The 72,089-nt window shown below is 47.5% G+C and overlaps 1 protein-coding gene across 1 annotated transcript; it reads right to left on the bottom strand.

Annotated features, from left to right (window-relative positions):
* Positions 1-28,919: 28,919 nt before the first annotated feature.
* TNFSF15 (TNF superfamily member 15) lies at positions 28,920-57,022 on the bottom strand. The gene is made up of 4 exons (XM_040322753.1): positions 56,549-57,022; positions 37,030-37,054; positions 31,311-31,355; positions 28,920-29,455 (listed from the first exon to the last, which is right to left on the bottom strand). The coding sequence occupies exons 1-4, from the start codon at positions 56,747-56,749 to the stop codon at positions 29,055-29,057; spliced, it is 672 nt and encodes a 223-aa protein (XP_040178687.1). The 5' UTR covers positions 56,750-57,022; the 3' UTR covers positions 28,920-29,054.
* Positions 57,023-72,089: the final 15,067 nt, after the last annotated feature.

The following is a 72,089-nucleotide window of genomic DNA, read 5'->3' as shown; positions in this document are numbered from 1 at the left end:
AATAAAACCGTACAAAAAAATGGAGAAATAATAATAAAAAAAAAGCGGGCCAATAAAAATAATAAAACAATACAATAAAAAAATGGGGAAACAACTAAAAAAGGGGGCAAGAAAACAATACAAATAAAACAATACAAAATAAAATAGGAAAAATCATAAAAAAAATAAGACAAACTTGATAGAACACCTGGGCCTGGATTCACAAAGGACTTACGACGGCGTATCTCCACGTACGCCGTCGTAAGTCCGAATGTGCGCCGTCGTATCTTCGCGCCTGATTCATAGAATCAGATACGCCTCACGGTTGGCAAGATACGAGCGGCGTAAGTCTCCTACGCCGTCGTATCTTGGGGTGCATATTTACGCTGGCCGCGTCGAATATGCTGATGAGCTAGATACGCCGATTCACGAACGTACTTGCGCCCGGCGTATTAAAATACGCTGTTTACGTAAAGGCGTTTGACCGGCGTAACTTTACCCCTCATAAAGCAGGGGTAAGTCATGTTAGGTATGGACGTCGGAAACGTCGGAACAGGGTCGTATTTTACGTTGTTTGCGTAAGTCGTCCGTGAATGGGGATGGGCATAGGTTCCGTTCACGTCGACTAAACATTGAGCCGGCGTAAGTTAGGGAGAAAATTCTCTGTGATACTGAGCATGCGCACGCATGCGCCGTTCGTTAGGTGCGTCATTTACGTGGGGTCACGATTCATTACCATACAACACGCCCCCTACCAGCCTAGTTTGAATTAGGCGGGCTTACGCCGGCCCATTTACGCTACGCCGCCGTAACTTAGGGCGCAAGTTCTTTGTGAATACGGTACTCACCTCTCTAAGTTACGGCGGCGTAGCGTATCTAGGATACGCTACGCCCGCACAAAGATACACCCTCCTACGTGAATCTGGGCCCTGGTCTTTTTCTGCTGTCACTGTTCATTATTATGACCTGGTTAGTCTGAAACTCAAAAAAAAAAAAAAAAAATTACAGAATTAACACCAAAATGTATGTGATAATGATATATTGTAGCAAAATTCATATGGGCAAAATTTTGTGGTCACCTGACCTCGACACCTATATGAGCTCGTTGGACATCCCACTTCAAATCCATTACCATTGAATAGAAGGGTGATGGCAGAAAAATGCCACGGGGTCTATTCATAACAAATTTCCAGCGGTAATGTCTCAGACATTCGCTTAGCTGTCAAGAAAAATCCCGTATTTTGTCTAATATGTTTATTCCCTATAATAGTCAGCTCCGTCTAGTTGCCATAATGCAGCATTTTCCTTAAAGCGGAAGTAAACCCATCCATAAAACCGTTTAATTTCCGGGACGTGCCGGAAATGTAACACTCCCCATTGGTTGTGCTCTCAACCAAACTGTCAAACCATCCAATGGCTGGTGTCATAACTGATCACATGTGCAGCATCATGGCAGTTGTGGATTAAACAGAGGCAAAGATGGCCGCTTTCTTGGCTGAAAATGATGGGGGGGGGGGGGGGTTTACTTACACTTTAAATTCCTCAATCAAAAAAACAACTGCATTATGGCCACTAGATGGAGCTGAAGAAATCTATGTATTAAGCAACATTCCTAGGCAGTTTTTGGATCCAGTGGCCCGAATTCAGAAAGCAGTTACGACGGCATATCTCCAGATACGCCGTCGTAACTCTGAGTGCGTGCCGTCGCATCTCGGCGTCTGAATCAGATACGCCTCAATGTTGCCTAGATACGAGCGGCGTAAGTCTCCTACGCCGTCGTATCTTAGAGTGCAATATTTACGCTGACCGCTAGGGGCGCTTCCCTAGGCTTCCGCGTCGAATATGCAAATTAGGTAGATACGCCGATTCAGAAACGTACGTCCGCATTTTTTTTTACGTCGTTTGTGTAAGGCTTTTTCCGGCGTAAAGTTACCCCTCATAAAGCAGGGGTAAGTCATGTTAAGTAAGAACGTCGGAAACACACGAACAGCGTTGTATTTTACGTCGTTTGCGTAATTAATTTCGAGAATACGGCTGTACTTAAGTTACGTTCACGTCGAAAGCATTGACAGTTTGCGGCGTAATTTGGAGCATGCGCACTTGGAAACGTTCACGGACGGCGCATGCGCCGTTCGTAAAAAACGTCAAATGCGTGGGGTCACAATTAATTTTAATAAAACACGCCCACATCATCCACATTTGAATTAGGCGGGCTTACGCCGGACAACATACGCTACGCCGCCGTAACTTAGGGCGCAAGTTCTTTATGAATACGGAACTTGCGCCCTAAGTTACGGCGGCGTAACGTATCTGAGATACGTTACGCCCGCCGATAGATACACAATTGTATCTGAATCCGGGCCAGTGATGTGGATCTCTGTCCATTCATTTCTATGGGCAAAATTTTGAAGGTCACTTGTCCATGACACCTCGATGAGCTGGTTGGACATCCCATTCCAAAACCACGGCCACTGCATAGAAATATACAAGAGTGTGAAATCTTATTATGGAGGTTCTATTATATCATATGCAACCGTAACATCCTCCACTCATCCGGGAAGGGTTCAGGAGATAAGATTCAGAATGTGTGAGGTCAGGCCCCAGGTGTTGACGCGGCTCATGATCGAGATTCCCACTCTAATTTGTCATCTTGCTTAACACGCCATATCTCCACCACATATGACGTTCTCGCCCCGCGTTCCTAACCTCCTAACAACACGTTCTGAGAAATGAGAAACTGATGACGAGACAAATATTTAAGGTTAAACCCTTTTTTTTGCTTTTTGAGTTCAAATCTGCCGATTCAGATGTAAAAGGGAACTCTGTAGACTCAGATGTAAGCGGGGGATTCTTGAGTTTATGCCACATCAGTGGGGGGACAACCAGAGTTCCCCTTTACATCAGAGTCTGCAGCTTTCCCCTCACATCAAAGTTCCCTCTGTACGTCAGGGTTCTCAGTGTCCCCACTTAAATTAGAGTCCCCGGAGTTCTCCCCACTGTGCCCATCAAACGCAGCCACTGTGCCATGCCATCAATTGTCGTCACTGTGCCATGCCATCAATTGTCGCCACTGTGCCATCAATTGTCGCCACCGTGCCATCAATTGTCGCCACTGTTCATGCCATCAAATGCAGCCACTGTGCCATCATTAATCGCCACTGTGCCATCAATTGTCGCCACTGTGCCATCAATTGTCGCCACTGTTCATGCCATCAAACGCAGCCACTGTGCCATCATTAATCGCCACTGTGCCCATCAATTGTCACCACTGTGCCATGCCATCAAACGTAGCCACTGTGCCATCGATTGTCACCACTGTGCCCATTGTCACCACTGTGCCCATCAGTTGTCACCACTGTGTCCATTAATTGTCGCCACTGTGCCCATCAATAATCAATTGTAGCCACTGTGCCCATCAATTCTAGCCACTGTGCCCTGTAAAATGCCCCCCCCCCCCTCCCGACACTTACCTTTCTGGGGTCAGCCAGCCTGCTTCCACTGTCCCTCGATGTCTTCTACCGCCCTCGATGATGCTTCAGCCAATCAGGTTACTGGTAACCAGAACCCGTGAACGTGATTGGCTGAGACACATGTCAGTGTTATCCAGGGAACAGCCCCCCCCCCCCCCGTGCGTCCCCTGGATAACCGCCACTGGTAGGACCTCTGATGTGATGGTAGGACCTTTGATGTGATGGGAGGACCTCTGATGTGATAGGGGACCTCTAATGTGATGGTGGACCTCTGATGTGATGGGGGGACCTCTGATGTGATGGGAGGACCTCTGATGTGATGGGGGACCTCTGATGTGATGGGGGACCTCTTATGTGATGGGGGACCTTTGATGTGATGGAGGACCTCTGATGTGATGGGGGACCTCTTATGTGATGGGGGACCTTTGATGTGATGGAGGACCTCTGATGTGATGGGGGACTTCTGATGTGATGGGGGGACCTCTGATGTGATGTGGGACCTCTGATGTGATGTGGGACCCCTGATGTGATGGAGGACCTCTGATGTGATGGTAGGACCTCTGATGTGATGGTAGGACCTCTGATGTGATGGGAGGACCTCTGATGTGATGGAGGACCTCTGATGTGATGGGAGGACCTCTGATGTGATGGGGGGACCTCTGATGGGATGGTGGACCTCTGATGTGATGGGGGGCCTCTGATGTGATGGGGGACCTCTGATGTGATGGGAGGACCTCTGATGTGATGGGGGACCTCTGATGTGATGGGAGGACCTCTGATGTGATGGGGGGACCTCTGGTGTGATGGGGGACCTCTGATGTGATGGGGAATCTCTGATGTGATGGGGGACCTCTGATGTGATGGGGGACCTCTGATGTGATGGGGAATCTCTGATGTGATGGGGGGACCTCTGATGTGATGGGGAATCTCTGATGTGATGGGGGACCTCTGATGTGATGGGGGACCTCTGATGTGATGGGGAATCTCTGATGTGATGGGGGACCTCTGATGTGATGGGGAATCTCTGATGTGATGGGAGGACCTCTGATGTGACATTATCCTGCTGGAAGGAGCGATCAGAAGATGGGGACACTGGAGTCATAAAGGGATGGACATGGTCACCAACAATACTCAGGCAGGCCGTGGTGTATAAACGATGCTCAATTGGTACTAAGGGGCCCAAAGTGTGCCAAGAAAATCCCCCCCCCCCACTTTTACACCCCCACCACCAGCCTGACCCAGTGATACAAGGCAGGATGGATCCATCACCAAATTGTGACCCCACCATCTGAATGTCGCAGCTAAAATCCAGACTCATCAGACCCGGCAACGTATTTCCAATCTTCTATTGTCCAATTTTGGTGATCCTGTGCCAATTGTAGCCTCAGTTTCCTGTTCTTAGCTGACAGGAGTGGCACCCAGCGTGGTCTTCTGCTGCTGTAGCCCATCTGCTTCAAAGTTGGATGTGTTGTGCGTTCAGAGATGGTATTCTGCATATCTTGGGTGTAACGAGAGGTTATTTGAGTTACTGTTGCCTTTCTATCATCTGGAACCAGTCTGTCCATTCTCCTCTGACCTCAACAAGGCATTTTCTTCCACACAACTGCCGCTCACTGGATATTTTCTCTTTTTCACATCATTCTCTGTAAACCCGAGAGATGGTTGTGTGTGAAAATCCCAGTAGATCAGCAGTTTTGTGAATACTCAGACCAGCTGGCACCAACAACCATGCCACATTCAAAGTCACTTAAATGGCCACGAAGGAGATTAATCCACTTTGTGTCCTCCAAATGCCTTTGCAAGCCCGGACATGACCAACAGGGGTCACCATGCCCTGCCTTAACCCCAAATAGGGATGAGCTTGTGCTCCACTTGGGTGTGGTTCCAAACTCACCATTGGTCGAACTTGCAAGGGAGTTGTCAGTGCCAGGCCAATCACCAAGTACACAAATTCTTGGGGATGACATCATCGACCTAATAAGGCCCCATGGCCAATGAATGTCACGCACCTCAGGGTAAGGAATCCTCCCAAACAAAGCTGATTGGCCCGGCACTGCCCGGTTTAGACCCAACTCACGATCCTCCCTCATCCAAAAACTATCAAAACGGGTTTTGGCTTTGCATACATTCCAAAGTATATGAACGCCCAATCCCCACATTTATGGGGTTCTGAAGATACGCCTCACCCTTCTCCCACATCTGCGGTGATTCCTGGGTTCTACCGATCCTCCAGGGAACAGCCATTCCTCAGTCCCCCCCCCCACCCCACGTGACTAATGAACCCGGAAGTGACATCACTTCCGGGTTCATTGATGACATTCTCCGGCTACTGTAGCCAAGGATGTAGATTTTTGCATAGCATCACATGATCACCTGGCCCCAAATACCAGCATCCCCAATCTGCTGAGTGCCCAGAGCAGGCACATGATGTACGTGTACGTGATTGCGCCCGCACATTCACGCATGTTTCAGCACAGCATATATACTGTGCTGGGTCAGCAAGTGGTTATATTGGGCCAGATTCACGATCGAGTTACGCTGGCGTATCTATTGATACGCCGCGTAATTTAAAAGTTGCGCCGTCGTAATCTCTGCGCAGTATTCTGGGAACAAGATACGCCTGAAATATGGCTTCAGCCGACCGACGTAAGTTTAGTACGCTGTCGTATCTAGGGTGCGTCGAATATGTAAATGAGCTAGATACGCCGATTCACAAACGTACTTGCGCCCGCTACGCCGTTTACGTTAGGCTTACGTCCGGCGTAAAGTTACCCCTGCTATATGAGGCGCAGCCAATGCAAAGTGGACGTCCGCACTAGCGTATCTTCTTACGTCGTTTACGTAAGTTGTACGTGAGTGAGGCTGTGCGTAGGTTACGTTCACATCACAGGCATTGAGCCGGCGTAACTTTGGGAACAAAATTGACGCGATACTGAGCATGCGCGCGCATGCGCCGTTCTTTAAGCGCGTCATTTACGTGGGGTCACGATTGATTTACATACAACACGCCCACCTCTTCCACATTTGAATTACGCGGGCTTACGCCGGCCCATTTACGCTACTCTGCCGCAACTTACGGAGCGAGTGCTTTGTGAATACTGCACTTGCCCGTCCAAGTTGCGGAGGCGTCGCGTAAATAGGATACGCTACGCCCGCACAAAGTTACGCCCATATACGTGAATCTGGCCCATTGTGTTTGTTTGCACTAAAAGAAATTTTTGTATATTTAAAAAAATAAAAATAAAAAATGGCAAGTGCATCTTTTTATTATTCTCCGGGGTTTATGCATTTTATTTGTTTTTGGAGATTTAAAGTAATTTTCTAGCATAAATCTATTTACTTGACACAACATCATCTTTTATGTTTTCCCCAAAAATTGGGTATAATTTTATGTTTGCACAAAAATTTATTTTGTTACTTTTTTCAAGAAAAAACACGTGCGCAAATATTGTGTAACATAATAAAAAAGGCAACTGCATTATAAATGTACTATAATTATTTTGGAGGGTTAAAGTAATTTTCTAGCAAACATCTATTTGCTTGATGCAACATCATCTTTTATATGTTACCAAAAAAAATTAGTATAATATTGTGTTTGTTTGCATAAAAATGTATTTTTGTAAAAAAAAAATCAAGAAAATATGTGTGCAAATATTGTGCAACATCAAGAAAAAAAAAAATGGCCAACTGCCATTTTTTTTTAATTCTCCAGGGTCTTTGTATTGTAATTGTTTTGGAGGTTTTTTTAAGTCATTTTGTAGCTTAAAGTAATTTTCTAGCAAAAATCGATTTACTTGACACAACATCATCTTTTATATTTTTCCCAAAAAATTGGGTATAATATTATGTTTGTTTGCACAAAAACATAGGGCCAGATTCACATAGAATTGCGGCGGCGTAACGTATCGCATTTACGTTACACCAACCGCAAGTTTTATGTGCAAGTGCTTGATTCACAAAGCACTTGCCTGTAAACTTGCGGCGGCGTAGCGTAAATCCGTCCGGCGCAAGCCCGCCTAATTCAAATGGGGGGTGTGTCATTTAAATTAGGCACGTTCCCGTGCCGATTGTACTGCGCATGCTCCGATTTGAAATTTCCCGCCGTGCTTTTGCGCAAAATGACGTCACAGTGACGTAATTTTTTGAACGGCGACGTGCGTTATGTCCTTTCCTATTCCCGGACGACTTACACAAAAAAAAGAAAATTTAAATTCGACGTGGGAACGACGGCCATACTTTAACATGGCAAGTCTAAATTTAAGCCAAGAAATAGCAGCTGTAACTTTACGCCGGGAAAAGCCGACTAGCGTCGACGTAAGAGAATGCGACGGCCTCGCGTAACTTCGTGGATCGCCGTAAACAGCTAATTAGCATACCCGACGCGGAAAACGACACAAACCTCACCCAGCGGGCGCCAAAGTATTACACCTACGATCCGAAGCCGTACGCCTGTCGGATCGAAGCCAGAAGCCGTCGTATCTTGGTTTGAGGATTCAAACTAAAGATACGACGCGGGTAATTTGAAAGTACGCCGGAGCATCAGCAGATACGCCAGCGTACTTCTTCTGAGAATCTGGCCCATAATTTATTCTTTTTTTTTCAAGAAAATACATGCGCAAATATTGTGTAACATAAAAAAAAAATCGCAACTGCCATTTTTTATTATTCTCCAGGTTCTTTGTTTTGGAGGGTTCAAGTAATTTTCTAGCAAAAATCTAGTTGCTTGATGCAACATCATCTTTTATATGTTATTAAAAAAATGGGTATAATATTGTGTTTGTTTGCATAAAAATATATTTTTGTATATTTTTTTCAAGAAAATAGGTGTGAAAATATTGAGCAACATAAAAAAATGGCAACTGCCATTTATTTAAATTTAGCAGGGTCTTTGTATTATAATTGTTTGGGAGGGTTAAAGTCATTTTGTAGCTTAAGGAATTTTTCTAGCAAAAAACGATTGGGGTAGATTCAGATAGAATTTACGCCGGCGTATCCATTGATACGCCGCGTAAATTCAAATCTGCGCCGGCGTATCTTCTTTCTGTATTCAGAAAGCTTGATACGCCGACATTAGCCTAAGATCCGACTGGCATAAGTCTCTTACGCCGTCGTATCTTAGGGTGCATTCTCACGCTGGCCGCTAGGTGGCGCTCCCGTACTTTTCAGTGTAGAGTATGCAAATTACCTACTTACGCCGATTCACAAACGTACGTGCGCCCGGCGGTAGTTTTTTACGTCGTTTGCGTAAGTCGTTTTCGTCGTAACGTTGCTCCTGCTATTAGGAGGCGCATCCAATGTTAAGTATGGACGGCGTTCCCGCTTCGAAATTTGAAAATTTTACGTCGTTTGCGTAACTCGTCCGTGAATGGGGCTGGACGCCATTTACGTTCACGTCGAAACCAATGACGTCCTTGCGACGTCATTTAGCGCAATGCACGTCGGGAAATTTTAGGGACGGCGCATGCGCAGTACGTTTGGCGCGGGAACGCGCCTAATTTAAATGATTCACGCCCCCTACCCGGATCATTTGAATTAGGCGGGCTTGCGCCGGGGGATTTACGCTACGCCGCCGCAACTTTACAGGCAAGTGCTTTGTGAATCAAGCACTTGCCCGTAAAACTTGCGGCGGCGTAGCGTAAATGTCATACGTTACGCCGCCGCAGATTTGCCCGATTCTACGTGAATCTGGGCCAGTGAAAATATGTGCGAAAATATTGTGCAACATAAAAAAAATAGCAACTGCCATTTTTTTTATTATTATTCTCCAGGTTCTTTGTATTCTAATTGTTTTGGAGTGTTCAAGTAATTTTCTAGCAAAAATCTAGTTGCTTGATGCAACATCATCTTGTATATGTTACCAAAAAAAAAATGGTTATAATATTGCATTTGTTTGCATAAACATTTATTTTTGTATATTTTTTTCTAAAGAAAATATGTGTGAAAATTTTGTGCAACATAAAAAAAAAATTGCAATTGCCATTTTTATTAATTCTCCAGGTTCTTTGTATTATAATTGTTTTGGAGGGTTCAAATAATTTTCTAGCGAAAATCTATGGGCCAGATTCACGTAGAATTTCGGCGGCGTAACGTATCCCATTTACGTTACACCGCCGCAAGTTTTCAGCGCAAGTGCTTGATTCACAAAGCACTTGCCTGTAAACTTTCGGCGGCGTAACGTAAATCCGTCTGGCGCAAGCCAGCCTAATTCAAATGGGGCGTGTATCATTTAAATTAGGCTCGTTCCCGCGCCGAACGTCCTGCGCATGCTCCGTTTTCTAATTTCCCGCCGTGCTTTGCGCGAAATGACATCGCACCGACGTAATTTTTTGAACGGCGACGTGCGTTACGTCCTTTCCTATTCACGGACGACTTACGCAAAAAAAAAAAAATGAATTCAACGCGGGAACGACGGCCATACTTTAACATGGCAAGTCTAAATTTAAGCCAAGAAATAGCAGCTGTAACTTTACGCCGGGAAAAGCCGACTAGCAACGATGTAAGAGAATGCGACGGCCGCGCGTAACTTCGTGGATCGACGGAAAAAGCTAATTAGCATACCCGACGCGGAAAACGACGCAAACTCCACCCAGCGGGCGCCGAAGTATTGCACCTACGATCCGAAGGCGTACGAAGCCGTACGCCTGTCGGATCGAAGCCAGAAGCCGTCATATCTTTGTTTGAGGATTCAAACTAAAGATACGACGCGGCAAATTTGAAAGTACGCCGGAGTATCAGTAGATACTCCGGCGTACTTCTTCTGTGAATCTGGCCCTATGTGCGCAAATATTGCGCAACTGCCATTTTTATTGGTTCTCCAGGGTCTTTGTATTATAATTGTTTTGGAGGGTTCAAGTAATTTTCTAGAAAAAATCTATTTGCTTGATGCAACATCATCTTTTATATTTGACCAAAAAGTTGTGTATAATATTGTGTTTGTTTGCATTAAAATACATTTTTGTATATATTTTTTTTCAAGCAAGTATGTGTGAAAATATTGTGCAACATAAAAAAAAAATTAAAACTGCTATTTTTTTATTTTATTTCTCCAGGGTCCTCATATTATAATTATTTTGGAGGGTTAAAGTCATTTTCTATCTTAGTTTCATCTTTTATATTTTACCGAATAAATTGGTTGTTATTTTTGTGTTTTTCACTACAATTCATTTAAGTGTATTTTATTTCCTGAAAACAAGCATGCAAATATTGTGCAAGGTTTTATTATTCTTTATGTTTTTTGTGTTATAATTGCTTTGTTTATAGTCATTTTCTAGCAAAAAAAAAATACAGATTTTAACATGTGTGTGAAATTTTTAAAAAATAGTTCACTTTATCGAGGAGCCAATAAGGAATGCATGCTCTGCCAAAAGGATAATAGTTCACCACGGGAAAAAAGCCGACCACAGCAAAAATGCCAGATCCTTCACATGACTTGTCATTGGGCCAGTTAAGTGAAAGACGTCAGAGGGTGAGGATCAACGTAAAGAAACAATGTTTAACCTTGCTGATCTTCCCCTCGCAGGAGAAGGGACTTTTCTGGAACTCACATTCTTCAGAAGAAAATTTCCCCTTTTTTCAAAGCAACGTGTCGAACACAAGCTTGCTGTGCAGAAAAAGAGTCGCCCTTGGGACTTTAAATGAGGTGGTCACAGTTTGCCACTGAGTAACAAAAATAGTAACAGTATAGATTTTTTTATTAAAATAGATGTACATACATGAATAGTACAGCATGGTAGCTCAGCCAATGGATTTGCACATAATAAAAGGTAATTAAAATTGATACAAACGTTATACAATGCAGTATATACAAATGCACGCATCAGAGAACCCGACGCACGTTTCGCGAGATCATTGCTCGCTCATCAGGGGTGGATGCAGATGGAATGTATCAATGAACGAAGCCAGTGTCTCCATTGCTGAACCCCCAAATAGAGGTCCCATGCACATCACAGGGACCTCTACTGCTGCTCAGCGATTTTACACATTAAGGGATTGATTTCCCAGACACACTGCTCCAGGATTTACTTTTTTACCCATGGTCTCTATTAGGTAGATTCAGGTAGAATGCCGCAACTTTGCGGCGGCGTAGCTTAAGGGATTTAAGATGCGCCGCCGTAAGTTAGCTAGGCAAGTACATGATTCACAATGTACTTGCCTGCTAAGTTACGACGGCGTAGCCTAAATCGGCGGGCGTAAGGGCGCCTAATTCAAATTGGTTGGAGGGGGGCGTGTTTTATGTTAATGAGGCTTGACCTCACGTTTTTTACGTTTTTTCTTAACTGCGCATGCGCCGGGCGCCTACATTTCCCAGTGTGCATTTAGGCTAAGTACGCCGCACGGGCCTATTGATTTCGACGTGGACGTAAACGACGTAAATCCCGATTCGCGGACGACTTACGCAAACAACGTAAAAAATTTGAATCTCGCGGCGGGAATGGCGGCCATACTTAACATTACTATTCCACTAGGGCCTAGCTCTAATTTTACGTGGCCTATCTCTTACGTAAACGGCGTAAAAGTACTGCGTCGGCTGGGCATACGTTCGTGAATCGGCGTATCTCCTCATTTGCATAATCTACGCAGACCACAATGGAAGGCCACCTAGCAGCCATCCGAAATATTGCAATCTAAGATAGGACGGCGCAAGCCGTCGTATCTTAGATATGTTTAAGCATATCTGTGTTTGAGCATACACTTAAACATACGTCGGCGTAGATTCTGAGTTAGGTCGACTACTGATAAGCCGGCCTAACTCTCCCTGAATCTACCTATATGTCTGCTCCATTATTGGTGCCACACCTTGGCTGCTTCCGTCCATTTGAGGGTTCAGCAATGGAGACACTGGCTTCTTTCATTGATACATTCCATCTGCATCCACCCCTGATGAGCGAGCAATGATCTCCCGAAACGTGCGTCGGGTTCTCTGATGCGTGCATTTGTATATACTGCATTGTATAACGTTTGTATCAATTTTAATTACCTTTTATTATGTGCAAATCCATTGGCTGGGCTACCATGCTGTACTATTCATGTATGTACATCTATTTTAATAAAAAATCTATACTGTTACTATTTTTGTTACTCAGTGGCAAACTGTGACCACCTCATTTAAAGTCCCAAGGGCGACTCTTTTTCTGCATATGCATATGGGGATGGAGGTGTATCACCGGTGACTGCACACCTTTTGGGGCAGATCCACATAGATCTGCACCCGCGCAGCGTATCAGAGATACGCTACGCCGCCGTACCTTACCTGGCGTTCTTCCAAATCCTCAAAGATTTTGCGCTGTAAGTTAGGGCCGCGTAGTGTATTTCTGGCGGCGGAATTCAAATTGGCGATTAGGGGGCGTGTTTCATTTAAATGAAGCGCGTCCCCGCGCCGAATGAACTGCGCATGCTCCGTTTCGAAATTTCCCGCCATGCATTGCGCAAAATGACATCGCAAGGACGTAATTTTTTAAACTTAGACGTGACTTACGTCCATCCCGATTCACGGACGACTTACGCAAAAAAAAGGAAAAATTAAAATTTCGACGAGGGAACGACGGCCATACTTAACATGGCAAATCTAACTATACGCCGCAAAATAGCAGCTTTAACTATACACCGGAAAAAGCCGACTAGAGACGACGTAAGAGAATGCGACGGCCGCGCGTACGTTCGTGAATCGTCGGAAATAGCTAATTTGCATACCCGACGTGGAAAACGACGCAAACTCCACCCAGCGTACGCCAAAGTTTTGTATCTACGATCCGAAGGCGTACGCCTGTCGGATCAAACCCAGATGCCGTCGTATCTTGGTTTGAGGATTCAAACTAAAGATACGACGCGGGAAATTTGAAAGTATACGCCGGCGTACTCTCACTGTGGATCTGGCCCTTTATCTTTATTTCAACACAAGCTTGCTGAGCACATCTGAAAAATGACTGAAGTATTAAAAAATTCAATCCAACTGACCCGGGCAATTTCTAGGTGCTAAAAAAAAACATAATAATTATATATTATTTTATTTTAATATATCTAAAAAAATGTATATATATATATATATATTTGTACAAATAAAATAATTAATAGAATTAGGAAATATAAAACAATATATAAAAACTGTATCAAGTAAATCCTGGACTGATTACATGACCTATAGGGGAGTTTTATATTATATATATATATATATACACACATTTTTTGGTACATATAAAATAAATAATAGAATTAGAAAATTAAACAAAATATATACAAATTGTATCAAGTAAATCCTGGACTGACCACATGACCTATAGGTGAGTTTTGTATTTTATTTTTTATATATGTATATATATATATATATATATATATATATATATATATATATATATAAAAGGGGGCTGGAAAAAAAATATATATATCATTTTTTTTGTACAAATTAAATAATTAATAGAATTAGGAAATTAAAAAGAAAAATACAAATCGTATCAAGTTTTTTATTTTATTTTATTTTATATATATATATATATATATATATATATATATATATATATATATATATATATATGTATATACATAGGGCCAGATTCACAGAAAAAGTACACCGGAGTATCTACTGATACTCCGGCATACTTTCAAATTTGCCGCGTCGTATCTTTATTTGTAATTCACAAAAAAGATACGACGGCTTTTGGCTTTTGGCTTCGTACGCCTTCGGATCATAGGTGTAATTTTCCGGCGGCCGCTGGGTGGAGTTTGCGTCGTTTTCCAGCGTCGGGTATGCAAATTAGCTGTTAATAGCGATCCACGAAGGTACGCGAGTTCGTCGCCGCTAGTCGGTTTTTACCGTCGCAAACATAAGCCTGCTTTTTCATGGCTTACATTTAGAACAGCCATGTTAAAGTATGGCCGTCGTTCCGCGTCGAATTTAATTTTTTTTTTTTTTTTGCGTAAGACGTCCGGGAATACGAAACGACTTAATGCACGTCGCCGTTCAAAAAATACGTTGGGGCGCCGTAATTTCGCGCAAAGCACGGCGGGAAATTTTCACACGGAGCATGCGCTGAACGTTCGGCACGGGAGCACGCCTAATTTAAATGACACACGCCCCATTTGAATTAGGCGGGCTTGCGCCGGACGGCTTTACGTTACACCACCGTAAGTTTACACGCAAGTGCTTGGTGAATCAGGCACTTGCGCTGATCACTTGCGGCGGTGTAACGTAAAGACGATACGTTACGCCGCCGCAGATCTCTGTGAATCTGGCCCATAGTGCCTTGAAAAAGTACTCATATCCCTTGGAATTTTCCACACTTTGTCATGTTACAACTAAAAAAGGTAAATGTATTTTATCGGGATCTTATGTGATAGAACAACACAAAGTGGCACATAATTGCGAAGTGGAAGGAAAATGATAAATGGCTTTCCAAATATTTTACGAATAAATATGTGAAAAGTGTGTGGGGGAGGGGCATTTGTATTCAGCCCCCTTTACTCTGATAATTAAAATCTGGGGGAACCAACTGCCTTCAGAAGTCACCTAATTAGTAAATAGAGTCCACCTGTGTGTGATTTAAAGTGGACCTTCAGTAATTTTGTAATCTTTCCATCTATTACATCTTCTGCCCTTGTTGTTGTTTTAACTTTGGATAGTAAAATACTCTTTTGCTGCCAGTAAATATTTTATACAGCCCACTTCCTGTTTCTTGTCTCGTAAATAGCCTAGGCTTATGATATCATCCACTATCACACACTCTTGTGATAATTTGCCAGGACGGGGGGGGGGATGAGTCATAGGAGGGCCAATGAGAGCTTCAGAGCTGGAGGTGTGTATCTGTGTAAATCCAGGAAGTGAACAGGCAGCAGCTTCAGCTCCCTACAGTTAAAATTGATGCAGCCAGACTTAGTGGAGGGAGATTTCTGCAGCATATTTGGCAAGTAAAGAATCACAGTATATATATAAAATAATATGCAAAGTGGTTGGAGGGAAGCTTTAGGTTCAAATTTTTTTACGTCGTTTGCGCAAGTCGTCCGCGAATCGGGATTTATGTCGTTTACGTACGCGTCGAAATCAATAGGCCCGTACGGCCTACTTAGCCGCAATGCGCACTGGGAAATGTAGTCGCCCGGCGCATGCGCAGTGTAAAAAAACGTCAAAAAATGTGAGGTCAAGCCTCATTTCAATAATACACGCCCCCCCTCCCAGTCATTTGAATTAGGCGCGCTTACGCCCGCTCGTTTTAGGCTACGCCGCCGAAAACTTGAAGGTAAGTGGTTTGAGAATCACTTGTAACCTAAATAATTTTCGGCGGTGTAGCCTAAAAAAAGTAGGCTAGGCCGTCCTAATTTTAGGCCATTGTGTGTGAATCTACCCAAGTGTGTTGGTCTATCACATAAAATCCCAATAAAATAATTTTATGTTTTTGGTTGTAACGTGGCAAAATGTGGGAAATTTCAAGGGGTATGAATACTTTTTCAAGGCACTGTATATATATATATACATAGATAGCAAAACACATTTTCTCCTTCTTATAAAGATCTTTAGATCTGGACACCTTTCTGCACTTGGACAGACGTCAGAGAAGGTCGGCACACGTTGGTATCTCCGCACAGCCGCATGTTTACCCTTCCACACAATATAAGGCTTCCTCTATAGAACCTCGTGGGAGGGACATGTGTTGGTATCAGTGGGGCGTTTTCTGCCTTAAAACAGATGCGGGGGTCGGGTCGGGGCAAACCGCTGACGCAGCAGATTATAAGATGTTGGTTTTGTTTATCGCTTGTAACTGCAGAAAGAGGATTAGAGACGACGTCGTCAGTCATCCTGGAAACTCTTCTATTGTTGTGACATGATGGACTTCACATGTTTCCAATGAAGAGGATGGCGAACGCTATGAAGACATTTCTAGACAGTCGCTCGCTTCCGACTGCATGGGAACAGTTTGGGGAACATTTCCGTTTTTTTTTCCGGCATCGCTGGATTGGAATGCCAAATGAGAGCCAGACATTCCGATAGACGCGATAGGAAAGCATCCCGGAGGAAGGGAGGGAGGCCGAAAAAGAGGGCAGCTCCATATTGATGATAATGGTTTTGGATTGGGATGGCCAACAAGGTTCAAACAGGTGCCATGGGTGAGTGTCCAAAAACCTTTGGCCATATGGGGAATTGCCCTTTTTATTGGCCTCCCTCCCTTCCTCCGGGATGCTTTCCCAGCGCGTCTATCGGAATGTCTGGCTCTCATTTGGCATTCCAATCCAGTGATGCCGGAAAAAAAACGGAAATGTTCCCCAAACTGTTCCCATGCAGTCGGAAGCGAGCGACTGGAAATGTCTTCATAGCGTTCGCAATCCTCTTCATTGGAAACATGTGAAGTCCATCATGTCACACGTGGTCATGACACACATCACAGATATAAATCTTACAGTCCGGCTGCAGCGTCACTCCGTCTTTTTAGGATTTAATACGATTACCATTTACTCAACGCAATTCCATCCCGCCGTATCGCGTTTTTTGTTTGTTTGTTTTTTTAGGCTCACCAAACTACGATCGCGTTTCAAATAATTGGTTGTTTCCTGAAATAATAGAAGAGTTCCCGGGAAGACTGACGTCGTCTCTAATCCTCTTTCTGCAGTTACAAGCGATAAACAAAACCAACATCTTATAATCTGCTGCGTCAGCGGTATGCCCCGACCCGACCCCCGCATCTGTTTTAAGGCAGAAAAAAACTTTTTATGTCTTTCTTCTTGTCGCTCTTCCATAAAGGGCAGATTTGTGGAGAGACCACTAATAGTTGTCCAGTGGACAAATTCTCCCCCCTGAGCTGTGGATCTCTGCAGCTCCTCCAGAGTTACCATGGACCTCTTGACTGCTTCTCTAATGATTGCTCTCCTTGCCCAGCCCGGTCAGTTTAGGTGGACGGCCATGTCGATAGGGTAGGTTTGCAGTTGTGCCATACTCTTTCCATTTTTCGATGATGTATTGAACAGAGCTCTGTGAGGCCCCATACACACGACCGAGTTTCTCGGCAGAATTCAGCCAGAAACTCGGTCCGAGCCGTATTCTGCCGAGAAACTCGGTCGTGTGTACACTTTTCAGCGAGGAAGCCGACGAGGAACTCGTCGGGCCAAATAGAGAACATGTTCTCTATTTTCTCGTTAGTCAATGGGAAAAGTCGGCCCGCCGAGATCCTCGGCGGCTTCAACACTGAACTCGACGAGGAACTTGATGTGTTTGGCACGTCGAGTTCCTCGGTCGTGTGTACGGGGCCTCAGATGTTCAGAGCTTGGGAGATTATTTTCTTATTATATTTCATATTTTTATGTTTTTATGGTCCTCCTAAGGACCATAGGGATGAGCGGAGGCCATATCTCCTTTGCTCATCTCCGTTACCGCTGGATCGGTTCTCGGGGGCTACCATTCATACAGGTAAACCCCCCGGGAACCACTGGTAAGCGGCATGAGAGGGGTGACTGTCTGAGAAGGAGGTGTTCTCTTTTTCCAGTTAAGCGCTATTCGGCATTTAGCTGCTGTGAGGATATGCCGCGGTAGTTTCTTATTGGTCTTTAGGAGATTCTGAGAGAACAAACCTAACAAAGAACAGTTTATGAGTAAAATGAAATGTGGATAGGAAGGACAGACCTTTAGCTGCCAGAGGGATATATTTTAATTGGTTTGCATGTTAGAGCATTGTATTTGATTCACCAACCAGTGTGCAGCTGGGAAATCCAAGCATGGAGATTCGTTCCAAGGCCCTGTCCTACATAATTATGAAACCCTGCACTTAAATTGCAGGCCTTCCATGTAGGGACTTTTTTGAAGTTTCTCCTTGTGTGACCTCATTTTTATTGGATCTATGAAAGTAGTCCCATAATTAACATGAAAATTATGGGAAATTTCTCTTTTCTGTATTCCAATATCTCGCAACAAAGCTCTTTCGTGAAAACAAAGGCTATGCTTAGTTGGAAAGAGGACCATTGCATGCCTTCTCCAGATGGCCTAAGATTTATTTTTGTACAACACATCGGGAACCGGTTTAGAAATGTTTTTCTTATTCAGCATTACCCACGTAGGAGCCGCTGGTAGTTTGGTCTTATCTTATCGTATCTTTGGACCTTTACTCCACACACAGTCAGGCACAAAGCATTTTTGGCATTTTCCCTCTGGCTCAAAGACCAGTCTAGGAATTTCTTTCAATTGTTCTTATTTTTTTTTATTGGAACATGGATGCGAAGCATTGGATGCCCTGGAACTGTAGAACTGTACAACTCAGGCCCGGACTGGCCATAGGGCATACTGGGCACATGCCAGGTGGGCCGCGGCACCCCGTGGTGGCCCGCGGCGGGCCGCAGGTCACGTCTCTGTAAGAGGGGTCTGTATAGGCTGTATTGTAGAGTGGGTCTGTAATGTAGAGGGGGTCTGTAATGTAGAGGGGGGGTCTGTATTGTAGAGGGGGGTCTGTACTGTAGTGAGGGGGGTCTGCACTGTAGGGAGGGGGGTCTGCACTGTAGGGAGGTCTGTGTAACATTCAGGGGGTCCAGAACTGTTAGGGGGGTGTCTGTGTAACAAACTGTGGGGGGCTGTGTAATGTAAAGGGGTCCAGAGCTGTGGTGCTGTGTAATGTAAAGGGGTCCAGAGGTGCAGGGTGCTGTGTAATGTAAAGGGGTCCAGAGGTGCAGGGTGCTGTGTAATGTAAAGGGGTCCAGAGGTGCAGGGTGCTGTGTAATGTAAAGGGGTCCAGAGGTGCAGGGTGCTGTGTAATGTAAAGAGGTCCAGAGGTGCAAGGTGCTGGAGCCCCACATCCCATCATTAACCCTGCATTTATAGGTGGGCGTAGCGCATCTCATATACGCTACGCCGACGTCGCGCAGAGAGGCAAGCACCGAATTCATAAAGCACTTGCCTCCCAAACTGCGCTGGGTTCCCTCGGCGTAAGCCGTCGTAAGTGGAAGTGGGCGTGAGCCATGCTAATGAGGCGTGACCCAATGCAAATGATGAGCCGAGTGCCATACAAGTACTTAAAACGAACGGCGCATGTGCCGTCCCGTGGATGTATCCCAGTGCACATGCTCAGAATCACGTCGGAACTACTCCCTAAGATACGACGGATCACTGCCTACGACGTGAACATAACCTACGCCCAGCCCTATTCACGTACTACATAAACGTGTTCCCTGGTCCATACCTTTGCATGAGTTGCGCCTCGACTTACGCAAACCGCGTATATTATGCGCCGGGCGCAAGTACGTTTGTGAATCGGCGAATCTCCCTCATTTGCATATGTGCATAGAAAATCAATGGGAGCGCCACATACGTCCAGCGTAAATATGCACCCATGATACGCCAGCGTAGGCAAGTTACGTCGGTCGTAGGAAGCCTATTTCTAGGCGTATCTTAGTATGTGGGTCGGCGCATAGATACGACGACGCACATTTGTACTTACGTCGGCGTATCTTGAGATATGTCGGCGTAAGTGCTTTGTGAATCCGGGCCATTGTGTTTTTTTCAAAATTGTCGCTCCTTTTTGGTTTATAGCGCAAAAAAAAAAAAAAAACGCAGCGGTGATCAAATACCACCAAAATAAATCTCTATTTGTGGGAAAAAAAGGACATCAATTTTGTTCGGGTGCAACGTCGCACGACCGCGCAATTGTCAGTTAAAGCGACGCAGTGCCGAATCGCAAAAAGTGGCCTGGTCAGGAAGGGGAGTAAATTTTTCCGAGGCTGAAGTGGTTAAACTAGATGGATTTGTGTCCTTTTTTTTTTTTCAACCCGATGATGCAAGTAGGCAAAATTATAATTCCTGGATCCTCAACCCCTGTTCGTGAGAACCTGCAATGTTGAGTTCACGGTCTGTTTATGTATGGGGGGGGAATTAGCTTCCTGGTCTGTTCAATTAAATAAGCATATAAAAAAAATAATAAATAAAACATATTTAAATTTTGTAACCTTTATTGTAAAGCCAATGAAAGCAGGAATATAATATTATTTTAAAAAGAGAAATTCATAAAAGAAATAAACAAAAGAACGTTTTAATATAAAACTGTAAGCTGCTTCCAATATAAAACTTTAACATTCCCCGTCGCAAACTCTCCATAAACAAAACACACAATGATTGTCTTTATCATAAAAAGAAGAAGATCTTGATCCGTAACAAACTTTACAGTTTCTGAGTATATGTTTAAATAACTTTAATCAAATAACATATATATATATATATATTTTTTTTAATTATCAGTTTATTTATTTTTTATTTATAAAAAAAATATATATATATATAAAAAAAAAAAAATTAATTTCAAAGAATAACCAAGTCTTGAAAAATTGTTATATGTTCATTGAATCCCCATTCAGCCAACATCTGCTTTTTGTTTCCTGATACAGAACTGGCTGAAAATAAAATGATGTATCAAATGTACAAATACATTTCAATGACAACAGCTGGTTTACGTCATTTTTAAAACGCAACCAACAACTGTAACCGATTAAATTAGTTACAGTGGCAGACATACTTGTAGGCTATCCTGTCAATATATATATATATATATATATATATATATATATATATATATATATATATATATATACACTGTACATACAGGGCTCAAAATTTCAAGTCCTGAGCTACTAGCTAGGCCTCAAGGGTTACTCGCCACCAGTTGCCCCGCCCAACCCCTACCATGTCCTGCCCCTAATCCCGCCCCTATACACGCCCTCATAAATTATCTCATGAAATTACACTTACATTTCTTATCCATGCCCAAAAATGCAGCCTGCCCATGTCTACCAATGCAGCATGTGTCCCCAGTGCAGCCTCTGTCCCCAGTGCAGCCATGTGTCCCCAGGGCAGCCATGTGTCCCCAGTGCAGCCATGTGTCCCCATTGCAGCCATGTGTCCCCATTGCAGCCATGTGTCCCCAGTGCAGCCATGTGTCCCCAGTGCAGCCATGTGTCCCCATTGCAGCCATGTGTCCCCATTGCAGCCATGTGTCCCCAGTGCAGCCATGTGTCCCCAGTGCAGCCATGTATCCCCATTGCAGCCATGTGTCCCCATTGCAGCCATGTGTCCCCAGTGCAGCCTACCTGCGCTGGGTAAGAGAGAGGATAGCCGCCGACATCTGGTTGTTCAGAGCGCGGGGAACATAACAGCGTTCAATTCAATAGCTGCGTTTCCCGCCGCGAGCCGTCATATACAGCCCCTCCCCCTTGTCCAGGAAACTTTGATAGACAGATCACCCGTCCAATCCTGGGATGGGTGATCTGTCTATCAAAGTGGCCGGGCAATGGGGGAGGGGCTGTATATGACGGCGCATGGCGGGTAACACACAGCTAATGAATTGAAAGCCTTTATGTTCCCCGCGCTCTGAGCAACCAGGCGGTGGTGGCGGCGACTCTCCTCTCTCTTCCCCTAAGTTTACTCCCAATACTACCGGAGGTGCTTGCCCCCCCCCCCCCGCTCCCAGGCAGCCCACACTCGCCAGCCCTCAAAATCCACTCGCAAAATGCGAGCAGGCGAGTGGAATTTTTGAGGGCTGCTCTAGATTCTCTGCTAATATATATATACAGTACAGACCGAAAGTTTGGACACACCATCTCATTCAAAGAGTTTTCTTTATTTTCATGACTATGAAAATTGTAGATTCACACTGAAGGCATGAAAACTATGAAGTAACACATGTGGAATTATACAGAACAAAAAAGTGTGAAACAACTGAAAATAGATTTCATATTCTAGGTTCTTCCACCTTTTGCAGCAGACACATCTCTAGAACTGGTAAGAGGAGACTGTGTGAATCCGGCCTTCATGGTAGAATATCTGCTAGGAAACCACTGCTAAAGAAAGGCAACAAGCAGAAGAGACTTGTTTGGGATAAAGAACACAAGGGATGGACATTAGACCAGTGGAAATCTGTGCTTTGGTCTGATGAGTCCAAACTTGAGATCTTTGGTTCCAACCCCCGTGTCTTTGTGCGACGCAGAAAAGGTGAACGGATGGACTCTACATGCCTGGTTCCCACCGTGAAGCATGGAGGAGGAGGTGTGATGGTGTGGGGGCGCTTTGCTGGTGACACTGTTGGGGATTTAATCAAAATTGAAGGCATACTGAACCAGCATGGCTACCACAGCATCTTGCAGCGGCATGCTATTCCATCCGGTTTGCGTTTAGTGTTGGACCATCATTTATTTTTCAACAGGACAATGACCCCAAACACACCTCCAGGCGGGGGAAGGGCTATTTGACCAAGAAGGAGAGTGATGGGGTGCTGCGCCAGGTGACTACCTCTTGAAGCTCATCAAGAGAATGCCAAGAGTGTGCCAAGCAGTAATCAAAGCAAAAGGTGGCTACTTTGAAGAACCTAGAATATGAAATATATTTTCAGTTGTTTCACACTTTTTTGTTATGTATAATTCCACATGTGTTCATTCATAGTTTTCATGCCTTCAGTGTGAATCTACAATTTTCATAGTCATGAAAATAAAGAAAACTCTTTGAATGAAAAGGTGTGTCCAAACTTTTGGTCTGTACTGTATATGAATATATATATATATAATGTTTGGGGGTTCCAAGTAATATTATAGCAAAAAAATATGAATTTTAACTTGTAAACACCAAGGGCCAGATCCACATAGAAATAGATCGGCGCAGCGTATGTGAGATACGCTACGCCGCTGTAACCTACTTTTAGCTGCTTTGAATCCTCAAAGAATTTGCGCCGTAAGTTACGGCGGCGTAGTGTATCTCTGGCGGCGGAATTCAAATCGGCGATTAGGGGGCGGGTTTCATTTAAATGAAGCGCGTCCCCGCGCCAAATGAACTGCGCATGCGCCGTCTCGAAATTTCCCGGCGTGCATTGCGCTAAATGACGTCGACGTTAACTAGACGGGACTTACGTACATCCCGATTCACAGACGGCTTACGCAAAAAAAAAAAAAAATTCAAATTTCGACATGGGAATGACGGCCATACTTAACATGGCAAGTCTAACTATACGCCGCAAAATATCAGCTTTAACTATACGCCGGAAAAAGCAGACTAGAGACGAAGTAAAGGAATGCGCCGGCCGCTCGTACGTTCGTGGATCGTCCGAAATAGCTAATTTGCATACCCGACGCGGAAAACGACGTGAACGCCACCCAGCGGACGCTGAAGTATTGCATCTTAGAATCCGAAGGCGTACGAAGCCATACGCCTGTCGGATCTAACCCAGATGCCCTCGTATCTTGGTTTGAGGATTCAAACTAAAGATACGACGCGGGTAATTTGAAAGTACGCCGGCGTATAAGTAGATACGCCGGCATACTCGCTCTGAGGATCTGGCCCCAAATGTCAGAAATAGGCTTAGTCATGAAAGGGTTAAACGAAAGTATAAAAAAACGAATGAGGTTTGCATTTTCATTTCGGTTTTTAATTGTTCACATTAAAATGATATATTGCAATCTATCTATCTATATATATCTATCTATATACAGTACATATATCTGCATTTTCTTTGGCATTAGAGATTGAAAAGAATGTTTTCTACATTGACTTACTCTTCACAGAAGAGAAAAATACACCTTGCTAAGTACTATATACATCTAAACTGGTAACATATATTAATCCCACCGCGGTTTTGGGAAAACAACCGTTCTTTTGACGTAGAAAAAAAAAGTCTATTGTGAACACCTTGGTGCCGGTGGGGAGGTTCATTAGAAAACACAGACACATAGGGGGAGATTTACTAGAACCGGAGAGCGTAAAATCTGGTGCAGCATATAAGCCAATCAGCTTCTCACTTCCTCCTGGATCCCCCCTATCCCCCACTGTATCTACACCCCTGAAGTTTGGAACAATAAAAAAATTGAATGGAAGGCGTTTCCTAGGGGGGCTCAGCCACAGCAACTGCATAAAATGAATTAGGCAGCATGCTACGGCTGTCAGAGAGAGCTGGAGTGCCATGGAGACTCTGGGTGGGGGGATGGGGGGTTAGATCCCCCTTTTCCCCTCCTTATCTACACCCCTGAAGTATGGAACAATAAAAAAATTGAATAGAAGGCGTTTCCTAGGGGGGCTTAGCCACAGCAACTACAGGAAATGAATTAGGCAGCATGCTGCAACTGTCAAAGGGAGTTGGAGTGTCATGGATGATCTGGGTGAGGGGGGGGGGGTTGGACCCCCCTCTCCCCCTCCTTATCTACACCCCTGAAGTATGGAACAATAAAAAATGGAATAGAAGGCTTTTTCTATAGGGGGCTCAGCTAGGATCACCACGTGTCCCGGATTGCCCGGGACAGTCCCGCATTTTTCAGGTCTGTCCCGGGCACAATTATTCCAGGACAATACAGTGTCCCGGAATGAAACTGACACAGCCACCCCCTGGGCCAACCTGATGCCCCCAAAAAAGGCCGCCACATCACTGCTTTACTCACTGACAGTACTTGTCCTGGCCGGGAATGCCTGGAGGAGCACAATCCCCGCCCCCTGCTTGTGATTGGAGAAATCATAAATCCTGCCTCTTGTGTCCAATCACTGTGCTTTGATTCGTTACAGCACAAGCTGATTTTTGGAGTGTCCCTGAATGGTGGTTTGGAAATGTGGTCACCCTAGCTCTGGGGGGGATTGGGTTGGACCTACCTACACCCCTCCTTATCTACACCCCTAAAGTTTGTAACAATAAAAAATTGAATAGCAGACTTTTCCTGGGGGGCTCAACCTCAGCAACGACAGAAAATGAATTAGGCAGCATGCTGCAACTGTGAGGCCTCGTACACACGACAGAGATTCTCGGCAGAATTCGCCGAGAAACTCGGTCAAAACCCGGATTCTGCCGAGAATCTCTGTCGTCTGTACAGTTTTGGCTCGATGGAGCCGCCGAGGAGCTCGACGAGAAAATAGAGAACATGTTCTCTATTTTCTCGTTGGCCGCGTTGTTCTATAGGAGAAGGCGGCCCGCCGAGCTCCTCGGCGGCTTCATCCCAAAACGAGACGAGGAACTCGACGTGCCAAGCACGTCGAGTTCCTCTGTCGTGTGTACGGGGCCTCAGAGGGAGTTGGAGTGTCATGGATGATCTGGGTGGGGGGGTTAGATCCCCCTTTCCCCCTCCTTATCTACACCCCTGAAGTTTTCTATTGGGCTCAGCCACAGCAACTACAGGAAATGAATTAGGCAACGTGCTGTGACTGTCAGAGAGAGCTGGAGTGCCATGGATGCTCTGGTTGGGAGGGGGGGTGGGGTTGGACCCCCCTTTCCCCCTCCTTATCTACACCCCTGAAGTATGGAACAATAAAAAAATGGAATATAAGGCTTTTCCTGGGAGGCTCAACCTCAGCAACTACAGTGGAACCTCGGATTACAAGCATAATCCGTTCCAGGTGAATGCTCGAAATCCAAAGTTCTCACATATCAAAGCGAGTTTCCTCATTGAAGTCAATGGAAACTAAAATAATTTGTTCCGCATTGACTTCAATGGCATGCAATACCGCATGCGGCCAGAGGTGGGGGGGGCACTGGAGAGCCTCGGAAATGGCCGGAAAGGCCCAAGTACACCTCGGCTGACCTTGGCAAACCTCGGAAAGGCTCAGGCCGCGTACACACGATCGGTTAAACCAATGAGAATGGTCTGATGGACCGCTTTGATCGGTCCAAACCGATCGTGTGTGGGCGCCATCGGTTATTTATCCATCGGTTAAAAAAAAGCCAACTTGTTTTAAATTTAACCGATGGATTCCTAACCGATAGGAAAAAAATGATCGTTAGTAGGCACAACCATCGGTTAAAAATCCACGCATGCTCAGAATCAAGTCGGCGCATGCTTGGAAGCATTGGACTTTGTTTTTTTTTCAGCATGTCGTTGTGTTTTACGTCACTGCGTTCTGACACGATCGTTTTTTTAACCAATGGTGTGTAGGCACGACTGACCATCAGTCAGCTTCATCGGTTAACCGATGAAAACGGTCCATCAGACCGTTTTCATCGGATGGACCAATCGTGTGTAAAGGGCATCAGAATATTTCAGTGTCCCGAACAGTGTTTCCGAACATTTCTAAACGGTGCCATTCTAGGGTCGGCTCCCCCTCCCCACCTCATGGCCAAACGCCGTACTGTACACTGCTTTGGCCTGAATCGTGCCCGTTTTGCGAGACAACACTCGCAATACAAGTTACGATTTTTAAAAATACAATGCTCGTAATGCGAAAGAGCTTGTTAACCACGTTACTCGCAATCCGAGGTTCCACTGTATAGGGAATTAATTAGGCAGCATGCTATGACTGTCAGAGAGAGCTGGAGTGCCATGGATGCTCTGGGTGAGCGGGGGTTGGACCCCCCCTTTCCCCCTCCTTATCTACACCCCTGAAGTATGGAACAATAAAAAATAGAATAGAAGGCTTTTCCTGGGGGGGGGGATTAAATAAGACTAGATTTCACCAAAGCGTCAAGGTGGCACCCCAAGAAATGTGTGTATTTAGTAGTGTCTCTTCAGTTGGGTTTACATATCCAGTTACAACATAAAGAAGTATCCCTTATAAAAAAATCTCTTCCAGCACGGTAATCTTCGTATGTTTGTTAGGAAAGGTCCACTCCATCATATGATCTGGGTCAGCACTACTGATACCCACTTGTGTGCCCCTATTGATTCCATTCCATTGGCGCGAGGGCAGCGATATGGGCAGTTGAAGGAACAGTCTCATTCATCAAAACTACTAGGAATGTTAAATCCAAAATAAGACAATTACAGTGCATCATGACAGAACCAGTCCTGCCTTTATTAGTCCTCTACAAGAAACCCCTGAGATTACTTTACAAAGGCCACAAATAATTGCCTCCTAGTTTGGCAGGCATGGCCTTCTCCTGACCTGACCAGAAAATGCCAACCCAACCAAACTACGGGGGGGGGGGGATGGATCCTCCTTAAGATGAGGTTAGTGATGTAGATCCGCGATTCCCAACCTCAGTCCTCAAAAACATTTTGGCCCGGATTCACAAAGCACTTGCGCCGACGTATCTCGAGATACGACGCGTAAGTGCAAATATGCGCCGGACTCAGAAACTAAGATATGCCTGAAAATAGGCTTCATCCCGCCGACGTAACTTTCCTACGCCGGCGTAGAGTGGGCGCATATTTACGCTAGACGTATTTGGCGCACCCATTGATTTTCTATTCACATATGCAAATGAGGGAGATACGCCGATTCAGGACCGACGTATTTTACGTAGTTTACGTAGGACGTGAATATGACTAGGCGTAGGTTACGTTCACGCCGTAGGCAGTGATCCGGCGTATCTTAGGGAGTAGCTGCGACGTGATTCTGAGCATGCGCACCGGGATGCGTCCACGGAACGTCGCATGCGCCGTTCATTATACGTATCTGTCTGAGACTCAGCCCATCATTTGCATGGGGTCACGCCTCATTTGCATGGCTCACGCCCACTTCCACATACGCCGGCTTACGCCTAGGAGACCCATTGGAGATTTTTGCAGCACTGGCTTTGTGAATCCAGTGCTTGCCTCTCTGCGCTGCGTCGGCGTATCGTAAAGGAGATACGCTACGGCGGCATAAATATGCGCCGATGTATGTGAATCCGGGCCTTTATTTTTTTAAATGTCGGTCTTTTTTAGTTTGTTTAGCAAAAAATAAAAAACGCAGAGATGATCAAATGCCACCAAAAGAAAGCTCTATTTGTGGGGAAAAAAATATAAAAATTGGATTTTTTAGTACAGCGTTGCATGACCGCGCAATTGTCATTCAAAGTGCAACAGCGCTGAAAGCTCAAAACTGGCGAAAGTGCCCGGTATTGAAGTGGTTGAATATGTAAAATTGGGGTATCCAAGCAATTTTCTAGCTGATTTTTACACATAGGACTGAGGCCGGGAACTACCGATGAAGGGAACTGCAAAGGACATAAATATTTATGATTGACAAGTATATGGTATCTGCGCTTTGAAGGAATAAAGCATGTAAAAAGTATACATTTTTTTTTTCTTTACCTATAATGAATTGGCATTCAATGTCAAGGACAGAAAAAGCAATAAATAATGAATTTACATTTTTAAAGTGGAGTTCCACCCATAAATATAACATTACATCAGTAGTTTTGAAAAAATGTCATTAGTCCTTTGCGAATTTTTTTTTTTTTTTTTAGATGCCTTCAAAGTGTTGTTGCTAGGTAGAATAGTTAATCTTCCCACTTCCTGCACCTAGGTGCTTAATGTTTCCTAACCTACACCGCACAGACTCCTGGGAATGTAGTGGGTGTAACTTTCCAGGAGTCTGTGCACTCCCCAGTCTCAAAGAATCATGTGACTTGGACAGCACAGGTGCTGAAACCTGATCTGACACTGCTTGTGCAGCACTGAGCATGTGCTAGATCTGCAAGGCTGAAATCCAGGAAGTCATACAGTCTGGCTTCATGATGCCCACACTTAAGATGGCCCCAGTCAATTTCTATTTTATAAAGTGTCTAAATGCTGTAACAACCTAACAAAACGGACCTTAGTTTACAGACTAACTTTACTAGAATACATTAAGCTTGTGTATTACAGGGGTATTTATATTTAAAAAGTGAAATTATGGCCGGAACTCCGCTTTAAGCAAGATGACTTATAAATTAACATCGGAGTCTATAATAAAAAGCTTGAAGATAAACTGTTCACATCTGCAGGATAGTTTCACATAACCCAGAAGGCACCAAAAAAAGTTTTGTGTTCAGAATAGATGTCTACTTGGTCAATAAAAGACACATTAACCTTCAGCCGATCACCATTACGTAGATTAACAAGGCCAGCCAAGTAGGTCTGCTGTCCGTTTTTGTGTATTTTTCCAATGAAAAGAACCTCCGCCTCAGGGTAGTTGTTATTCTCCTTTATGATCTTCAATTCAAAAGGATCTTTGTTGGATTCGTGAGGAGTCTTCAAGGACACTTGAGCATAGACAAAATAATATCCATTTTTTTTAATGTGGATTGACTTGTTTTCATACTTCATGCCATCCTTTACGAAGGCCAACCCAATACTAGATTGCCAATGTAGAAAAGTATCATTTGGCTCTGCCTTTAAATAAGGGCCCGGTGCTGAGGAAGAAAACACACGTTCTAAGGGATCCAGCATGATATTTAATTTACAATGTACAGAAAAAGTCCAAAGTGAGACAAATTCAGTGTTGTTTCAAGAGATTAGTTAAAGCTTTAAGGGTTTGTAAAGGTATAAAAATTGTTTTCCTAAATATCTTCCTTTACCTTATCCTTCCATTTTGCTTTTAAATGTCCTTATTTCTTCTGAGAAATCCTCACTTCCTGTTCTTCTGTCTGTAACTCCACACAGTAATGCGAGGCTTTCTCCCTGGTGCGGAGTGTCATGCTCGCCCCCTCCCTTGGACTACAGGAGAGTCAGGACGCCCACTAACACACAGCTCCTTTCTCTATCTGCAACGTAGAGAGCGTCCTGACTCTCCTGTAGTCCAAGGGAGGGGGCGAGCACGACACTCCACACTCCACTTAAACACGGCCGGACTTTCCATCGGGAAAAGCTCAGTCGGAATTTCCGATGGAAAAATAGAGAACCTGCTCCCATCTGACTTTTTCTGTCGGAAATTACGACCGTGTGTACTCGGCATTATGTTGTCCAGCAGCTGGGGAGAGTTGGATTGCAGTACCAGGGTGGAGTGGCTGGAGGATGGGGGGGGGGGGGGACAGCAGTACCAGCATGGGGTAGCTGGAGGATGGGGGTGACATAACATTACCAGGGTGGGGTGTAGCTGTAGAAAGAGGGGGCGGGCCAAAATGCACTTTCACCTATATAGAGAAATTTCCTTGCACCTGTCCAGAGTAGAGATGCCTTATTTTAGAGCTTTCCTGTCAATAACCAGGGTGAAATTTGTAGCTGCCTAATAGATATCTCAATAACTGACAGGGTCATGGGCGTGGCCGAGGGGGAGGTCAAGGGGAGCCCCGTCAGGTAGGCTGTACGGGGCCCCATGATTTCCAACAGCGGCCCTGCTTATAGAGAGTAATGTGAGACAATGATAGCCATTATCTTAGGATGGGAGTAGGAAGAGAGCTATAAAATGATTGATGGATCTAACTTTCTAGCTAGATCCTGACATCATTGGCTTGGGCACTTGTTGGGTCTATTAACCGAAAACTCTCTGTATTAAGTTTCTATATCTCTAAAGAAAACCTTATGCCGCGTACATACGATCGGAAAATCCGACAAGAAAACCGTGGATTTTTTTCCGACCGAATGTTGGCTCAAACTTGTGTTGTATACACACGGTCACACAAAATTACGACCTTCAAGAACTCGGTGACGTACAACACTACAACAAGCCAAGAAAAATTCAATGATTCTGAGCATGCATCAAATTGATTCCGAGCATATGTAAGATTTTTGTGCATCGGAATTGCATACAGACAATCGGAATTTCCGACAATAACTTTTCTTGTCGGAAAAATTGAGAACCAGCTCTCAGATTTTTGTTGTAGGAAATTCTGACCAAAAAAGTCAGATGGAGCCTACACACGGTCGGAATTTCCGACCAAAAGCTCAAATCGAACCTTTCTTGTCGGAAATTCCGGCATAAGTACTACTAATATAATAAATAAGCATATAAAATATGGATTGCCTCAGTTCTGTATACTACTATACTATATGGGTCAAAACCTTAAGTAAGTTACTCTATAAACATATCAACCAATATGTGACCGTGTTATGTCTACATCTTATAAACATGGTTAAACACTGATATTCCATAATGTTCAGGAGCTAATTTTAGGACTTTACTAGCTGTTGCATACTAATGATGTCATCTCTAACACTAAACAGGTGTGTAGAATGTACAATAAAACGTTACTAGTAAAACACTTCAAGAGATCGTCATGTAGTAGTAACCAATTGAAGAAGATTCAAAATGGTCACATCATAAAGTACCTGTTAAATGAGCCATTGGTTTCAAGTCCTTCCAAATCGGGTTTCCTTTAAAAAAAAATATATATATATTATTTACCAAAGGTATATCAGTAAAACACTAAATCAACCTTTCTCAACCTTTTCAACACAGAGGAACCCTTAAAAAAAACTTTCCATCCTCAAGGAAACACTGCTAATTAATACTATATCTAGAACTTATGATACACCAGTGTGACGGTCAGTGGGAAGAATGCTCCTTACACTTGTGGGCATTGGAAAGAGTTACCCCCTTAAAGATGGCTAAAAAGATCAATGGTGTCAGTGGGAACTTATCTAAAAGGCAAAAATTGCCCACTGCCCCTAGCAGACTCTGGAGGAACCCTTAGCAACCTTTGGAGGAACCCTAAAGTTCCATGGAACCCATAGTAACCTTTGGAGGTACCCTAGGGTTCCATAGAACCCATAGCAACATCTGGAGGAACCCTAGGATTCCATGGAACCCATAACAACCTCTGGAGGAACCCCTAGCAACATCTGGAGGAACCCTAGGGTTCCATGGAACCACTAGCAAACTCTGGAGGAACCCTAGGGTTCCACAGAACTGCTAGCAACTTCTAGAGGAGCCCTAATGTTCCATGGAACCCCAAGTAACCTCTGGAGGAACCCGTAGCAACTACCTTTCGAGGAACTCTAGAGTTCCATGGAACCCCTAGCAACCTCTGGAGGAATGCTAGGGTTCCATGGAACCATTAGACACCTCTGGAGGAACCCTAGGGTTCCATTTAAACACTAGCAACCTCTGGAGGAACCCTAGGGTTCAACAGAACTGCTGGCAACCTCTGGAGGAACCCCAAGGTTCCATGGAACCCTTAGTAACCTCTGGAGGAGCCCCTAGCAACATCTGGTGGAACCCCTAGTAACCTCTGAAGGAACTCTAGGGTTCCATGGAACCACTAGCAACCTCTGAAGGAACTCTAGGGTTCCACGGAACCCCTGGCAACCTCTGGATGAACTCTAGTAAAGAAACTCTGCACTTTTACGACGGCATATGTAACATTGATCCCTAAACCATCGAAGGACCCTACTGACTGTACAAGTTACAGGCCGATTTCATTGTTGAATTTGGACCTAAAAATATTGGCAAAATTATTGGCATCTAGACTGACACATTTCCTTTCAAAACTTATAGGCCCAGAACAGGTGGGATTCATGCCAGGAAGGGAAGCACGGGATAATGTCATAAAAGCCCTTAATCTGGTTCATTTCGCACATACCCGGGGAATTGAGGGCCTTCTCCTCTCAACTGATGCGGAGAAGGCCTTTGACCGTGTCGCCTGGGACTATATGTTTGCTACTTGTAGACATATTGGGTTGGGATCGCATTTGATGGCGTGGATATCAGCTTTATATTATAAACCTCGGGCACAGCTTAAAATCAATGGCACCCTTTCAGAAGTAGTGGATATAAACAATGGCACAAGGCAGGGATGTCCTCTTTCCCCTCTTTTATTTATTTTATCTTTAGAACCTTTTATTCGCACAGTCAATGCAAACCCGGAGGTACAAGGCTTCCAGATAGGCCAGTGTGACTTTAAAATGGCAGCATGTGCGGACGATCTTTTATTTTTTTTGACACGGCCTCACGACTCAATTCCGAACCTATCTAAAGCTTTCAAAATTTTCAGCTATATCTCCAATATGAGAATTAATGACTCTAAATCGGAAGCCCTTAATCTTACACTGTCATCTGATTCCTTAGAGAGTGCACGCTCTTCCTGCTCGTTTAAGTGGATAACTTAATCTATTACCTATTTAGGAATTAAACTGGCGGCTAACTTTGGGGATATCTATAACATTAATTTCCTCCCCTTGTTAAAAAAAATCCAAGTAGATCTTAAAGGCTGGACCTCTAGACCTTTCTCCTGGTTTGGCAAAGCTGCCATACTGAAGATGGTAATTCTACCCAGAGTCCTATATCATTTTCACACTTTACTTATCCACTCCCAGGTCTTTTTTTTAAACGACTTCAGGCTATTGTACGTTCTTTTATTTGGAAGGGGCAAAAACCTCGGATAAAGCTGGATACGCTCTCAAAACTTAAGGATGAGGGGGGTATAGGCCTGCCTGATTTTAAACTCTATCACTCCGGGATACATCTAGCAGGGGGCAAAAGGATTGGGTTACATTGGAGGAAGCATCTTCCACATTACACCTTGGATTCCTACCTTGGATTCCTTGGGGGAAACTTCCGCAGAGTTTGCAGCAACATCCCTTGGTGGGGTCCACGCTTAGAGTGTTTCATACGATGATGAAACATCATAAATTGTCCTCATGTCCCGGTCCGCTTACCCCTATTACTCGTAATCCGGATTTCATGCCCGGGATGGACCTACATTTTTTTGCACCCACTGACCAATCGATGCCCCTCTTAATGATACATTGTGTTGAGGCTAATACCTTAAAATCCTTTGATTCCCTAAAAAGAGATAAAAATCCTCAGAGCTCTCTTTCATTTTGGACTTACCGCCAGCTGCATAACTATACACAGGTTTCCCAGATTAAAAAACAATTGCTTAGACCGCTAACTCCCTTTGTACAAACTTGCCTGGCTGGAGCTCCGGTTTCCGAGATCTACCTCTCTTACGTACTCCTGGCTCCAACTAGACAGGGGGGGGGATAGCTCCCGGAATACGAGTACAATGGGAAAAGGCGCTCAAAACAAACTTTACTGATAAGCAATGGAAACGTGCCTGCATTTTTGCCCATAAGTGTGTGATTAGCACGAGATTGCATGTCGTATAAGCTTCTAACACAATGGTATGCTACTCCGGACAAAATAAAAAAATGGTACCCGCTGACATCGGATTCTTGCTGGAGATGCGAGCAAGACCCGGGCACCATTGTTCATATTTGGTGGGAGTGCTCTTGTCTGAGACCTTTCTGGGACAGGGTGTGTGAATTGATCAAAGCCATTACGGATACCACAATCTCTCTTACGCCTGCATGTTGCTTACTCCACATCGCGGACTGCTCCATGCAATATTACAAAAAATCATTGACTAGACATCTACTGAACGCAGCGAAAGTCTTGATTCCCAGGCACTGGAAATCGAAGGATATTCCCTCCATCCCGGAATGGTTTAGTTCCATAGAGAACATTCACCAATTGGAGGAAACTGTAGCAATTGCCAAGGAATCGTCGGAAAAATTCAATCAGACGTGGTTACCCTGGGCAGTACTGTGACCAGAGGGAACAGAAAATGTCTTGGCTTCCAGTGGGAGTAAATAATGCCTTATCAACAGGGGCGTTGCTAGGTGGCAAAAAGACCAGGGGGGGAGGGGTTGTGTGACTTACCAGTGCCCATCAATGCTGACCAGTAAACACACCTGCCTGACACTGACCATTACACTGACCTGCCTGACCTGCATACATTGGCCTGCCTGACCTACATACACTGATCACTGACCTACACACACTGACAATGACATACATACACACACTGTGCGTCTGACCTACCTCAGCTCAGCCGTGGTCACAGCAGGCCCTCAGTCAGTCACTCCTCACTGTCAGAGGAGCCGAGCCAAGGAGGGAGAGGAGAGACGCCCCCCCGCCCGAGCGGGGATGTATCGTTCCTGCCTTCTGGAGCCTGCAGACTAAGATGGACGTCACGTCACTCAGCCACTTTCGGATGTTCCTGGCCGCTATGGCACTCGGCTACTTTCGGCCGCACTCGGACACTTTTGGCTGAACTCAGTCGCTATGGCACTCGGCTACTTTCGGCCGCACTCGGACACTTTTGGCTGCACTCGGTCGCTATGGCACTCGGCTACTTTCGGCCGCACTCGGCCACTTTTGGCCGCACTCGGTCGCTATGGCACTCGGCTACTTTCGGCCGCACTCGGCCACTTTTGGCTGCACTCGGTCGCTATGGCACTCGGCTACTTTCGGCCGCACTCGGCCACTTTTGGCTGCACTCGGTCACTATGGCACTCGGCTACTTTCAGCCGCACTCGGACACTTTTGGCTGCACTCGGTCGCTATGGCACTCGGCTACTTTCGGCCGCACTCGGCCACTTTTGGACATTCTCGGTCGCTATGGCACTCGGCCACTTTTGGCTACACTCGGTCGCTATGGCACTCGGCTACTTTTGGCTGCACTCGGCCACTTTCGGACATTCTCGGCCGCTTTGGCACTCGGCCACTTTCAGCCGCTATGGCACTCGGCTACTTTCGGCCGCACTTGCGATCAGATCGGTCCCGGCGGCCGGCGCTCGGGGCTAACAATGGAATGCAGCATTCCATAGACTCTGGGCTTTTCAGGGTCACATTCGGGGCTTAAGCCCCCCTTGCCACCCCCTCCCAACGCCCCTGCTTATAGATGACTAGTACCTTGTCATTGATGATAGTAGAAAGAATTCTGCCCCATCGCTGGTAACAGTGGGAGGAATTGTGCCGCTTTAATTGCCGCACAGTTGTATTCATTTATATCTAAGTGAAATGATGTAATAACATCCAGGGGTATTTTTAACCATATAAGACACATTCATTAGTCACTCTGCAAATTATAGTAAAAAAAAGTCCCTTTTTATGACGTAGATTCTGAAATCGTTGGTTCATTTTGGAAAATCCTTTGGCATAAAAAAAAAAAAAGTCCAACCTAGATACAAATCTTCAATGAGCTCAGGTCGTTGGCTTTGTTTTTTTTTCTCATCCTTTAGCTCTGCCAATTCCTTCATTTTCTACATTGAGGAATATTCGAGGAGGAGCATTTCAGCCAAGTGGTCTTGGAGGTAAAATGGCATTAAACCCAAAAACAATAATAATAATAAAAAAAAAATAGAGTATAATGCAGTTTACCAATCCTTTAAATGTGATGACTGCATTCGTTTTCTTTTTAGACTTTTTTTTTTTTCATCCAGGCGATCCAGCCAGTAGCACTCTGTATTAGAGTGCCTACACTCTGGATGGAGGAACAATGGAGATGCTCTTGGACACCAGCCTTGTCAATCCGGGGGAAGGGCTATATAAACAAATTGTATGGCACAAACACTGGATCTATTGTGAATTTAACTAACTCCTTCCCCTGGGTTAGAGAAAAAAAAAGACGTAAAAAAATAAATAAAATTATATAAAGCTAGGGCCTCCTAGGAATGCGGTGGGGAGTACAGGTGCATTATTAAAAATTGTCAGCAATTAGTCCACAGAAATCCATGGGTGTGACCAGGGGTATACACTCCTGGGGTATACACACTATGTAAGCAGTGCTTCTTCCCTGAATTTTCGGTCTCACTCAGCGCTGCTTCCCTGAACTTCCAGTCTTAGTGCTGCTTCCCTGAATTTCTGTTCTCTTTCTCTGTGCTGCTTCCCTGAACTTCTGGTCCCCCTCAGAGCTCCTAGCCTAAGTTTAGTTTCCAGCCAGCGGTTAGTTTGGGCATTGATGGGGAAAGAAGGAGGGTGGAGCAGGCCACTCTAGGCTATGGGGGCTGTGTGTTTCTAGTGATGTGCACAGCGCGTAGGGAGACACAAGTCTAGACTCTGCATACAAGGGTGGCTCCATAGGAGAAAGGAGCCACCCTGAAACCTGGAGCAGAGGTCATGGCACCGGCTTACACTGGAACACGGGCAAGGATTGAAAGATATAAAAGCGGCCTACTCAGTAATGCATTAAATCAGCCAATTAAAGTGCTTAAAAAATTGAGGGTTTAATATCACTTTAAAGAAAGCTTAAATGTAACATACCGCTCATCTGAGGGGACCTTTCAGTCTGGAAAAAAAAGAAAAAACTGAATAAGAAATGTATTTTATACAATAATATTAATGCATAGAACAAACAATTGCCATGTGTCAATTCCTAAAGCTGAACTCTAGGCAAAAAATGCAGCTCTGTAATCCTTAAAAACACCAGAGAATATATGATTGGCTTGAACATGTGGACATTCCTTATTTCCAGAGGTGGGCCTGGAGAACATGGGTGACCAATGATGGTGGAGGTCCTCCACGTTGCAGGTGTGTGTACCCTACCTTGTTCCTGTGCAGGAGAAGCTCATCAAGCTTCTCCAATTCTCAGAATTGGTAGGGTGTAGGTATTCTGGCCTACCCTGAGGTCTAGGGGGAAGGATGTGTGGCCCTTAGGTTCCTTCTTCAACTGCCTTGGGGTGTCTCTCTTTGGGCGAGCCCCTTACCTAATTCTCGTTGATCGGCTGATTATGAGGAGTGGGGTCTGTTGGACCTAAATTTGCCTTGACTCCGGTCAGTTGTCTTGCATCCTGGGGGGCTAGCAGCAAAATAGGGGGGGGGCTGCTTACACGTTGATAGGATGTCTGGCCCTTAGGTTCCTTCTTCCACTGCCTTGGGGTGTCTCTTCGGGAGAGCCCCTCAACGAATTTGTTTTGATCGGCTTCGGCTAATTATGAGGACTGGGGTCTGTTGGACCTAAATGTGCCTTGACTGTAATTCAGGAGTCTTGCATCCTGGGGGGCTAGCAGCAGAATGGGGGGCCTGCTTACATGTTGATAGGATGTGTGGCCCTTAGATTCCTTCTTCCGCTGCCTCTTCAGGAAAACCCCTCACCTGATTCTCCTTGGTCGGCTTTGGCTGGCTATGAGGAGTGGGGTCTGTTGGACCTAAATGTGCCTTGTCCCCGGTCAGGAGTCTTGCATCCTGGGGGGGCTGGCAGCAAAATGAGAGCCCTGCTTACACGTCGATAGGATGTGTGGTCCTTAGGTTCCTTCTTCCGCTGCCTTGGGGTGTCTCTCTTCAGGAAAACCCCTCACCTAATTCTCCTTGGTCGGCTTTGGCTGACTATGAGGAGTGGGATCTGTTGGACCTAAATGTGCCTTGTCCCCGGTCAGGAGTCTTGCATCCTGGGGGGGCTGGCAGCAAAATGAGAGCCCTGCTTACACGTTGATAGGATGTGTGGTCCTTAGGTTCCTTCTTCCGCTGCCTTGGGGTGTCTCTCTTCAGGAAAACCCCTCACCTAATTCTCCTTGGTCGGCTTTGGCTGACTATGAGGAGTGGGGTCTGTTGGACCTAAATGTGCCTTGTCCCCGGTCAGGAGTCTTGCATCCTGGGGGGGCTGGCAGCAAAATGGGAGCCCTGCTTACACGTCAATAGGATGTGCGGTCCTTAGGTTCCTTCTTCCACTGCCTTGGGGTGTCTCCCTTTGAGAGAGCCCCTCAGCTTCTCTAAACCCTCAGAAGCCATTTGATTGACTAGGAAAACTAAGGCCCGTTATGGAAAACAAAGGCAGTTCTTCTTTCAGACACTTGTAGACGTCTAACTATTTTTTGGCCATAAAATTCCTGAACATTAGACGTGACTGTGAACCGAATGAAAGAATTTGATTTACTAGAGTTTCAAAGAAAAACAAGCTGATATTTCTGGCTCTGGTTACAAAATAACAACTTTGAAAACGATTTAGTGCCAGGTCATCATCTAGCAGCGTTAGGCAATAAAACATGATTCCTGATTGGTTACTGTATGTTACTGATTAGTTTATTTTACTTTGCATGTTCTCATGGTATTACGTAAGCTCATAAAATCATGTTCAATCAACTCCTGACATGGTTTTTACAATACGGTGTAACCACATCATTATGACTATATTATACTGCCATTGCCGATTACTGTAATCTGTAGTCACAGATAAAAAATAAAACCACCTAAAACAAATATATGTATAAAAAGTAAATGCAAGAAAAATCTAAATGTGAGCAGAATTTTGAATTTATTTTAATACACAGAATAGGCAAATTTGTGGTTATTAAGCTATGTAGATGTATCCTGTGCTCCTGATGAAGTCTAGAAGACAAAACACGTTGGGCGCGACTTACGTAAGATATCACAGTAACTATAGGTGCACTCAATCCACGTGAACAGTGTCTGTTGTTTCTAATGAAGGATTTTAAGATATTTATCAGTCAACATCAGGGACGTAACTAAAGATCATGGGGCCCTATAGCACCCAGCAACCTCTGTCTGGGACACCTAGTAGTGTCAACTGTGACAATGCACTTATATGTGTATTTTTCACTCAGGATTGTAGGGTATAGGTCTACGGCCTGCCCTAAAGTCTAGGGGGAGGATGTATGACCCTTAGGTTTCCTTATTCCCCTGCCTTGGGGTATCTCTTTGGGAAAGCCCCTCACCTAGTTCTCGTTGGTCGGCTGATCATGAGAAGCGAGTTCAGTTGGGCCTCTTGGCTAGGTGGATCTGAGTGTGTCTTGGCCCTGCTCAGGAGTCTTGCACCCCAGGGGGGGAGGGAGGTGGTCAAGGAAGTGTCCTTCCCCTTGGGGCGAAGACCACAAGGCAAACTTTAGTGCACTTTTTTTGGTACACCCTGGTGTATTGGTTTTGTATAACATGCCGTGGGCTTTGGGGGAACAAAAATGCTGTCCTTGAACACAAATTTTACTTAAATCAAGGAGAAGCAGCAGGACAGCTGTTAGCATAATCAGTACACTACTAGAGACCAGAGCTGAAGATCGAAATTTTAAGAGCCGGTTCACACTGGTAGGATCCGACTTCAAGACGCCCCAAGTCACGCGGTCGAGAAAATGAATGGAAGTGAATGGGAGCCGTCTTAATGCACACTACTGAAGTCGCTCCGACTTCAGAAAAGGTTCCTGAACTACTTCAATCCGACTTCTAGGCGACCTGTACCCATTGATTTCAATGGAAGTCGCCTCCAAGTCGGATCCCCGTTCACAGTGAGGCAACTTTACAGGACGTCTCCCCAGTGTGAACCTGTTCTAAGGCAAACCCCTTCCTCCCACAGGGGTAATCCACGCCAAATTTTAAATAAAAAAAACGGCATGGGTTCCCCTCTAGGAGCATTCCAGGCCCTTAGGTCTGGTATGGATTTAAAGGGGAACCCCCTACGCTGAAAAAACGGCGTGGGGGTACCCCCCAAATCCATACCAGACCCTTCTTCCGAGCACGCAGCACGGCTGGTCGGGAAAGGGGGTGGGGACGGGCGAGCGTCCCCCCCTCCTGAGCCGTACCAGGCGGCATGCCCTCAACATGGGGGGGTGCTTTGGGGCAGGGGGGCGCCCTGTGGCCTCCCCACCCCAAAGCACCTTGTCCTTCCCGACAACCCTGGCCGTTGGTTGTCGGGGTCTGTGGGCAGGGGCTTATCAGAATATGGGAGCCCCCTTTAATAAGGGGCCCCCCAGATCCCGGCCCCCCACCCTATGTGAATGAGTATGGGGTCTTCTCCCTTCTTCCGACTTCGGGGGGTCTTCTTCCGACTTCTCCGCTCTCTACTCCCGCTCTCTGGTTCTTTTTCTCTTCTGCCAGGCACCACCGCTGTCTTCTTTCAGCTCTTTCACCAGTGGGGGCCCAGTCTTCTGCATCGCCTTCTTCTCTTCTTCGATGTTAACTCAACGCTCCCTCCCGCTGGAATGCCGGGTGTGCGGTGCACAGCGATTTATATAGGCCTCTTATGACGTCACAGTCCCAGCATGCTCCGGGAAGAGCATCAATGTGTAGGCAAGGGTTGGTTACATTTTTTAATTGTTACTCCTACTGGCAGGAAGAACTATCTCAATTCATGGCAGCCCCCCCCCCCGGTCCCGGTTTTCTCAATTTGCGGCAGCACACCCCCATGGAGCAGCCATCTTGGGGGGAGTATACGTTGATGAGCCGCATGTATGGAACATGGGCAGCCTGCTTACATTTGTCGTAGTGGGCAGGATTGGCTGTTGTGATGAAGTTGGGTCTGAGACTGAAATCACTCAGTGGTTGCATAAATTACAAGGAGGAAAGTCAAGAATTGGGGGGGGAAAGAAAGTCTCAACCAGGGGTCAGAGGAATTCCAGCTAGGAGTCAGGGGACAGAAGGTCTCATTAAGGGGTCAGAGGAGCCCCAGACCAGAGTTGGGGGACAGAATGTCTCATCAAGGGGTCAGAGGAGTCCAAGACCAGAGTTGGGGGACAGAACGTTTCAACCAGGAGTCAGAGGAGCCACAGCCAAGAGTTGGGGAACAGAAAGTCTCACTCAAGTGTCAGAGGAACCCCAGCCAGGAGTCAGAGGACAGAAGGTCTCAACCAGAGGTTAAAAGGAGCCCGAGCCAGGAGTTGGGGGACAAGAGGTCTCAATCAGGGGTGAAAGGAGCCCCAGACAAGAGTTGGGGAATAGAAGGTCAGAGGAGACCCCAGACAGAAGGTCTCAACCAGGGGTCAGAGGAGCCACAACCAAGAGTTGGGGGACAGAAGGTATCACTCCAGCATCAGAGGAGCCCAAGCCAGAAGTCAGAGGACAGAAGCTCTCAACCAGGGGTTTAAAGGAGCCCGAGCCAGGAGTCGGGGGACATGAGGTCTCACCCAGGAGTCAGAGGAGCCCCAGCCAGGAGTTAGGGGAAAGAAAGTCTCAACCAGGGGTCAGAGGAGCCCCAGCCAAGAGTTTGAGGACAGAATGTCTCACCAAAGGGTCAGAGGTGCCCCAGACAAGAGTAGGGGAACAGAAGGTCTCAACCAAGAGTCAGAGGAGCCACAGAAGGTATCACTCCGGCATCAGAGGAGCCCAAGCCAGAAGTCAGAGGACAGAAGCTCTCAACCAGGGGTTAAAAGGAGCCCGAGCCAGGAGTCGGGGGACAGGAGGTCTCACCCAGGAGTCAGAGGAGCCCCAGCCAGGAGTTAGGGGAAAGAAAGTCTCAACCAGGGGTCAGAGGAGCCCCAGCCAAGAGTTTGGGGACAGAAGGTCTCAAAGGGACAGAGGTGCCCCAGACAAGAGTAGGGGAACAGAAGGTCTCAACCAAGAGTCAGAGGAGCCACAGCCAAGAGTTGGGGGACAGAAGGTCTCACTCAGGCATCAGAAGTCAGAGGACAGAAGGTCTCAAACAGGGGTCAGAGAAGCCCCAGCCAGAAGTCAGAGGACAGAAGGTCTCACCTAGGGGTCAAGGTAAAAGATCTCTTTTAAAGCATTTCGAAACCTAAAAAGAATATATTTATATATCACATTTTTTTTTACTCTTTTTCAGCAAGTACAGAACAATACATGTTGACCCTGCCAGAAATGCCGTGTCCTTGTCACTTCCTGTGAGCTATAAAAACAAAAACAAACATCCTTATTTTTATTTATGTATCCAGCAGCATCAGGTGACAATGCTCTTCTGTCATTGGTCGCCTTTAATTGCTGATTCTTCTTTTCTTTTATCACGAGAAAGGTGTATTTATAGAAGTTAACAGCTCCATAAAACTTTTCCATCCAATGACTGCAGTCACGTCACCCCCATCATCCCGATTGTAGACTGTGCAAAGTTTACGTAGCCGCACTTCGCTTTAACTGAACGCATACATCTAGAATTGGAATGGAATTTTCGTTATGCGAAGATTTGGATGTATCCAGATTGCAATGAATCCCCCTCCCCCCCACAATTTTTTTTTTATAATGAAACAAAATAAGTAGTTTATTTTAAAATAAATTGAAGAAGAATTTGAAAAATGAAAAAAAAAAATGAAAATTATATTGAAAAAATTGAAAATGAATGTGAAAAATTTGAAAATTATATTAAAAAATTAGAAATTTTATTTGAATTTTAAAAATTCAAAAATGTATTTGAAAATTTTGAAACTAAATTTTAAACTAAATTTGGATTCAAAATAGAAACATAAAAAAACAATTGAAAATTATATTGAATTTGAAACGTTTAAAAATTTATTTTGAATTTAAAAATGAATTTGGATTCGAAATAGAAGCAAAATTAAATAAATACAGTGGGCTAGATTCAAGTAGGGGCGCGCATAGTTACAGCGGCGCAGCGTATCGTATTTACGCTACGCCGCCGCAACTTACAGGAGCAAGTGCAGTATTCACAAAGCTCTTGCTCCGTAAGTTGCGGCGGCGTAGCGTAAATGGGGCCGGCGTAAGCGCGCGTAATTCAAATGTGGAAGGGAGGGGCGTGTTTTATGTAAATGTCTGATGACCTGACGTGATTGACGTTTTGTACGAACGACACATGTGGCGTCCGTGTACATATCCCAGTGTGCATTGCTCCCAAGTACGCCGCAAGGACGTATTGGTTTAGACGTGAACGTAAATTACGTCCAGCCCTATTCACGGACGACTTACGCAAACGACGTAAAAAATTAAAAAATCGAAGCGGGAACGACGTCCATACTTAAAATTGCGTGCGCCTCATAGAAGCAGGAGCAACGTTACGCCGAAAAAGCCTTACGCAAACGACGTAAAAAACTACCGCCGGGCGCACGTACGTTTGTGAATCGGCGTATCTAGGTAATTTGAATACTCTACGCCGAAAACGACGGAAGCGCCACCTAGCGGCCAGTGTGAGAATGCACCCTAAGATACGACGGCGTAAGAGAATTACGCCGGTCGGATCTTAGGCTAATGTCGGCGTATCTTGCTTTCTGAATACAGAAAGAAGATACGCCGGCGCAGCTTTGAATTTACGCGGCGTATATATGGATACGCCGGCGTAATTCTTTGCTGAATCTGGCCCAGTAAGGTATATAAGTGAAATAAGGTGATGATTCGGATGTATCCAAAACGCAATAGTAACTTTGGGCCAGATTCACAGCGGAGATAAGACGGAGTATCTCAGATACGCTGTCGTATCTCTCAGGCCCCGTACACACGGCCGAGGAACTCGACGTGCTTGGCGTCGAGTTTTGGGATGAAGCCGCCGAGGAGCTCGGCGGGCCGCCTTCTCCCATAGAACAACGAGAAAATAGAGAACATGTTCTCTATTTTCTCGTCGAGCTCCTCGGCGGCTCCATCGAGCCAAAACTGTACAGACGACAGAGTTTCTCGGCAGAATCCGGGTTTTGACCGAGTTTCTCGGTGAATTCTGCCGAGAAACTCTGTCGTGTGTACGGGGCCTCAGAGTATCTATGCGACTGATTCATAGAATCAGTTACGCATAGATATCCCTAAGATCCGACAGGTGTAATTGTTTTACACTGTCGGATCTTAGGATGCAGTACCGCGGCCGCCGCTGGGGGGAGTTTGCGTCGTAAACCAGCGTTGGGTATGCAAATTAGGAGTTACGGCGATCCTCGACGGTTTTTCGCTTTCGCTACGTCGCTGCTAGTCTAGTTTCCCGTCGCAAATTTAGTCCTCGTTTTGGGTGCCTTAACTTTACACAGCACACGTATGTGCTGTATAAAGTATGGCCGTCGTTCCCGCATCGAAATTTAAAAATTCACGTCGTTTGCGTAAGACGTCCGGGAATACGGAATTGCGCTACGCACGTCGCCGTTCGAAAAAATGACGTCAGTTTGCGCAAAGCGCGGCGGGAATTTTGAAACGGAGCATGCGCAGTAAGGTCCGGCGCGGGAGCGCGCCTAATTTAAATGGCACACGCCCCTTAAAATTACGCGGGCTTACGCCGGAGGCCGCCAGCGTAGGTTTTCATTGCAAGTGCTTTGTGAATCAGGCACTTGCGATGAAAACTTGCGGAGGTGTAACGTATCTACGATATCTACGATACGTTACGCCGCCGCAGTTCTACGTGAATCTGGACCACAATTCCCCAAAAAATTATAATGAAACAAAATAAAGAGTTTATAAAAAAAAAAAAGGAAAAACAATTTGAAAAAAAATAAAAAAAAAATAATGAAAATTATATTTAAATAATTGAAAATGAATTAGATTTTTTTTTTTTATTTAATAAAAAAAATTGAAAATGTATTTGAATTTAAAAAATGCGGAAATTAATTTGAAAATTTTGAAACTGAATTTGGATTCGAAATAAAAAAATGAAAATTATATTAAAAAAATAGAAAATGAATTTTGAAATCAGAGATGTGCCAGTAAAAGGAGCGTGTGACTTCAGGGGGAGGAATGTTTTGCAACACATTCCAGGAGGAAGTCATTAGCATTTTCTGGTAGAAGGCCAGACAATAATAAGCGATTTTGCGGAATAACGTTCTTATTGGACGTCTCCAACTTACCAGCAGACCTCAGTGTTTGATTGGGCAACTGTGTGACGATTCAGGTTTAATGTTGATAAATGGAAAGTTCTGCATTTGAGAGGTAAAAATATGCCTCATATATTCTAGGAAGAGGAACGTCTGGATGAGTCAATGGTGGAGAAGGGTGTTCTGCTAGATCAGTGTTCTCCAAACTGCAACCCATGATGGGGCACTATTCCTCCCACTGAACACTATTCCCCCCACTGACACCAATGATGGGGCACTATTCCTCCCACTGAAACCAATGATGGGACACTATTCCTCCTACTGATACCAATGATGGGACACTATTCCTCCCACTGATACCAATGATGGGACACTATTCCTCCTAATGATACCAATGATGGGACACTATTCCCCCCATTGATACCAATGATAGGGCACTATTCCTCCCACTGATACCAATGATGGGACACTATTCCTCCCACTGATACCAATGATGGGGCACTATTCCCCCCCACTGACACCAATGATGGGACACTAATCCTCCCACTGACTCCAATGATGGGACACTATTCCTCCCACTGACACCAATGATGGGACACTATTCCTCCCACTGATACCAATGATGGGACACTATTCCTCCCACTGATACCAATGATGGGACACTATTCCTCCCACTGACACCAATGATGGGACACTATTCCTTCCACTGATACCAATGATGGGACACTATTCCTCCCACTGATACCAATGATTGGACACTATTCCTCCCACTGATACCAATGATGGGACACTATTCCTCCCACTGACACCAATGATGGGACACTATTGCCCCCATTGATACCAATGATGGGACACTATATATATATATATATATATATATATATATATATATATTAGGGTGACCACATTTCCAAACTGCCATTCAGGGACACCCCCCCCCCCCAAAAAAAATACGTTTTTTTACATATTTTTTTTGCCAGTTTTGGGGGCAGGGGCGTATCATGAAATCAGCGGGCCCGTGACAGGGGACTGGGTGACAGGGGACTGGGTGACAGAGGGCTGGGTGACAGAGGGCTGGGTGACAGAGGGACAGAGGACTGGGTGACAGAGGACTGGGTGACAGAGGGACAGAGGACTGGGTGACAGGGGACAGGGTGACAGGGTACTGGGTGACAGGGGAATGGGTGACAGGGGAATGGGTGACAGGGGACAGGGTGACAGGGGACAGGGTGACAGAGGGCTGAGTGACAGGGGAGTGGGTGACAGAGGGCTGGGTGACAGGGGACAGGGTGACGGAGGGCTGGGTGACAGGGGACTGGGTGACAGGGGACTGGGTGACAGGGGACTGGGTGACAGGGGACTGGGTGACAGAGGGCTGGGTGACAGGGGGCTGGGTGACAGGGGACTGGGTGACAGGGTGACAGGGGACAGGGTGACAGGGGACAGGGTGAAAGAGGGCAGGGTGACAGAGGGCTGGGTGACAGAGGGCTGGGTGACAGGGGAGTGGGTGACAGGGGAGTGGGTGACAGGGGAGTGGGTGACAGAGGGCTGGGTGACAGGGGGATGGGTGACAGAGGGCTGGGTGACAGGGGGCTGGGTGACAGGGGAGTGGGTGACAGAGGGCTGGGTGACAGAGTGTCTGGGTGACAGAGGAGCTGGGTGACAGAGGAGCTGGGTGACGGAGAGCTGGGTGACAGAGGGACAGGGTGACAGAGTGACTGGGTGACAGAGGGACTGGGTGACAGAGGGACTGGGTGACAGAGGGACTGGGTGACAGAGGAGCTGGGTGACAGAGGGACTGGGTGACAGAGGGACTGGGTGACAGAGTGACTGGGTGACAGAGGGACTGGGTGACAGAGGGACTGGGTGACAGAGGGACTGGGTGACAGAGTGACTGGGTGACAGAGGAGCTGGGTGACAGAGTGACTGGGTGACAGAGGGGCTGGGTGACAGAGGGACTGGGTGACAGAGGGACTGGGTGACAGAGTGACTGGGTGACAGAGGAGCTGGGTGACAGAGGAGCTGGGTGACAGAGGGACTGGGTGACAGAGGGACTGGGTGACAGAGTGACTGGGTGACAGAGGAGCTGGGTGACGGAGAGCTGGGTGACGGAGAGCTGGGTGACGGAGAGCTGGGTGACAGAGGGACAGGGTGACAGAGGAGCTGGGTGACGGAGAGCTGGGTGACAGAGTGACTGGGTGACAGAGTGACTGGGTGACAGAGGAGCTGGGTGACGGAGAGCTGGGTGACAGAGGGACAGGGTGACAGAGTGACTGGGTGACAGAGTGACTGGGTGACAGAGTGACTGGGTGACAGAGTGACTGGGTGACAGAGTGACTGGGTGACAGAGGGACTGGGTGACAGAGGGACTGGGTAGAGAGATATTATACAGTCCAGATTACAATTTGCAGGGGCAGCAAAGGTGACAGAGAAAGGGGGGTGCACCATGCAACCCCCCCCTCCCCCCTCCCTCACTGTCACCTCTGCTGCCCCTGCAAATTGTAATCTGTACTGTATAATATCTCCCCCCATTGCATGGTCAACCCCCCCCCCCTCCCCTGCACCTACCTTTTCTGCCCCTGCTCCAAGGATGGCCGGCGCCGCGGCGCAGCGGAAGTCGGGACTCGCGGGAGGTCGGGACTCAGGACGGGCGGCGGATCGAGTCCAGCTGAGCAACCGAGGCCTGGAGGGGAGGAGGAGGAGGTCTTGGTCTGTGCCGCTAACGGTGAGTGACTCACTTGCCTGTTACGCTGCTGCTCTCTCTGCAGCAAGAACCGCGGCTGGCCGCTGGAGGAGGAGGAGATGGGGGTGGAGTCGGAGGCCGCAGAGAGAGCGGGACACTGCGGTGACGTCACTGGTTGCTACAAGCCAAGCGGGGCTTCCCTAGCAACCAGTGATTTAGAATCATTTAATTACAGCTGCAGCAGCGGCAGTGAGTGTGGCAGGCAGTTGATTCCGGGACTCTCCATTGTCCCGGTTTGAAGGCTCCCGGGACACGGGACAAAAGTGTATATTACGGGACGATCCCGGGCAAACCGGGACACGTGGTCACCCTAATATATATATATATATATATATATACACACACACACACACACACACACACATATATATATATATATAAAACACACTTAATTTTTTTATACACTGTATATTTTTTTATATATATATTACACTTATTTTTTTTTATATACAGTACATATATTTTTATACACTTTACAAGGTTGCTAACAAGCAATTATAATTATTATTATTTTTTTACACTTTTTTATTTTTTTACTTTATGCTAGCACAAGGATACTAACTACTAAGGGTCAGATTCTCTTAGATCGGCGTATCTTCGCGCGGGCGCAACGTATCCGATTTACGTTACGCCTCCGCAACTTAGACGGGCAAGTGAAGTATTCTCAAAGCACTTGCTCCGTAAGTTGTGGCGGAGTAGCGTAAATCGGCCGGCGTAAGCCCGCCTAATTCGAATTTGGAACAGGGGGGCGTTTGTTATGTAAAATAGCCATGACCCGACGCATGCGCCGTCCGTGGACATATCCCAGTGTGCATTGCTCCAAATACGCCGCAAGGACCTATTGGTTTCGACGTGAACGTAAATGACGTCCAGCCCCATTCACGGACGACTTATGCAAACGACGTAAATTTTTCAAATTTCGCCGCGGAAACGGTACTTAACATTGGTACGCCGCATGTACGCCTCATATAGCAGGGGTAACTTTACACCGGGAAAGGCCTAACGTAAACGGTGTATCTGTACTCCGTCGGCCGGGCGTACGTTCCTGAATTCGCGTATCTAGCTGATTTACATATTTCTAGGCGTAAATCAGCGTACACGCCCCTAGCGGCCAGCGTAAATATGCAGTTAAGATCCGACGGCGTAAGAGACTTACGCCGGTCGGATCTAATAGAAATCTATACGTAACTGATTCTAGGAATCAGGCGCATAGATACGACCGCCCAGATTTAGAGATACGACGGCGTATCTGGAGATACGCCGTCGTATCTCTTTTGAGAAATGTTTGAGTATATGTTTTTACACTTTTATTTTTTTATAGAATATATATATATATATATATATATATATATATATATATAGTATAAATAATAAAAATACATGTTTTTAAGAACCCCCGTCACCTCCACACACCCCCCATATAAAAAGCAGACTCCTAATTTCTCCATAAAGTGGACCTGTCACCCGCGCATAATTTACGGAGGCGCAGGGCAACGTTTTTGCCCTGCGCCCCCGCAAATTTGCTCCGCTGCCCTTGATTCACGGAGCAGAAGCTCCGTAAATTGCGCGGGCGCCCCGGCAAAATGCCCGGCGCAAGAGCACGCAATTTAAATGATCCCGTAGGGGGCGGGAATCATTTAAATTAGGCGCGTTCCCGCGCCGATCGTAGAGCGCATGCTCCGTCGGGAAACTTTCCCGACGTGCATTGCGGCAAATGACGTCGCAAGGACGTCATTTGCTTCAAAGTGAACGTGAATGGCGTCCAGCGGCATTCACGATTCACTTACGCAAACTACGTAAAATTCAAATTTGGCGACGCGGGAACGACGGGTATACGTAACATGGGCTGCTCCTGCTAATAGCAGGGGCAGCCTTGCGCGAAAACCGCCGTACGTAAACGGCGTAAATTGCGTACGCAGGGCTCGCGCAACGTTTGAATCGGTGTTAGTATGCAATTTGCATACTATACGCTGAGCACAACGGGAACGCCACCTAGCGGCCATCGCAAGAATGCAGCATAAGATATGCGGGCATAAGAGCATTATGCCGCGCAGATCTTAGGCTGCAGTCGGCGTAACGAGGTTCCTGAATCAGGAGCATTCGATACGCCGGGGCAAGTAAGCAATTGCGCTGCGTACCTTATGGTTACGCAGGCGCAATTGGTTACTGAATCTGGGCCAATGTTTTACAGCACCTGTGTCACTCTCATACACACCTCATATAAAAAGCAGATTTCCCATATCTCCATAAAGAGGATCCGTCACTTGCCCATGTTATCAGATAGGAGGCTTCTTAGCCCCTCTGTGATAGCAATAAAGTTAAAAAAAAAGAAGTGTAAAAAAATAAAAATAAAATAAATGATATAAAAAAAAAATGTTTTTAAGCACCCCCATACACACCCCATATACAACGTAGACCCCCCCCCCCAATGTCTATAAAGAGGAACAGTCACCCGCCCATGTTATTACATAGGAGGCTTGTTAGCCCCCCTGTCATAGCAATAAAGTTAAAGAGAAAATAAAGAAATTGTGTATAAAAAGAATTATATTAAATATTTAAAAAAAATGTTTAAGCACCCCTAACCCCCCCCCCCCCCCGTCATCCCCATACAAAAATTAGACCCCCAATGCCTCTATAAAGAGGACCTGTCACCAGCCCATGTTATCACATAGGAGGCTTAGTGATAGCAAATAAAATTTAACGAAAACATAAAAAAAAAAATCATATAAAAAGATATAAAATAAAAAATTTTAAGCACCCCCGGCACCCCCACACACCTCATACAAAAAGCAACCCCCCCCCCCCAATGTCTCCATAAAGAGGACCTGTCACCCATATTTGTGTTATCACACAGTAGGCTTGTTAACCCTTTGTAATAGCAGCGAAGTAAAAAATAAAACTGAAAACAAAAAAATAAGTAAAAAATAAAAAAAAAAGGATATGGCTTCTATTTACTCGACACAACCCCTTCTTTTATATTTTACCAAAACATTGGGTGTAACATTGCGTTTGATCGCACTAAAATTCATTTAAGTGAATTTTATTTCCCGAAAATAAAATGTTTGATAAACAGCTGCGCAATTATCATGCAACATAGAAAATTGCAACGGCCACCATTTGATTCTCCAGGGTCTCAGCTTTCCGGGAATATATACTTTTTCGGGAGGATGTAGCAATTTCTATTTGATAAGATTCAATGAGTGCGTACATTTTATTTTTTTACATTTTTTTTTCAATTTCCACCTGTAGACAAACGGTTAAAAGGACTGCGCAACAGTTGTGAGGTTTCTTAAAGGGACGGTACACCATTTGTTACATTGTCACGAGAGACTGTTCAGGGCTCCAACGCGGACTCGTGAGTTCACCAAAGGACGAGTTCAGAGATTATTTTACCGTTCGATCAGCGAGAAAAGATGAATGGATCCGATGAATAACGTTGCATTGGTTACAACTGTCTGTTTCACCGAGTTTTTACCGAGATTTCACCAAGATTTCACCGAGATTTCACTGAGATTTCGCCGAGATTTCGCCGAGATTTCGCCGAGATTTCGCCGAGATTTCGCCGAGATTTTACTGAGATTTCACCAAGATTTCACCGAGATTTCACCGAGATTTCACCGAGATTTCACTGAGATTTCACCAAGATTTCACTGAGATTTCACTGAGATTTCACCGAGATTTCGCCGAGATTTCGCCGAGATTTTACCGAGATTTTCACCAAGATTTTTCTCGAGATTTCACAGAGATTTCGCCAAGATTTCGAGGGCGTCACCGGATTGAGTTGGAAGCTGCGCCCACCGACTTATTAAATCAAAAACGTATTTACATTTAAATTTTAAAAAAAAAAAATTGTTTTACTTTTATAATGCCTTTCCCTTTAAGAGTCGGAGCCTGCCGATCTCCGTGAGGTCACCAGAGTTCAGCGGCTGGCTTGTTTACAAACAATGTCACGTGATCACCGGTGATGTCAGAGTGATGATCACGTGACCGTCACGGCTGCCAGATCTGACTTTAACCACTCGCTGGCCGGACTTTTTCTGACACGTTTTTTTTTTACAAGTTTAAATCTGTATTTTTTTGGGCTAGAAAATTTACTTAGAACCCCCAAACATTATATATATATATCTATATCTACATAATTATATTTATATACACACACACATTTTTTTTAGCAGAGACCCTAGAAAATAAAACGACGACATGGCAATTTTTTTATATCACACGGTATTTGTACACCAATTTTTTGGGGAAAATACACTTTAGCCCTGGTTCACACTGGGCTGCGGGAGTGAAGCCGTGCGAGTTCAGCTGAACTCGCACGATTTCACTCCCGCCGGCAGTCCCGATTTCGGACGCGATTTAAGAGACATCTGTGCAGGTTTCTGCACAGATGTCTATGTAAATCGCGGCCCGAAATCGCAAAAAGTAGTACAAGAACTACTTTTTGAAATCGGTGCAGCGCCGCAGATGCGGCGTCGCACCGATTAGGACGGCGCCATTGCCGACAATTGGAGGAATTTGAAATGCGATTTCACATGTGAAATCGCATCTCAAATCGAATGAAATCGCACCCAGTGTGAACCTGGGCTAAATGCAGTGGTCACCAACTCCTATCCTCAGGGCCCACTAACAGGCCAGGTTTGCAAGATAACTGAAATACATCACAGGTGATATAATTTGCTGCTCAGTGATTGCAGTATTCTAGTCTGCATCTCCCCCAACGTAATACATAAAACCTGGCCTGTTAGTGGCCCCTGAGGACAGGGTTGATGACCACTGCTTTAATGAATTAGAATATTTTTTTTTCTTTTTTTAGAAAAATAAATAAAAATATATATATTTTATAATATTTTGTAATTAAGTATTTTTTCTCCTTCACAATGGGCACTGATGAGTACTTAAAGGTGCCACTGCTGAGGCTGCACTGATAGGCACCACTGATGGGCACTGATAGGTCATAACTTGATGGGCACTGCTGAGGCTGCACTGATAGGCACCACTGATGGGCACTGATAGGTCATAACTTGATGGGCACTGCTGAGGCGGCACTGATGAGTACTAATAGGTGCCACCGCTGACGCTGCACTGATGGGCACTGCTGAGGTGACACTGATGGGCACTGTTGAAGTGACACTGATGGGCACTGATAGGTGGCACTGATGGGCAGTGCTGAGGCGGCACTGGTGAGGCGGCACAATTGACGCAGCACTGATGAGTACTAATAGGTGCCACCGCTGACGCTGCACTGATGGGCACTGCTGAGGTGACACTGATGGGCACTGTTGAAGTGACACTGATGGGCACTGATAGGTGGCACTGATGGGCAGTGCTGAGGCGGCACTGGTGAGGCGGCACAATTGACGCAGCACTGATGAGTACTAATAGGTGTCACCGCTGAGGCTGCACTGATGGGCTCTGCTGAGGTGACACTGATGGGCACTGATAGGTGGCACTGATGAGCACTGGTGAGGCGGCACCGATGACGCAGCACTGATGAGTACTAATAGGTGCCACCTCTGAGGCTGCACTGATGGGCACTGCTGGGGCGACACTGATGGGCACTGCTGAGATGACACTGATGGGCACTGTTGAAGCGACACTGATGGGCACTGATAGGTGGCACTGCTGAGGCAGCACTGATGAGTACTAATAGGTGCCACCGCTGAGGCTGCACTGATAGAGACGGCACTGATAGGCGGCACTCATGGGCACTGATGGGTCATAACTTGGTATTTTCCCCGAGTCACTCTATTCTATATAAAATAAGATCATTCGATCTGGAGAGAAAATAGCTGAATAACATTCGATCTTTCCTCCACTCACACGGAACGAAGTTTCCCTTTCCCTTCCGATCGATTTCTATCGGTTTCCATCAAACCGAGTGGAACGTCCCAATTTGTCAATCAATTTTCACCGATCAGCAGCAGTGAGATAAACGATGTAACACTCGCTTTTTTTGATGCTCTGGAAAGACAGCAACAACGAGCGCCCGGAGGCGATTCCGTTCGCATGCGCCGCACTATATACGTTTTCATTCAACAGAAGGACACGCCCACACAGAAGTATCCAATCAGGGGAACCCTTTTTTACTACACACGACGGGAGATCTAAGGGAGGCCGTACAATCAGATTGTATGGTGTATTGGCCACCACGTGAAGGACCTATGACTGTACGGAATTTGTATCCAATCAGGTGAGCCTCTTTCTCCGCAGAGCCGACCGATCGAATGGACTTTGTACAATCAGATTGTATCGTCTTTTGGCCACTTTTAAGAGATATCATACAATCAGATTGTACAGTCTGCGGCCCGACTGAGATTTTTTCCTTTCTATGTAATAACCCCCCCCCACACACACACACAACGTATCCAATTTTGTATCCAATCAGGTGAGCACCGATTAGGTTGTACAATCAGATTGTACAGTGTGTGTGGCCACCGTGCGATTTTCCCATTCTATGTAATAGAAGGACAACCCCCCACAAAATGCATCCAATTTGTATCCAATCAGATGAGCCAATCGGTCTAATGGACTTTGTACAATCAGATTGTATTGTGTGTGGTGACTTTTAAGGATCTCATACAATCAGATTGTACAGCCAGTGTGTGGCCACCAATACTACAGAATCCAGGGACAAAACGACACAGCGTATCCAATCGGGCGAGCCCCTTTCATTACATAGTGGATGGTAAGTCGTACAATCGGATTGTACAGTGTGTGTGGCCACCATGAGAGTAACCGATACCATGTAATAGAAGGACAAACCTACACAACGCATCCAATTCGTATCCAATCAGACGAGCCTCCTTTCTCTGCAGAGCCCACCAATCGAATGGACTGCGTACAATCAGATTGTACAGTGTGTGTGTGGCCAGACTGAGAGTTTCCCATTCTATGCAATAAAAGGTCAACCCCCCACACAACGTATCCAATCACAGGAGCCTCCTTTCTCTGCCGATCTAAAGCAGATTGTACAATCAGATTGTATAGAGTGTGGCCACTTTGAAGGATATCATACAATCAGATTGTACAGTGTATATTCACCACGAGAGTTACCGATACCAATAAGGACAACCCTACGTAACCAATTTGTATCCAATCAGGTGAGCCCTCTTATTACATAGTTGATAGGTGGTTGTACAATCAGATTGTATAGTGTGTGTGGCCAGATTGAGATTTTCCCATTCTATGTAATAGAAGGACAACCCCCACAAAATGCATCCAATTTTTATCCAATCAGGTGAGCCTTTCTCTGCAGAGCCAATCGGTCTAATGAACTGTGTACAATCAGATTGTATAGTGTGTGGCCACATTGAAGGATATCATACAGTCAGATTGTACAGCGTGTATGTGGCCAGATTGAGATTTTCCCATTTTATGTAATAGGACAACCCCCCCGACACAACGTATCCAATTTTGTATCCAATCAGTTGAGCCCTGATTAGGCTGTACAATCAGATTGTATAGTGTGTGGCCACCATGAAATTTTCCCATTCTATGTAATAGAAGGACAAACCCCACACAACGCATCCAATCTATATCCAATCAAATGAGCCAATCGGTCTAATGGACTTTGTACAATCAGATTGTATGATATCCTTCAATGTGGCTACACTATACAATCTGATTGTACAAAGCCCATTAGACCGATTGGCTCTGCGGAGAAAGGCTCCTCTGATTGGATACAAATTGGATACGTTGTGTAGGGGGGTTGTCCTTCTATTACATAAAATGGGGAAATCTCATGGTGGCCACACACACTGTACAATCTGATTGTACAACCTAATCAGGGCTCAACTGATTGCATACAAATTGGATACGTTGTGTAGGGGGGGTTGTCCTTCTATTATATAGAAAATCTCAATCTGGCCACACACACTGTACAATCTGATTGTATGATATCCTTCAATGTGGCCACACACTATACAATCAGATTGTACAGTGTGTGTGGCCAGATTCAGATTTCCCCATTCTATGTAATAGAAGAACAACCCCCACACAATGCATGCAATTTGTATCCAATCAGGTGAGCCCTTTCTCTGCAGAGCCGACCGATCGAATGGACTTTGTACAATCTGATTGTATAGTGTGTGGCCACATTGAAGGATATCATACAATCAGATTGTACAGTGTGTGTGGCCACCATGATATCTTCCCATTCTATATAATAGAAGGACAACCCCCCCCCCCACACACACACACAATGCATCCAATCAGGTGAGCCCTTTCTCTGCAGAGCTGACCGATCTAATGGACTTTATACAATCAGATTGTACAGTGTGTGGCCACCATGAGATTTTCCCATTCTATGTAATAGAAGGACAACCCCCCCCCCCCCCACACACACACACACACACAACGTATCCAATCAGGTGAGCCCTTTCTCTGCAGAGCTGACCGATCTAATGGACTTTGTACAATCAGATTGTACAGTGTGTGTGGCCACTTTTAAGGATATCATACAATCAGATTGTACAGTGTGTGGCCACCATGAGATTTTCCCCATTCTATGTAATAGAGGGACAATCCTACACAACGCCTCCAATTTGCATCCAGGAGAAGCCTCCTCTTCCTCTGAAGAGATGACCGATTGTACAATCAGATTGCATAGTGTATGGCCCGCTTTTGTATTTACCTTGCCGGGAGGAGGAGGGGGAAGGTTCCCGAAGGTCTGGTAGAGGGTGAGGCAGAACAATCCGAGGAGGGCGAGGGAGGAGACGGTGACGGCCCATTGGAGCCTCCTGAGCCTCCGGTCCTGCGCCCGCTGCGCGCCGATCAGCCTCCGAGTCGCCTCTTCCGGGAGCATCTCCACCCCGACGTCCACGTTCCCCTCCATGGAGTCGTCACGTCGCCCGACCACCAGCTTCTCCTTCCTTCCTCCATTGACCGATAAATAAAGGCACCCGAAAAAAGTCCGCCCCTCCCATTCCCGAGGGGGGGGGGGGGCGGCTCCGCCCACAAACCGATACGCCCGATACTCGACTGGACGGAGGAGACGTTGTGCCAGGAAAGTCCCACAGGAGGTGAAAGGATAACGAGGGCGTGTGTGTGGGCGAGAGCGAAACCAACCAGGAAGGACCAGATCTCCGCCCCCCCCTTCAAACAACGGGACTCTTCCACGTTTTATTCTTCGTTGTGTACAAAAGACGAGAGAGCGAGAAGGGGAAGTTCTGAGGGGGGGAGGGGGGAGGAGAAGACACAACATTCAAAGGCAACAACTTTCCCAAAACTAAAATACAAAACTGCGGGGGAAGGTGATTGGCTAACGTCCTAATAGGTGTGTCCGTGTGAGAGAGGAACTCCGAGAGTACAATCCACGAGAACACGACCCCCGAGAGTACGACCCCTGAGAGTACGACCCCTGAGAGTACGACCCCGAGAGTACGATCCCTGAGAGTACGATCCCTGAGAGTACGATCCCTGAGAGTACGACCCCCGAGAGTACGATCCCTGAGAGTACGATCCCTGAGAGTACGATCCCCGAGAGTAAGACCCCCGAGAGTACGATCCACGAGAGTACGACCCCCGAGAGTAAGACCCCCGAGAGTACGATCCACGAGAGTACGATCCACGAGAGTACGACCCCCGAGAGTACGACCCCCGAGAGTACGATCCCCGAGAGTACGATCCCTGAGAGTACGACCCCCGAGAACACAACCTCCGAGAGTACGACCCCCGAGAGTACGACCCCTGAGAACATGACCCCCCGAGAACACGACCAACACGACCTCCAAGAGTAAGATCCCTGAGAGTACGATCCCTGAGAGTACGACCCCTGAGAGTACGATCCCTGAGAGTACGACCCCCGAGAGTATGATGCCTGAGAGTACGACCCCCGAGAGTACGACCCCGAGAGTACAACCACTGAAAGTATGACCCCGAGAGTACAATCCCTGAGAGTACGACCCACAAGAGTACGACACCTGAGAACACGACCCCCGAGAGTACGATCCCTGAGAGTACGACCCCCGAGAGTACGACCCCCGAGAGTACGACCCCTGAGAGTACGATCCCTGAGAGTACGATCCACGAGAATACGATCCCTGAGAGTACGATCCCTGAGAGTACGATCCACGAGAGTACGATCCCTGGGACTACGACCCCCGAGAGTACGATCCACGAGAGTACGACCCCCGAGAGTACAATCCACGAGAGTACGATCCCCGAGAGTACGATCCCCGAGAGTACGATCCACGAGAGTACGATCCCTGAGAGTACGATCCATGAGAGTACAACCCCCGAGAGTACAACCTCCAAGAGTACGACCCCTGAGAGTACGACCCCTGAGAGTACGACCCCTGAGAGTACGATCCCTGAGAGTACGATCCACGAGAATACGATCCCTGAGAGTACGACCCCCGAGAGTACGACCCCCGAGAGTACGATCCCTGAGAGTACGATCCACGAGAGTACGATCCCTGAGACTACGACCCCCGAGAGTACGACCCCTGAGAGTACGACCCCCGAGAGTACGATCCCTGAGAGTACGATCCACGAGAGTACGATCCCTGAGAGTACGATCCCTAAGAGTACGACCCCCGAGAACACGACCTCCAAGAGTAAGATCCCCGAAAGTATGATCCCAGAGCGTACAACCGCCGAGAGTATGATCCTCAAAAGTACGACCCCAAGAGTACGACCCCCGAGAATACGCCCCCCCCACCCGAGAATACAACCCCCGAGAGTACAACGATCCACGAGAGTACAATCCTCGAAAGTATGATCTCTGAGAGTACAATCCCGAGAGTATGACCCCCGAAACTACGACCCCCGAGAGTACGATCCACGAGAACACGACCTCCAAGAGTACGACCCCCGAGAGTACGATCCCTGAGAGTACGACCCCCCGAGAGTACGATCCCTGAGAGTACGACCCCCGAGAGTACAATCCACGAGAGTACGACCCCTGAGAGTACGACCCCCGAGAGTACGATCCACAAGAGTACGACCCCCGAGAATATGATACCTGAGAGTACAACCCACAAGAGTACGACCCCCGAGAGTACGACCCCCGAGAGTACGACCCCTGAGAGTACGACCCCGAGAGTACGATCCCTGAGAGTACGATCCCTGAGAGTACGATCCCTGAGAGTACGATCCCTGAGAGTACGACCCCCGAGAGTACGATCCCTGAGAGTACGACCCCCGAGAGTACGACCCCCGAGAGTAAGACCCCCGAGAGTACGATCCACGAGAGTACGACCCCCGAGAGTACGACCCCTGAGAGTACGACCCCTGAGAGTACGATCCCTGAGAGTACGATCCCTGAGAGTACGATCCCTGAGAGTACGATCCCTGAGAGTACGATCCCTGAGAGTACGACCCCCGAGAGTACGATCCCTGAGAGTACGACCCCCGAGAGTACGACCCCCGAGAGTAAGACCCCCGAGAGTACGATCCACGAGAGTACGACCCCCGAGAGTAAGACCCCCGAGAGTACGATCCACGAGAGTACGATCCACGAGAGTACGACCCCCGAGAGTACGACCCCCGAGAGTACGATCCCCGAGAGTACGATCCCTGAGAGTACGACCCCCGAGAACACAACCTCCGAGAGTACGACCCCCGAGAGTACGACCCCTGAGAACATGACCCCCCGAGAACACGACCAACACGACCTCCAAGAGTAAGATCCCTGAGAGTACGATCCCTGAGAGTACGACCCCTGAGAGTACGATCCCTGAGAGTACGACCCCCGAGAGTATGATGCCTGAGAGTACGACCCCCGAGAGTATGATGCCTGAGAGTACGACCCCCGAGAGTACGACCCCGAGAGTACAACCACTGAAAGTATGACCCCCGAGAATACAATCCCTGAGAGTACGACCCACAAGAGTACGACACCTGAGAACACGACCCCCGAGAGTACGATCCCTGAGAGTACGACCCCCGAGAGTACGACCCCCGAGAGTACGACCCCTGAGAGTACGATCCCTGAGAGTACGATCCACGAGAATACGATCCCTGAGAGTACGACCCCCGAGAGTACGACCCCCGAGAGTACGATCCCTGAGAGTACGATCCACGAGAGTACGATCCCTGAGAGTACGACCCCCGAGAGTACGACCCCTGAGAGTACGACCCCCGAGAGTACGATCCCTGAGAGTACGATCCACGAGAGTACGATCCCTGAGAGTACGATCCCTAAGAGTACGACCCCCGAGAACACGACCTCCAAGAGTAAGATCCCCGAAAGTATGATCCCAGAGCGTACAACCGCCGAGAGTATGATCCTCAAAAGTACGACCCCAAGAGTACGACCCCCGAGAATACGCCCCCCCCACCCGAGAATACAACCCCCGAGAGTACAACGATCCACGAGAGTACAATCCTCGAAAGTATGATCTCTGAGAGTACAATCCCGAGAGTATGACCCCCGAAACTACGACCCCCGAGAGTACGATCCACGAGAACACGACCTCCAAGAGTACGACCCCCGAGAGTACGATCCCTGAGAGTACGACCCCCCGAGAGTACGATCCCTGAGAGTACGACCCCCGAGAGTACAATCCACGAGAGTACGACCCCTGAGAGTACGACCCCCGAGAGTACGATCCACAAGAGTACGACCCCCGAGAATATGATACCTGAGAGTACAACCCACAAGAGTACGACCCCCGAGAGTACGACCCCCGAGAGTACGATCCACGAGAGTACGACCTCCGAGAGTAAGACCCCCCAGAGTACGATCCCTGAGAGTACGATCCCTGAGAGTACAATCCCCGAGAGTACGACCCCCGAGAGCACAATCCATGAGGGTACGACCCCCGAGAGTACAATCCACGAGAGTACGACCCCTGAGAGTACGACCCCCGAGAGTACGATCCACAAGAGTACGACCCCCGAGAGTACGATCCCTGAGAGTACGATCCACAAGAGTACGACCCCCGAGAATATGATACCTGAGAGTACAACCCACAAGAGTACGACCCCCGAGAGTACGACCCCCGAGAGTAAGACCCCCCAGAGTACGATCCCTGAGAGTACAACCCACGAGAGTACGATCCCTGAGAGTACGACCCCCGAGAAAACGACCTCCAAGAGTACGACCCCCGAGAATATGATCCCTGAGAGTACAACCCACAAGAGTATGACCCCCGAGAGTAAGACCCCAGAGAGTACGATCCCCCGAGAGTAAGACCCCCGAGAGTACGATCCCTGAGAGTACGACCCCCGAGAGTATGATCCCTGAGAGTACAATCCACGAGAGTACGATCCCTGAGAGTACGACCCCCGAGAACACGACCTCCAAGAGTACGACCCCCGAGAATATAATCCCTGAGAGTACAACCCACAAGAGTACGACCCCCGAGAATATGATCCCTGAGAGTACAACCCACAAGAGTACGACCCCCGAGAATATGATCCCTGAGAGTACAACCCACAAGAGTACGACCCCCGAGAGTACGACCCCCAAGAGTACAACCCCCGAGAGTACGACCCCCGAGAGTACGATCCCTGAGAGTACGATCCACGAGAGTACGATCCCTGAGAGTACGATCCCTAAGAGTACGACCCCCGAGAACACGACCTCCAAGAGTAAGATCCCCGAAAGTATGATCCCAGAGCGTACAACCGCCGAGAGTATGATCCTCAAAAGTACGACCCCAAGAGTACGACCCCCGAGAATACGCCCCCCCCACCCGAGAATACAACCCCCGAGAGTACAACGATCCACGAGAGTACAATCCTCGAAAGTATGATCTCTGAGAGTACAATCCCGAGAGTATGACCCCCGAAACTACGACCCCCGAGAGTACGATCCACGAGAACACGACCTCCAAGAGTACGACCCCCGAGAGTACGATCCCTGAGAGTACGACCCCCCGAGAGTACGATCCCTGAGAGTACGACCCCCGAGAGTACAATCCACGAGAGTACGACCCCTGAGAGTACGACCCCCGAGAGTACGATCCACAAGAGTACGACCCCCGAGAATATGATACCTGAGAGTACAACCCACAAGAGTACGACCCCCGAGAGTACGACCCCCGAGAGTACGATCCACGAGAGTACGACCTCCGAGAGTAAGACCCCCCAGAGTACGATCCCTGAGAGTACGATCCCTGAGAGTACAATCCCCGAGAGTACGACCCCCGAGAGCACAATCCATGAGGGTACGACCCCCGAGAGTACAATCCACGAGAGTACGACCCCTGAGAGTACGACCCCCGAGAGTACGATCCACAAGAGTACGACCCCCGAGAGTACGATCCCTGAGAGTACGATCCACAAGAGTACGACCCCCGAGAATATGATACCTGAGAGTACAACCCACAAGAGTACGACCCCCGAGAGTACGACCCCCGAGAGTAAGACCCCCCAGAGTACGATCCCTGAGAGTACAACCCACGAGAGTACGATCCCTGAGAGTACGACCCCCGAGAAAACGACCTCCAAGAGTACGACCCCCGAGAATATGATCCCTGAGAGTACAACCCACAAGAGTATGACCCCCGAGAGTAAGACCCCAGAGAGTACGATCCCCCGAGAGTAAGACCCCCGAGAGTACGATCCCTGAGAGTACGACCCCCGAGAGTATGATCCCTGAGAGTACAATCCACGAGAGTACGATCCCTGAGAGTACGACCCCCGAGAACACGACCTCCAAGAGTACGACCCCCGAGAATATAATCCCTGAGAGTACAACCCACAAGAGTACGACCCCCGAGAATATGATCCCTGAGAGTACAACCCACAAGAGTACGACCCCCGAGAATATGATCCCTGAGAGTACAACCCACAAGAGTACGACCCCCGAGAGTACGACCCCCAAGAGTACAACCCCCGAGAGTACGACCCCCGAGAGTACGATCCCTGAGAATACGACCCCCGAGAGTACGACCCAGAGAACACGACCTCCAAGAGTAAAATCCCCGAGAGTATGATCCCCGAAAACACAACCTCCAAGAGTAAGATCCCTGAGAGTATGATCCCCGAGAGTATGATCCCTGAGAACACGACCTCCAAGAGTACGACGCCCGAGAACACAACCTCCAAGAGTAAAATCCCAGAGAGTATGATCCCCGAGCATACAACCCCCGAGAACACGACCTCCAAAAGTAGGATCCCTGAGAGTATAACCCCCGAGAGTACGACCCCCGAGAGTAAGATCCCTGATAATACGACCCCCTGAGAGTACGACCCCCGAGAATACGACCTCCAAGAGTATGATCCCGAGAGTATGATCCCAGAGCGTACAACCCCCGAGAGTACAATCCTCAAAAGTACGACCCCAAGAGTACGACCCCCGAGAATACGCCCCCCCCCTCCCAAGAATACAACCCCCGAGAGTACAACCCACAAGAATACGATCCACGAGAGTACGATTCTCGCAAGTATGATCTCTGAGCGTACAATCCCGAGAGTATGACCACTGAAAGTATGACCCCCGAAACTACGACCCCCGAGAGTACGATCCCTGAGAGTACGACCCCCGAGAACACGACCTCCAAGAGTAAGATCCCGAGAGTATGTTTCCCGAGCATACAACCCCCGAGAGTACGACCCCCGAGAGTATGATCCCTGAGAGTACAACCCACAAGAGTTCAACCCCCGAGAGTACGATCCCCGAGAGTATGATATCTGAGAGTACAATCCCGAGAGTACGACCACTGAAAGTGCGACCCCCGAGAGTACAAAATCCAAAAGTACGACCCAGAAGAGTACGACCAACAAGAGTACGACCCCTGAGAACACGACCCCCAAGAATACGACCCCCGAGAATACGCTTCCTGAGAAAACGACCCACAAGAGTAAGGTCCCTGAGAACACGACCCCCGAGAGTACGATCCCTGAGTACGATCCTCAAAAGTACGACCCCAAGAGTACGACCCCCGAGAATACGTCCCCCCAGCGTACAACCCACAAGAGTATGATCCACGAGAGTATGATCCGCGAAAGTATGATCTCTGGGAGTACAATCCCGAGAGTATGACCACTGAAAGTATGACCCCTGAGACTACGACCCCCGAGAGTACGATCCCCGAGAGTACGACCACTGAAAGTACGACCCCCGAGAGTACAAAATCCAAGAGTGCGACCGCTTAAAGTACAACCCAGAAGAGTACGACCAACAAGAGTACGACCCCTGAGAGTATGACCCCCAAGAGAACGATCCATGAGCGTACGATCCCCGAGAGTACAATCCCGAGAGTACGACCCCGAGAGTACAACCACTGAAAGTATGACCCCCGAGAATACAATCCCTGAGAATACGACCCACAAGAGTACGACCCCTGAGAACACGACCCCCGAGAACACGACCCCCGAGAGTACTATCCCTGAGAGTACGACCCTTGAGAGTACGACCCCTGAGAGTACGATCCCCGAGAGTATGATCCCTGAGAGTACGATCCCTGAGAGTACAAAATCCAAGAGTGCGACCGCTTAAAGTACGACCCAGAAGAGAACGACCAACAAGAGTACGACCCCTGAGAGTACGACCCCCGAGAACACGACCCCCCAGAGTAAGATTCCCGAGAGTACGACCCCCGAGAATACGACCTCCAAGAGTAAGGTCCCCGAGAGTACGACCCCCGAGAGTACAATCCCGGGAGTATGATATCTGAGAGTACAATCCCGAGAGTACGACCACTGAAAGTACGACCCCCGAGAGTACAAAATCCAAGAGTGCGACCGCTTAAAGTACGACCCAGAAGAGTACGACCAACAAGAGTACGACCCCTGAGAGTATGACCCCCAAGAGAACGATCCATGAGGGTACGATCCCCGAGAGTACAATCCCGAGAGTACGACCCAGAGAGTACAACCACTGAAAGTATGACCCCCAAGAATGTTATCCCTGAGAGTACGACCCACAAGAGTACAACCCCCGAGAACACAACCACCGAGAGTACGATCCCCGAGAGTATGATCCCTGAGAGTACGATCCCTGAGAGTACAAAATCCAAGAGTGCGACCGCTTAAAGTACGACCCAGAAGAGAACGACCAACAAGAGTACGACCCCTGAGAGTACGACCCCCGAGAACACTACCCCGAGAGTAAGATCCCCGAGAGTACGACCCCCGAGAATACGACCTCCAAGAGTAAGGTCCCCGAGAGTACGACCCCCAACAGTACAATCCCGAGAGTATGATACAGTATCTGAGAGTACAATGCCGTGAGTACGACCACTGAAAGTACGACCCCCGAGAGTACAAAATCCAATAGTGCGACCGCTTAGTTAGATCCCTGAGAGTATGACCCCCAAGAGTACGATCCATGAGCGTACAATCCCCGAGAGTACAATCCCGAAAGTACGACCCTGAGAGTACGACCCCGAGAGTACAACCACTGAAAGTATGACCCCCGAGAATACGATCCCTGAGAGTATGACCCAAAAGAGTATGACCAACAAGAGTACGACCCCCGAGAACACGACCTCAGAGAATACGATCCCTGAGAGTATGACCCCCGAGAGTACGGCCCCCGAGAGTATGATCCCCAAGTGTATGATCCCTGAGAGTATGACCCCCGAGAGTACAATCCCGAGAGTAGGACCCAGAGAGTACAAGCACAGAGAGTACGACCCCCGAGAGTATGATCCCTAAGAGTATAACCCACAAGAGTACGATCCACGAGAATACGACCCCGAGAGTACAATCCCGAGAGTATGATATCTGAGAGTACAATCCCGAGAGTACGACCACTGAAAGTACGACCCCCGAGAGTACAAAATCCAAGAGTGCGACCGCTTAAAGTACGACCCAGAAGAGTACGACCAACAAGAGTATGACCCCTGAGAGTATGACCCCCAAGAGAACGATCCATGAGCGTACGATCCATGAGAGTACAATACTAAAAGTACGATCCCTGAGAGTATGACCCCCGAGAGTATGACCCCCGAGAGTACGATCCCCGAGTGTATGATCCCTGAGAGTACGACCCAGAGAGTACAACCACAGAGAGTACGACCCCCGAGAGTACGACCCAGAGAGTACAACCACAGAGAGTACGACCCCCGAGAGTATAATCCCTGAGAGTACAACCCACAAGAGTACGATCCACGAGAATACGACCCCCGAGAGTAAGACCCACAAAAGTACGATCAACGAGAATACGACCCCCGAGAGTACAACCCCAGAGAGTACGACCCACAAGAGTATGACCCCCAAAAGTACGATCCACGAGAGTACGACCTTGAGAGTATGATCCCTGAGAGTACGATCCCCGAGAGTACGACCCTGAGACTACAATCCCCGAGAGTACGACCCCCGAGAGTACGACCCCGAGAGTACTATTTCCGAGAGTACGACCCCCGAGAATATGAACCCCGAGAGTACGACCCTCAAAAGTACGACCTACGAGAACACGACCCCCGAGAACACGACCCCGGAGAGTACAATCTTTGAAAGTACGACACATAAGAGTACGACCCCCGAATGTATGATCTCTGAGAGTACAATCCCGAGAGTATGACCACTGAAAGTATGACCCCCGAGACTATGACCCCCGAGAGTACGATCCCTGAGAGTACGACCCCCGAGAGTATGACCCCCTAGAGTACGACCCCCGAGAGTACAATCTCGAGAGTATGATATCTGAGAGTATAATCCGGAGTATGATATCTGAGAGTACAATGCCCAGAGTACGACCACTGAAAGTACGACCCCCGAGAGTACAAAATCCAAGAGTGCGACCGCTTAAAGTACGACCCAGAAGAGTGCGACCAATGAGAGTATGACCCCCAAGAGAACGATCCATGAGTGTACGATCCCAGAGAGTACAATCCCGAGAGTACGCCCCTGAGAGTACAACCACTGAAAGTATGACCCCCAAGAATACGATCCCTGAGAGTATGACCCGCAAGCAGGGCCGTTTGAAGGAATTTGGGGGCCCCAAGCACCCCCCCGCGCACACAAAACCTGTGTTAGCGCTACACAAATTTTTTACACCCATGTTTTTACTCCCCCCCCTAGTCCCTATGTTTTTCTATTCTCACCTCCCCTTCTTCCCTGTAGGCTGCCAATGTAGCGTGGCAGAGCTCCTCTTCCTCCTCTTAGTCCAGTGTTCTATCATTATAGGTCCCCAGTCCCCTATCAGATAGTGCCGGGGCTGGGCCGGGTACCGCACGGTACAAGAGATTCAGTTTCCTGTGTTCCCGGCCGGACTGAAAGGAAGTGAGCACCCAGTATGCACTTCCTGTCAGTCTGGCCGGGAACCGGAAACTGAATCTCCTGTACCACGCGCGGTACCCGGCCGGACTGACAGGACTCCAGGAGGAAGGAAAAGGAGCTCGGCCACGCTACAGCCTGGGATAGGGAAGTTGGGGGCCCCAGGCCAGCTTGGGGCCCCAAGCAATTGTTTGTTTTGCCTGTCCTGTAGCAACGGGCCTACCCAAAAAAGTACGACCCCTGAGAACACGACCCCTGAGAGTACGATCCCTGAGAGTATGACCCCTGAGAGTACGAACCCCGAGAGTATGATCCCCGAGTGTATGATCCCTGAGAGTACGACCCCCGAGAGTACAATCCCGAGAGTACAACCCAGAGAGTACAACCACAGAGAGTACGACCCACGAGAGTAAGATCCCTGAGAGTACAACCCACAAGAGTACTATCCACGAGAATACGACCACCGAGAGTACGAACCCCGAGAGTACGATCCACGAGAGTACGACCCTGAGAGTATGATCCCTGAGAGTACGATCCCCGAGAGTACGATGCCCGAGAGTATGACCCTGAGAGTACAATCCCCGAGAGTACGACCCACGAGAGTGCGACCCCGAGAGTACAAAATCCGAGAGTACAAAATCCGAGAGTGCGACCGCTTAAAGTGCGACCCATAAGATTACCACCCCCGAGAGTACGACCCCGAGAGTACAAAATCCTAAAGTACGATCCCAGAGAGTACGATCACTGAGAGTACAACCCCGAGAGTATGATCCCAGAGAGTACAAAATCGGAGAGTACAATTCACAAGAGTACGACCTCTGAGAGTATGACCCCTGAGAGTATGACCCCCGAGAGTACGACCCTGAGAGTACAATTCCCGAGAGTAAGATCCCCGAGAGTATGAGCCCTGAGAGTACGACCCCGAGAGTACGATCCTCGATAGTACGACACCCGAGAGTATGATCCCCCAGGCTCATTGATGGAGGTGGGGAGGGAAGGCTCATTGATGGAGGTGGGGAGCGAAAGTTCATTGATAGAGGATGTTGGACAAAGGCTCATTGATGGAGGTGGGGGGGGGTTGAAGGCTCATTGATGGAGGTGGGGAGGTGAAGGCTCATTGATGGAGGTGGGGAGGGAAGGCTCATTGATAGAGGTGGAGAGCGAAAGCTCATTGATAGAGATGGGGGACAAATGCTCATTGATGGAGGTGGGGGGGGTGAAGGCTCATTGATGGAGGTGGGGAGGTGAAGGCTCATTGATGGAGGTGGGGAGGGAAGGATCATTGATGGAGGTGGGATGTGAAGGCTCATTGGTGGAGGTGGGGAGCGAAGGCTCATTGATGGAGTGGGAGATGGAAGCTTATTTATGGAGGTGGGAGGTAAAGGCTCATTAAAGGAGGTGTGGGGGGGGTGAAGGCTCATTGATGGAGGAGGGGAGGGAAGGCTCATTGATGGAGGAGGGGAGGGAAGGCTCATTGGTGGAGGTGGTGGGTGAAGGCTCATTAATGGAGGTGGGGGGGTGAAGGCTCATTGATGGAGGTTGAGGGGGTGAAGGCTCATTGATGAAGGTGGGACGTGAAGACTCATTGATGGAGGTGGGAGGGTGAAGGCTCATTGATGGAGGTGGGGGGGGTTGAAGGCCCATTGATGGAGGTGAGGGGGGGTGAAGGCTCATTAAAGGAGGTGGGGGTGAAGGCTCATTGATGGAGGTGGGGGGGGGTGAAGGCTCATTGATGGTGGTGGGAAGCGAAGGCTCATTGATGGAGGTGGGGAGTGAAGACTCATTGATGGAGGTGGGGGGTGAAGTCTCATGGATGGAGGTGAGGGGGTAAAGGGTCAAATTGCTGAAAAAAATAATACTGGTTCTGATGAAAAGGTGTCAATGGAGGTGGGGGTGTGAAGGCTCATTGATGGAGGAGGAGGGGGGGTGAAGGCTCATTGATGGAGGTGGGACGTGAAGGCTCATTGATGGAGGTGGGACGTGATGACTCATTGATGGAGGTGAGATGCGAAAGCTCATTGTTGGAGGCGGGGAGGGAGGGCTCATTGATGGAGGTGGGACGTGAAGACTCATTGATGGAGGTGGGACGTGAAGACTCATTGATGGAGGTGGGACGTGAAGACTAACTGATGGAGGTGGGATGCGAAAGCTCATTGATGGAGAAGGGGAGGGAAGGCTCATTGATGGAGGCGGGGAGGGAAGGCTCATTGATGGAGGTGGGACATGAAGACTCATTGATGGAGGTGGGATGCGAAAGCTCATTGATGGAGAAGGGGAGGGAAGGATCATTGATGAAGGTGGGATGTGAAGGCTCATTGATGGAGGTGGGGAGCGAAGGTTCATTGATGGAGTGGGAGGTGGAAGCTTATTTATGGAGGTGGGAGGTGAAGGCTCATTAAAGGAGGTGTGGGGGGGGGGGGAAGGCTCATTGATGGAGGAGGGGAGGGAAGGCTCATTGATGGAGGAGGGGAGGGAAGGCTCATTGATGGAGGAGGGGAAGGAAGGCTCATTGGTGGAGGTGGGGGGTGAAGGCTCATTAATGGAGGTGGGGGCGTGAAGGCTCATTGATGGAGGTTGAGGGGGTGAAGGCTCATTGATGAAGGTGGGACGTGAAGACTAATTGATGGAGGTGGGGGGGGTGAAGGCTCATTGATGGAGGTGAGGGGGGTGAAGGCTCATTGATCGAGGTGGGGGGGGTGAAGGCTCATTGATGGAGGTGGGAAGCGAAGGCTCATTGATGGAGGTGGGGAGTGAAGACTCATTGATGAAGGTGGGGGGAGAAGTCTCATGGATGGAGGTGAGGGGGAAAAGGCTCAAATTGCTGAAAAAAATAATGCTGGTTCTGATGAAAAGGTGTCAATGGAGGTGGGGGTGTGAAGGCTCATTGATGGAGGAGGAGGGGGGGTGAAGGCTCATTGATGGAGGTGGGACGTGATGACTCATTGATGGAGGTGAGATGCGAAAGCTCATTGTTGGAGGCGGGGAGGGAAGGCTCATTGATGGAGGTGGGACGTGAAGACTCATTGATGGAGGTGGGACGTGAAGACTCATTGATGGAGGTGGGACGTGAAGACTAACTGATGGAGGTGGGATGCGAAAGCTCATTGATGGAGAAGGGGAGGGAAGGCTCATTGATGGAGGCAGGGAGGGAAGGCTCATTGATGGAGGTGGGACGTGAAGACTCATTGATGGAGGTGGGACGTGAAGACTCATTTATGGAGGTGGGATGCGAAAGCTCGTTGATGGAGAAGGGGAGGGAAGACTCATTGATGGAGAAGGGGAGGGAAGGCTCATTGATGGAGGTGGGGAGGGAAGGCTCATTGATGGAGGTGGGACGTGAAGACTCATTGATGGAGCTGGGATGCGAAAGCTCATTGATGGAGAAGGGGAGGGAAGGCTCATTAATGGAGGTGGGAAGCAAAGGCTCATTGATGGAGGTGGGGAGGTGAAGGCTCATCAATGGAGGTGGGGGGGTGAAGGCTCATTGATGGTGGTGGGGGGTGAATGAAGGCTCATTGGTGGAGGTGGGGGGGGGTGAAGGCTCATTGATGGAGGTGGGGGGGGGTGAAGGCTCATTGATAGAGAAGGGGAGGGAAGGCTCATTGATGGAGAAGGGAAGGGAAGGCTCATTGATGGAGGTGGGGAGGGAAGGCTTATTGATGGAGGTGGGAAGCAAAGGCTCATTGATGGAGGTGGGGAGGTGAAGGCTCATCAATGGAGGTGGGGGGGTGAAGGCTCATTGATGGTGGTGGGGGGTGAAGGCTCATTGATGGAGGTGGGGGGTGAAGGCTCATTGATGGAGGTGGGGAGGGAAGGCTCATTGATGGAGGTGGGGGGTGAAGGCTCATTGATGGAGGTGGGGAGGGAAGGCTCATTGATGGAGGTGGGGAGGGAAGGCTCATTGATGGTGGTGGGGGGGTGAAGGTTCATTGATGGAGGTGGGGTGAGGTGAAGGCTCATTTAAGGAAGCTGGGGGGGGGAGGCTCATTAATGGAGGTCGGAAGCCAGCCACTAACTGAAACTATACTTCTGTAGGCATAATGCCTACGGGCAGGACCCAAGAACATTGGATAACATTGCATCTGCTCGGCTTGCCTTCTTCCCATACTGCATCCTGGTGCCATCTCTTCACCAGGTAAGTGACGTGCGTGTACCCGGCCATCCACAAATGAAAACGCAATTTATCAGACCAGGCCACCTTCTTCCATTGCTCCATGGTCCAGTTCTGATGCTCACGTGACCATTTTAGGTTCTTTTGGTTGTGGACACAGGTCACCATGGACTCCCTAATTACCATCGATCGATTCACGCATTGCATGAATCTATCTATGGTCGGTGCTGACACCCCCTATTCAGGTGTCCGGTCCCTTTTCAGTCACCGGGCACCTGAATTACAGTGGTGGGGGTGTTTTTTGGGAAGCAGCCTTTTGCTCCAATAGGTGTCCAAAAAAGTGAGAAGCGGGTGCAACGCTGTGCGTTTCTTCTCACTCAGCTCAATGTTAGCAAAGCCGAAGAAATTCGCTTTGCTAACATTGACCCGTATCTCAGTCAATCAGATTGCCGGGTCTGTTACCAATCGCCTGATTGGCTGAAACATCAGGCGCTGTGATTGGATGCCTATCGGAGAGGAGGACGGGAGAAGACACATGGAGGGGAGAAGACACTGCTCGCCGTCACCCGCTGCCCCCACGAGACAGGGTAAGTGCTGGTCAGATGGCAAGTTGGTGGGGGGGGGGGGGATCACAGTGACAGCATTGTATGGCACAGTGGCAGCATTGGGAGCATTTGATGGCACAGTGGCAGCATTGGATGGCACAGTGGCAGCATTGGGAGCATTTGATGGCACAGTGGCAGCATTGGATGGCACAGTGGCAGCATTGAGAGCATTTGTTGGCACAGTGGGAGCATTGGATGGCACAGTGGCAGCATTGGATGGCACAGTGGGAGCATTGGATGGCACAGTGGCAACATTGGATGGCACAGTTGCAGCATTGTGAGGATTTGATGGCACAGTGGCAGCATTGGGAGCATTTGACGGCACAGTGGCAGCATTGAGAGCA

Source organism: Rana temporaria, chromosome 9 (assembly GCF_905171775.1).
Source record: "Rana temporaria chromosome 9, aRanTem1.1, whole genome shotgun sequence".
NCBI classification, from domain to species: Eukaryota; Metazoa; Chordata; class Amphibia; order Anura; family Ranidae; genus Rana; species Rana temporaria.
The sequence above is the reverse complement of the archived record's forward strand: the minus strand, read 5'-3'. Positions and strand labels throughout refer to the sequence as shown.

Excerpts from the sequence above, each read along its gene's own strand:
- TNFSF15 (XM_040322753.1), bottom strand. The coding sequence starts at position 56,749 with ATGGAGGGGAACGTGGACGTCGGGGTGGAGATGCTCCCGGAAGAGGCG. Across the intron at positions 31,356-37,029 it reads AAGGTCCCCTCAGATGAGCG|GAAACCCGATTTGGAAGGAC; the intron begins GTATGTTACATT and ends TTTTTTTTAAAG. Across the intron at positions 29,456-31,310 it reads ACCAATGGCTCATTTAACAG|CACCGGGCCCTTATTTAAAG; the intron begins GTACTTTATGAT and ends TTTCTTCCTCAG.